General features: G+C 36.0%; 2 pseudogenes; both read right to left on the bottom strand.

Annotated features, from left to right (window-relative positions):
- Positions 1–29,101: 29,101 nt before the first annotated feature.
- LOC141421448 (calmodulin-like) lies at positions 29,102–31,370 on the bottom strand (annotated as a pseudogene).
- Positions 31,371–33,620: 2,250 nt separating this feature from the next.
- LOC141421447 (centrin-2 pseudogene) lies at positions 33,621–37,755 on the bottom strand (annotated as a pseudogene).
- Positions 37,756–72,089: the final 34,334 nt, after the last annotated feature.

The following is a 72,089-nucleotide window of genomic DNA, read 5'->3' as shown; positions in this document are numbered from 1 at the left end:
GGTTCAGCTAATTAAAATTACATGACAATTTTTGACAGTTTAATTGTATTTCTTTCAATAGTAACTAAAAATCAAGAAAGTCTGTGTATTTTATAATATTGAGCCTTCCTAAGTATGAATATATACCAGGTTTCAGTCACTGCTATAAGAAGTTCCTTTGTTTTAATACACTCAATGTTTAAAATGATAATCCAGCAAATGCTATTTTCTTCCCATTTGTAGTTGAAAATATGGACTTGTCATATATATGAGTGATAAGTAGTTGAAGACTATATCTTAATTTTCTTGGAGATTATAGGTTCATGAAAACAAAACTGTGAGCCAACAATATTAGTAAAATATAAGTGTAGTTATAATGAGGAATATGCACATGGTAAAATGGAAGCAGGATAAAGCATAAGAGAAGAATAAGTGTATAACAAAAGGTCAAAGGAAAGAAATCCAAAATCTAGTGAAGACCATGATTCTAGTTATAAAAGCAGGAGAAAGTTGCATGTGGGTCAGACACTGCAAATACAAGTTTGTTACTAGAATATAGGTGATAAGCAGGAAGGGAGTTAAGGCTGCAGATGGTGAAGAACCATTGAAGAAGTTTGATCAATGGAATAACATTTGTATGTTAGTATAACCTCCTCTGGCAGGATAAGTTAGAAAAGAACAGACTAGAGGCAGGAAGAGCAGCAAAGAAGTTCTGTCATAAGTTAGGTGAGAGGTATGGATCAAGAAGCCACTATCATAGCTCATGTGAGAAGTTTGGATGCTTGAACTAATGTCTGTACTATTGATGGAAAGGAACAAAGATTTTAGCAATTTTAAGGAATTAGAATTGGCAAATTTTTTTTCTGATTAGATGGTGTAAGGAGCAGTGTAAAAGACTAAAGTCATTGTTGAAGTTTGGGTTTGATTATTGGTAGGTGAAAGTGTAATTCAGGAAGCTATTCCAAGTGGTACTCAGCAGCCATTAGTAGATATAGTTGCTTTCCACCCATTACATTTTATGTATCTATATATACATTTATGCTTATGAAATAATCTTGTAAGCTCCTGTTGGTCACTGAAAGCATCAAGACATTGCATAGAAACTCATTATAATGTATGTAAGTTACTTGTTTTAGAGAAAAAGACAGTAAAAGGTAGGTACTATATCTACCTTACAATGTCACTTGTTGTGTAGTATTCTTTAAGTATCTGTTTGGGACACTTGAATCAACTACATCAAAATCTTAATATAAACTTACTGAAGATTTATTATATTAGCAGCTAGGTCTTGAGGAAATGATTATGAGTAAGGCAAACTTCTCTTTATTGAATAATTTCCAGGATCTTATATTATAATGTGTTATTATATTACATAGGTATAATCTACACTTTTAGGATCACAACAAACTCAAGTTCAAAAGAGCCACAACCAGAACTAATATTTCTGCATTTGTACTTTTCCCTGTGAAAAAAGGATCTCAGTCTCATTCACTTTTCTCCCACATGGTTTTGGAGGTCTCAAAGTGATGTTTCACATTATTTTGCCTACACGTTCCATTAGATAGTCTCCTTTCATCTGGTTTCAGATTTCCAGTCAATCTGCCTGATTACTCACCACTGATACTAGGACCTGCAATACTTACGATGTTACTGTGGGCTGAAGATGCCAGTGCTATTGGTGCTTGTCATTGTTGACACTGTAGTACCTTATACATGCTATTGAGTGTCTTGATGACTGCCCATGGAGCACTCATGTCTGATGCTGCTTATTCTTGTTTTGCCTGTATTAACAAAGTCAAAGTCTAAAGTTGCTCACCCAAATGTACCTGATAAATGCATGTGCCATAGAGTATAAGCCACAAACAGCTATATTTGAAAACCCTTTTGATCTTTCTTATCTAGTAAACATAAATAATAACATGACTCAAAGTACTCTAGTGATTTCCCTTTTCATTTAGCATAGAGTCAGAACCCATTCTATGACTTATGAGAGCCATGATGATTGGGCCCCTACCTGCCTTTTCAATCTCTTGCCTGACTCTTGCTGTAACTTCACTCTGGTCAGACCTTTGCTTGTGTTTTACCTTTGGATGGAAATGTTCTTTCTTCACTTGTTTATGAGATTTTTTTTGGTCTTAGTTTACATGTTTTCTTCTCAAAAAGGTCTTCCTTGGACTTGTTTTAGTCACTCCACACCTGACATAGTATCTTGCATTTTGTTCTTTATGAGATTATTATCTGTCTTCCAAACTAGGTTCAGGTTTCATGAGACAGGCTTGATCTAACTCTTTCATCACTATATCCCCAGCTATATAAAAAAAGTCACAGTAGATAGTCAATAAATATTAACTGAGTGAAAACTTGAATCAATACTTTTTACATACCTGAAATTTTTAAACATGTATATTGACTTATTTACAATGTTTCTATAAATGCTAGCACCTATTTCTGAACATTTTATTATGTTTCACTGATTATTTTTTCTAATACCATTTAACCACTGTTTTGTTCATGTGTCCTTGTTTGACTACACATATCTCAATTGTAGGAAGATTTGTTACAATTACAAGTTTTCACAGCCTAGAATATGGTTGGTATTTTTCTTTGTTTAGATCTTTTTTTGTGGCTTAAAGATGTTTTATTTTTATTTTTGTGGGCCTGTGCCTTTATTTACTTATTGACAATATTTTAAGCAACATACAATTACTTTTTTTTATATCTTCTTTGTGGAGTTTCTCAAAATGTCTGTAGTTTATAAATGAAGAAATTAGTGCTAAGGCAAGGTAAATCTTGACCATGTCTGTGCATTGCCTATGAAATAGAATCCTTTAGTTCTTTGAACAGAGCCACCTCTGTTATTATGAAATGACTAATCACCATGTACTGACCTACCTGTAAAACCTCCCCCAGGAAGCTCTTCCTAGTTTTGTTTACATTCACACTTGTTTTCTTCTGACTTTGTAAGTTGTTCTGTCTGCCTAGAAGCTCTTTTTTCCTCACTTGGTTGGTAAATATCCTTAAATCCCTGTCTCACTGTCACTTCCTCTGGGAAATGTCCCTGTATTTTTTAATAAAGTCAGCTCCTATTTTTATACATGCTCTTAGATTTGTGTACTTCTCTTTCATAACTTCTCAGAGTTTCAGTCTTATATTTTCAGATTATTTTATAGATGTTATTTACATTCACTAAAGGTCAGGTCTGCTTGGGTTTTTTTTTCAATATTTTATCTGCAACATGGATCATAGTGACTGGCTTATCATGTGTTCAATAAATATTCATTGATCAAAAGACAATAAATATTAGAGAAAACTCTTTAAAATATGTGATGGAATCCATGCTGTGAAATTTTCTTTTTGCAGATTGATATGTTCTTTTAGTTTCATGTAATCAAAGCTATTCTGCTCTCTTTATAGCATCTACGAATAAAGATTCAGGTGAATTACAATTAACAAAACTATTGAACATAATGTAAATTGTTATCTGATGCTACTTAATAGGAAACCAGTGCTGCTCGCAAGCAGAACCCTGCCTCACTTTTGAGAGTGGCAAATTCAGAATTACTTTTTAATGCATCAGAAAACTATTTGCAATAAGCAGTCAATGGCCTGGCTTGACCCACAGTGCATTATATTCATTTTTATTGTTCCCACTTGGAAAGCTGTAATAACTTAATGAATAATCTGATCATAAAGTTCAGCTATTTAAAATTCTGCTTAATGACTTGTTATTATTTAGAAAGCATTGGCAATAATAGTATGCTAAAGAAAGTACAATGTCTTTTAGATCCTTATTCTATTGATTTTAAAAACATTTGTTTACCAATACAATCATTTATTCAATTAATCTTTGGTTAGCAAAATCTCTGAGTGGGAGCAAGATCTTGCAGTTTTTCAAAATCCATTTGTGTTGTTCATCATTTCCTTACAAAGAACAGAGCTCTTAGTGATCTTATATAATGTGTTTCTGGAATAGCTGTCTAATGGAAATTGACTTTGGACAAATGCTTAGATTTATTTCCCTAAAATTTCTATATTTTAATAGAATACTGCAATAGAGCTTTACATTATGGAGCACTTTAGGAAGTATCTTCAAAATAGTTGATGTTGGTGCCTGTGGAATGAATGGTTTTTGTCATTACCATAGGAAACATCCATCTTACATAATGTAGCAGCTTTGAAGTTATTGGATTCTTCTGTGTATTTTTATCTCAAAAATTTTAACAATTTTGTTTCCAAGTAAATCAAATGTCTGGTAATTAGTGACAATGTGAATTGTGCATTGTCTATAAATTTATTTTTCTCAAAAGAGAACAAATTAAAACCTTATGTATTTTGTTGAATTTAAGTAGCTATAAAAGTTCATGTAAGGGATAATAAACTAAAAAAGAATGACTCACTTCCACCACAATTCAATTTAAAATTGAAATGATGTTTTTTGTTTTTTAATTTTTGTAGCTGAAAGAAAACAAAAATATTTAAAATACATTGTGGGCTGGCTATGTGCTAGAGATTCTGCTAGATAGTTTATTAAAATTTTTAATGTATTCTGATAATATGAACACAAACTGATTAAAATGTAGTAAGAGGAAAAATAATTTTCAGTTTTAAAAGTTTTTCTTTTGGAAAGCACCTGACAAAGTACTATGTTTTTTTATATATTATAATACTGTAAAAGTTATACTATACCTTTACCTCCATTCACAAACTTAGAATTTAATCACCTACTAGAAAATATAAAACCTCATGTATTTTCAACACTTAATTTAATTAGATTATGATTCCTATTAAGTACCAGTCAGAAATAATAACACATTAATTTTGACTTTAAAGCCAGAATATATTAATTAATATTATGCTATTCCAATCCCAAGTACATGATCTTTTCTATCAAAGTATTTGTTACCCTCTTAGATTCCTGTATGACTCCATTGCCCACCAAACTGCCTTAACCCATCCCCCAAGCCTTTTAGCCAATCAGGAAAGATTGTGAACCTTTGACCTGGACAAGTCCCAGGTGAGGGGTAGGTACTACTGCATCAGGGATACAAGGAGGAGCCACTGCCAGTCATTTTGTGCCTGTGTGCTTGCTTAGCCGGAGTGAGCACATGCCTGACCCTCCTGATCAAGAGAAAATTGCCTTATCAAGATTTTCTGTCTCTTGTGTGTCTGTTTTTGGCACCAGAGGGTTATTAATTCCAACAGGGAGACATAATTTAATCATGAAGCACTGTACTTCTAAAACTCATGAAAAATATCTATAATTCAGTTATCTTACATCTTGGGTGACTTGCATGTTTAAAGGGTCCATGTTTCTTCAAAGAGGAGATAAAAATAAAGTAGTATACACATAAACAACTAGCTAAACTAAAAGAATTCAAACAGATAGATGAAATAAGACAATGCAGGATATGAAATAAGACAATAAAGATATAGAAATCCTGAAAAAAATCAAATTGATATCTTGGAAATCAAAAGGTCAATATCCCCAAAAAAATCATAGGAAGTCTGCCTAGCAGATTGAATGGAGCTGACTGAAAATAGAGACTCTGCAATGGAAGATAAAGTAGAGGAATTACATCAATGAGTCAAAGACCATGAAAAATTACTAAGAAAATTTGAATGAATATGGAAGACTTTTCATACAACATCAAAAGACAAAACCTACAAATCATGTGCATAGAAGAAGAAGAAGAGATACAAACTAAAAGCACAGATAACTTAACAGCAGAAAACTTCTCTAATCTTAAGAAAGGAAAATCCAGATACAGGAGGCTTTCAGAATGCCAAACAGGCAGGATCAGAAAAGAAACACACCCATATATATTATAATTAAAATACTAAATATAAAGGACAAAGAAAAAATTTTGAAAGCTTCAAAAGAGAGAAGATAGATCAAATATAAAGGCAAATCCACAAGAATAACAGATTTTCCAACACAAACTAAATGCAAGGAGGGCATAGAATGATATATTTCAAGCCCTTAAAGCAAACAGCTGTCACATTAGACTAGTGTACCCAGCAAAACTATCCTTCATAATTGAAGAAAAAATAAAAACTCTCCACAATAAGTAAAAACAAAGGGAATTTATGACTACCAAACCAGCACTACAGAAAGTACTTAAAGGAATCCTACACATAGAAGAAGACATTAGATGCATCAGGAAAATGCAAGAAAGAATAAGCCTCATTCACCAAGCAGGTCAGCAAAAAGGGAATAAGGGAGAAGTAAGTATCAGAAAAAACACAAAATGACTGGAAATACTTCAAATCTTTCAATATTAGCACTGAAAATGTATGACCATAATTCTCCTTCAAAAGACATAAAATTGTGATTTGGATTAAAAAGCAAGACCCAACCGTTTGTTACTTACAAAGATACTGAACAAAGACAAAAGCACACTGACAAAGACACATTGACTTAGAGTAAAAGAGTGGAAAAAGACCTAACAAGCAAATGAACCCTGCTAGAAGGCAGTAGTAGCTATATAACCATATCTGATAAAGCAAATTTCAGACAAAGATTACCATATATGTGCCAAATAGCACTATACTCAATTACATTAAAAAAAAAAACTTCTGGATTTAAAGCTGAGATAGATTCCAATACAATAATTGTAGGAGACTTCAATACTCCGCTCCCTCCAATACATAGGTCATTTAGACAAAAAAACCAACAAAGAAACTTCAGAATTGATACTATAGACCAAGTGGACTTAACAAACATCTACAGAGAATTTCATACAACTTCTGCACAATATGCATTCTTCTCAGCAAGCTATGGAACTTTCTCCAAAACAGATCATATTTTAGGACACAAAGCAAGTCTTAGCAAACAGAAGACAGTTGAAATAACCCCCTGTATTCTATCAGACCACTATGGAAAAAAAACCTTGAACTTAATAGCAAAAGAAACCACAGAAAATTTTCAAATGCATGGATACTGAACAATTCATTGTTAAATGACCAGTGGGTCATCAAAGAAATAAAGGAGGAAATAAAAAAGTTCTTAGGATTTAATGAAAATGAAAAGCCTACCAGAACATCTGGTATACAGCAAAGGCAGTGCCAAGAGGAAAGTTTATAGTTTTGAATGCCTATGTTAAATAAAAATATAAAAAATAATAACCTTATAATGTACCTTAAGCTTTTAGAAAAAAAGAACAAGCTAAAGCTTTTACAAAAAAAAAATAAAAAGAACAAGCTAAACCAAGATTAGCAGATGGGAGGAAAAAATAAAAATCAGGGCCAAAAGTCAATGAAATTGAAACAAAAAAACTATATAAAGAATCAATGGAACAAAAAGTTGGTTCTTCCACAATCCTTTGGACCTTAGTCTCCCAAGTAGCTAGGATTAAAGGTGTGAGTGCCTGCCTCCATGTAGCTAGGATTATGTTACCTTTCAGTAAGAAAATAAAACTGTTATTTAAAACATTTAAAGAGTTAATTTTTCAAATGTTTTTGTTCATTTGTTTGCACGTGTAACCTCTGTTCAAGATGCCCTCCAGTGGGCACAAAGTCCCTTGTATTTACCCCCTACAGAGGAGTGGTAATCCAGATTACTTGCAAAACACATCCTGTTCTAGGGGCTGTGTCTGTCCTGTTTGGGAAAGTTAGACAGAAACATAGGCTGAGAAGAGGAAATGGCAGAGTTAAAAATGAGACTATACAGTAACACTAGTATTCTTTTCACAGGTCCACCAAGAGACAGGAACCACACACCAGAATGAGAAGCATCACAAGATAAAGAGCAAACTTTGTTAGTGGGTGAAGTGTACCAGTATGTGTAGATACTTCACCTGAAATCATGAAGACATTGTTGCACCTACAAATTCAAGCATTTTGCATTGATACTTTTATTACCCAGTGTCAACAGACTTTCAGGTCTTGAACTAGCCAGAGACTTCTGAGGTAGAAAATCAGTGCCTTTACTGTGAATTTCACAAAGAAGATTATTTTTAAAAATGGGAAAATTATATAATAAAAAGTTTGGCATTCTTAAATGTACAAAATAAAAATAAAATTGAGCAAAAAATGTTGGTTCTTTGAAAAGATAGAATAAGATTGAAATATCGGTGGATCATTGAATAAATAAAGGAGGAACTAAAGTTCTTAGAATCTAGTGAAAATGAAAACACAGCCTGTCAGAACCTTTGGGATGCAACAGATGTGCAGTTGTACTGTTGTGCAACCAACCAACCAACCAACCAACCACATTTCAATTGGTTCCATGTGTGGGGAGGGGACTCATGTAAGCCAGGACAGAAACCTGTGACTGAGATGAGATAGTCACTGGCTCCAGAAGGAAAGGTGCTGCCATTGTTTCATTAAATGTGTCTGATATACAAGTGAAACTGCTGAGCCTATAATCATGTCTGCTGCTTTAATACTAGGTGGTAATCCAGTTTTGTAGCCATTCTGCAAGTAGGCTTGGCAACATATAAAATAAGAGTTTGTTGGTGGCTCTCTCCTGCAATTCCAGCTACTCGGGAGGTGGAGGCAGAAGGATGAAGAAGGATGAAAGTTTGAAGGCAGTCTGTGAAAAGTTGGAAAGACCCTGTCTCAAAAAAAGGAAGGAAGAAAAGAAGGAAGAGAGGGATGGAGGAAGAAAGAAATGGTCTGAGTTGAAGGAAATAGATACAAATGTAGTTTTAGGTAAGATTTCTTATGACATAAAGTAGAGTCAAATGTAGGCATCCAGCAAAATAGCCATACAGGTGGGTACCTACCAAAGATTATAGTAGCAGATGCTATTAAATTTAAATTATACTAAAAAAAAATACTGCACTTAACTCAAATTTCATAGTTCTGTTAGAGACAAATATAGTAATTTATAAAATATGATATTAATTACAAGTAATTGCATAAATACAAATGATAATATATTTAAACCTTAATAGTTAATTCTTGCAAGGTGATAACATTAAAATATTGGCAAGGTACATCTTTAGTTACAAAGACATACAAATACATTCTTATGAAAAAATATTTGTGAAAAACTCAGATTTATTAAACAATGATTTGCCGATCAAGACAAGAATGGATGGCACTTTCATCCATCAAAATGGCAAAGATTTTTTAAATATTACATTAAATACTCCACCAGAGTTGGTAGAAATATAAATTGGCACAAACTTCCTGGGCAACATATATTTGTGCCTGTCTGGCAAGCCAATCTCTCAAGATATAATATGATATTCTATTGAGTTCTGTATCTATTGGATAGGGTATAAATCTTTAAGTGTCTCATGTTAATCTTAGAACCCAAACAGTAGGAATCACCTGGCTTTGGTAGAGTTAGACAAGAACAGTAACTTACACATTGAAAGAGCAAAGAAAGTTCAAAGTAAGGACAAGTTAGAGCAAGTACACTGAGCTTCTTAAACTCTGCAAGGTGAACTAGAGCTATTGAACTCCAGTCTGAAAATTCAAATGTTGATGAGTGAGAAAGATCCGAGTTCATACAACCACAGAAAATTGTAAAGGATTAGCAGAGATTTTTAAATTCAAAATTAGAGTTATCTAATCATGATTCTAAAGACTTATGAAGGAAATGTGTGACATAGCCTCATTTACAAAATTAGAGAACATAGATAAATCTAGAGATGACAGACCTATCAGAAGTGAGGATTTGTCAGTGGTGGATCAGGTCTTCCCCTAGGGCTTTTTTTAGTAGTGGCTTCATGAAGGGTATTTCCACTCACACCTTTTCTTTTTCCTCTCCTCAATAAAATGATGCAACATGATATATAAGGTTTGTTCAGTTCCATTGTAACTTCTTTTGTACCATATGTTAAATTTAGTCATCATTTTCTTTATTAGTCATACATAATCACAAATAGTTGTGATTTTTGATAGCTTATGATAATTTAGAAAACTTAATTCTAAAAGAACAGTGATTTTACAGATTTTGAATATACTTAAGTGGTTTTCTTAGAGCAGGATAAAAAACTATCATGCTCGATGTGTAATTTTCTCCAATTTTAACACTTAAACTAGATGTACCTGAAAATAGCTTCTATATTCAATAGATTATTAAATAAATTGCCTTTTCTGGGTAGTAATAGAGCATAATGTAAAGGTTATTGTGATGTTTTAGGCCTTCAGCAACTTTCATTGTGCTATAAGTAACTGTAGCCAGCATTTTTATTGCATGAAACCTAAATTATATAATTTGAAATTTAAAATGTAAAGTGTGTGGTAGGTGAATTAGATTGAAAATGTGTACACAGTGAATTGCTTCAGGCCCCTTTATTTAAAGTCCTTTTTGGGATTTCTAATAAAGATAAAGCTAGTAGCTCTTAGCATATCTAGTTACTGATTTCTGGATTTGTGTCTAGTATTTATGGGATAAGAAAAGCATGTTGAAACAGAAAATAAAACAATCTTTTCTCTTAACATGTTCCCAAATATAGCATAAACTCCTCTTATGAATAATAATTGCTTCATATTATTTTCCATATAGTTCTCTCCACATAATACCCTAACATTTTTATGGCATGTAAAGTTAGTGTCACTGTTGACTAGGTATCACAGCAACACCAACATCTTGCTAAGTGGTCCAGTTGGGCTTTGACAGTTTCACTGAGAAAGGATACAGTACAATAGAAGTAACAATGCTAAGAGTGAATAAAGAAAAATCAGAGGTGAGAAAAAGTTCAGTTAAGACATGCAGTAAAAGATTCCAGAACCTTATCCAGGTTAAGGACTAACCATAAAGAAGTCATGTGAATTCAGCTTCATGTCACATGTGTTTGGAAGCTTTCTCGGACCTCTGCAGCTTGTGCATACTAGTGAGCATCTTGCATCCTACTTTTTATATTATAGGCTAATCATGCATTTATGCATTAGTGAGTGCCTTGAGTGTGCATACCATGTTCATCATTGTCACCTCCCACTCCTAGACCCAGAGTGATGTGTTGAAGGAATGAATTTACACTGAACTTGGTAAAATTATTTGGTTTTCTCAGAACACTACAGAGAAAGGGACCAATAGAAAAAACAGATTCAAGACTATTGCAGGAAGATGGCCACGGAGACAGAGCCGCAGACCTTGTGAGCTGACCCAGAGATCCTGTGGAGAAGCTGGAGACACCTGACTGAGGTAAAGCCCAAAACATGGCACTCTAAAGACTTAGATCTTGGAAGGCTTCACCACACCACGATCTAATAAAAGAACAGCTGGCTAGCCAAATCCCTGCCCTGTAGGTCTGCAGAGCCACTGCTCTCTTCTGCCAGGCTCTCTGCCCCTCGGGCTGTGCCAGGCCACAGCTCTGTGCCAGATCCACACACAGCGGGATACCTGTCCCTCAGCTGCACCGGCCTCCAGCCCCACACCACACCACACTGGAATACCCACCCCTTGGTCATGCCGCTTGACCCATGACCACCAGGATCCCCGCCACCAGTCTGCACTGGACCCCAGCCTGGGGCCGGTCCCACAGGCTTGCTGGGATACCCACCCTTCCCTCCAAGCCCACTGCCCTTCAGCCCTGCTGAGCCCCAGCCACGTGTGGGATGACCAGAACCCACCTCACCCATCAGGCCCTGCCTGGCTCCAGCTCCGTGTGGAATTACTGGAGCCTTGCTCTCCTGGGACAGACACCATCCTGGTGAGAGACAGCCATATCCACCAGCCTGCCAGGAACCCCGCCCCCTGTGCAGAGCTGACGGCAGCTCTAGAGGCTTCCCAGACAACTGCTCCACCAGGCTCCCACTCAGCCGCCACTAGAGGGCTTGAAGTGTGCCTAAGAGACGCTCACAGACTGGATTGGACAATAAAGAACTAAAAACAAATAAGCCCACAATCCTACTGTTCCAGAATGGGTGATTTTTTTTTTCTGCCTTCTTTAAGGGCTTGCCAGCCTGGTTTGCTGTTTGATCACCCACCACCTCTCCCATTTCTTTTTCCTTTATTTCTTTCCATTTTTCTCTCTCCTCTCTTCCTTTGATCTTCCCTTCTCTTTCTCTTTTTTAACCTTCTCTAATGATTTTGTTATTATTAACATTGTAACCCAGCTAATACTAAATTGTACATAGTCCAGGGACAGAAATGGTACCTAGTGGAAATATGGGAAGAAGAAAAAGGGATGGAAAACATTCTCCCCCCAAAAATAAAGTAGGACAGGATTTAGAGCAAAATAAAGAAAATGGATACCCAGACCCAGACTCCAACAAAACAAAGATAAACTGTACCAAGGAACCCAATGAAGACCACAAGAACACCCAGAAAGTAGAAATTCTATAAGTAATTAATGAGAATTTCATAGAGATGCTACTAGACATGGTCAACCAAAACATACAGGAGGCACTCAAGAAATTCCAAGACGACAAAACTCAAGAATATCAGAAAACACAGAAACAAATAAATGAAATAGTAGAAGCCCTAAACAAATACCAAACTGAAACAAAGATCACCATAAGCAGAGAGATAAATGAATTAAGGGCAAAAATTGACAATATTAAAGAGGAAGTAACCCATTATATGGAAAACCTAAAAAAAAAAAGAATGAAACAGAAATACAAAACAAAATGGAAGGCCATTCCAGCAGAATAGAACAAACAGAAGACAGAATCTCAGAACTTGAAGATGAAATGGCAATTAAAGGAAAAACTGAAGAACTATTAATTAAACAACTCAGTACCTGTGAAAAGAAAATGCAAGAACTTACTGACTCCATCAAAAGACCAAACCTGAGAATCATGGGCATCGAAGAAAGAGAAGAGGTTCAAGCAAAAGGAATGCATAATATATTCAACAAAATAATAACAGAAAAATTTCCAAATAGAGAGAAAACTATGCCCATTTAGGTACAAGAAGCCTGCAGAACACTGAACAGACCTGACCAAAATAGAGCTACCCCATGACATATCATCATTAAAACAACAAATACAGAGACTAGAGAGAGAATATTGAAGGCTGTAAGAGAGAAAAAACAAATAACATACAAAGGTAAACCCATCAAAATCACAGCAGACTTCTCGACAGAAACATTAAAAGCAAGAAGAGCATGGGGTGAGATCTCCCAAGCATTGAATGAAAATAACTTCAATCCTAGGATACTTTACCCAGCAAAACTACCATTCAAAATAGATGGAACAATAAAAGTCTTCTACAATAAGCAGATATTAAAACAATATATGACCACCAAGCCACCACTACAAAAGATTCTCCAAGGAATTCTGCACACAGATAATGAAAGTAAACAAAACTATGAAAAGGCAGGCAATACCAAACCACAGGAGAAGAAAAGGCAAGAAAGTAAAGAGTAACACTGATTCAGCTACACATAAACCCTTAATCAAAAAAGACAACTACATGACAGGGATCACCAAGTACTTATCAATACTAATACTGAATGTTAATAGACTAAATTCCCCCATCAAAAGACTGACTGGCAAACTGCATTAAAAAGGAAGATCCAACAATCTGCTGCCTATAGGAGACAAACCTCATTGAGAGAAATAAGCACTGGCTGAAAGGGAAAGGCTAGAAGAAGATTTACCAAGCCAATGGTCCCTGAAAACAGGCAGGAGTAGCCATACTTATCTCGGACAAAGTAGACTTCAAATCTGCATTGATCAAATGAGGTAAAGAAGGAGACTCCATACAAATAAAAGGAGAAATACACCAAAAGGAAATAACAATTATCAACCTACATGCACCCAACATCAATGCACCCAATTTCATCAAACATACTCTGAAGGACCTAAAAACATATATAAACTCCAACAGAGTGATAGTGGGAGACCTTAATACTCCCCTATCACCAAAAGATAGGTCATCCAAACAAAAAAATCAATAAATTCTAGAACTAAATCACACCATAGATCAAATGGACCTAGCTGATGTCTACAGAATATTTCATCCAACTTCTGCACAATACACATTCTTCTCAGTGGCCCGTGGAATCTTCTCAAAAATTGATCATATCTTAGGGCACAAAACAAGCCTCAGCAAATATGAGAAAATAGAAATAATCCCATGCATTCTATCTGACCACAATGCATTAAAAGTAGAAATCAAGAACAAAAACAGTAGTAAAGAACATGTAAAGAATTGAAAGCTGAATCACACATTGCTCAATGATGAATGCGACATTGATGAAATAAAAGAGGAAATTAAAAGGTTCCTGGAAGTTAATGAAAATGAAAACACAACCTACCAGAACCTATGGGACACAGTAAAGGCAGTCCTAAGAGGAAAGTTTATAGCCATGAGTGCATATATTAAAAGGACAGAAAGATCCCAAATCAGTGACCTAATACTACAGCTCAAACTCCTAGAAAAACAAGAACAAGCAAATCCCAAAACAAGCAGAAGGAAAGAAATAATTAAAATAAGGGCTGAAATCAATGAAATAGGAACCAAAAACACCATACAAAGAATCAATGAAACAAAAGATGGTTCTTTGAAAAAATAAGTAAGATTGACAGACCCCTGCAAACCTGACTAAAAGGAGGAGAGAAAAAACCCAAATCAGTAAAATCAGAAATGCAAAATTGAAGATAACAACAAACACCATGGCAATCCAGGAAATCATCAGAGACTACTTTGAGAACCTATACTCTAATAAATTTGAAAATCTTGGAGAAATGGACAGATTTCTAGAAGCTTACAACCACCCAAAACTGAACCAAGAAGATATTAATCCCTGAATATATCTATAACACAAAAAGAAATTAAAGCAGCAATCAAGAGCCTCCCCAAAAATAAAAGTCCAGGAGCCAATGGATTCACTGCTGAATTCTATCAGATGTTAAGGAAGAACTAGTATCAACTCTCCTTAAACTGTTCCATGAAATAGAAAGGAAAGCAACACTGCCTAACTCATTCTATGAAGCCAATATTACTCTCATCCCAACACCAGACAAAGACACCTCCAGAAAGGAGAATTATACCCCAATTTCCTTAATGAATATCAATGCAAAAATTCTTAATAAAATAATGGCAAACCAAATCCAACAACACATCAGAAGGATCATATACCATGACCAAGTTGGCTTCATCCCAGGGATGCAGGGATGGTTCAACATTTGCAAATCTATAAATGTAATACAGCACATCAATAGAAGCAAAGACAAAAACCACTTGATCATTTCAATAGATGCAGAAAAAGCCTTTGACAAGATCCAACACCACTTCATGATCAAAGCTCTGAGAAAACTAGGAATAGAAGGAATGCACCTCAACATTGTAAAGTCTATTTATAACAAACATACAGCCAACTACCCCCACTCCTATTCAACATAGTACTGGAATTCCTAGCCAGAGCAATTAGGCAAGAAAAAGAAATAAAAGGAATACAAATAGGTAAAGAAACTGTCAAAATATGCCTATTTGCAGATGATATGATCCTATACCTTAAAATCTCAAAAAACTCCAGCCCAAAACTCTTAGATACCATAAACAGCTACAGTAAGGTGGCAGGATACAAAATCAACCTACAAAAATCATTAGCTTTCCTATACACCAACAACGAACAAACCAAGAAGGAATGTATGGAAACAATTCCATTCACAATAGCCCCCCCAAAAATCAAGTACCTTGGAGTAAATTTAACAAAAGATGTGAATGAACTCTACAAAGAGAATTACAAACTCCTGAAGAAAGAGATCGAGGAAGATTACAGAATATGGAAAAATCTCCCATGCTCATGGATCGGTAGAATCAACATAGTAAAAGTGGCTATACTACTGAAAGCAATCTACACATTTAATGCAATTCCAATCAAAATCCCAATGACTTTCATCACAGAGATAGAAAAATCTACTCTAAAGTTCATTTGGAAACACAAGAGACACCACAAATAGCCAAGGCAATAATCAGCACAAAAAGCAATGCTGGAGGTATCACAATACCTGACTTCAAACTATATTACAAAGCAATAGCAATAAAAACAGCATGGTCTGGCATTAAAACAGACATGAAGACCAGTGGAACAGAATAGAAGATCCAGATATGAATGCACACAACTATACCCACCTCAGTTTTGACAAAGGTGCCAAAAATATACCATGGAGAAAAGACAGCCTCTTCAACAAATGTTTCTGGGAAAAGTGGTTATCCATCTGCAAGAAACTGAAACTAGATTCATGTCTATCACCCTGTACTAGTGCCAACTCAAAGTGGATCAAGGACCTAAATATCAGACCTGAAACTTTGAAGTTACTACAGGAAGGAGCAGGAAACACTTTGGAACTAATAGGTATAGGAAAGGACTTCCTCAGTAGAACCCCAGCAGCCCAGCAACTAAGAGAAAGGATGGACAAATGGGACTTCATAAAAATAAAAACCTTCTGCAGAACAAAAGAAATGGCCTCTAAACTGAAGACACCACCCACAGAGTGGGAAAAAATATTTGCCAGCTATACAACAGACAAGGGACCATAACCAGAATATGCAGGGAATTTTAGAAACTAAACTCTCCTAAAATCAATGAACCAGTTAAAAAATGGGCAACTGAACTTAATAGAACTTTCTCAAAAGAAGAAATTCAAATGGCCAAAAAACACATGAAAAAATGCTCACCATCTCTAGCCATAAAGGAAATGTAAATCAAAACCACACTAAGATTCCACCTCACCCCTGTTAGAATAGCCATCATCAAAAACATCACCGACAACATGTTGGTGAGGCTGTGGGAAAAAAGGAACCCTAATCCACTGATGGTGGGAATGCAAACTGGTACAACCACTCTGGAAAAAAATTTGGAGACTCCTTAAAAATCTAAACATAGACCTTCCTTATGATATAGCAATCCCATTCCTGGGGATATACCCAAAGAAATACCACACAGATTACTCCAGAGGCATGTGCACACCCATGTTTATTGCAGCGTTATTCACAATAGCCAAGTTATGGAAAGAACCAAGATGCCCCACTGTTGATGAATGGATCAAGAAAATGTGGTATTTATACACAATGGAATTTTACTCAGCCATGAAGAGACCAAAAATTGTAGGTTCTCCCTCATACGTGGACTTTAGATCTAAGGCAAATGCAGCAATGTGGCTGGACTTGGATCACATGATAAGGGGAGACCACATTTGGGTGATTAAGAAATAGGTAGAAAACCCAAAACATGAAAGCCTTTGATGTCCCCACTCCAGAGGAGCTAATACAGAAACCTTAATGCTCCAGAGGTTATCATGAGAAGGGGATCAGTAACCAGAGTAAAGATCAGTTAGAGATGAATCAACATGGGTTGTAACACGTGTACACGAAAGCAATGCTAGGAATATTTCTGTATAGCTATCCTCAACTCAACTAGCAATGACGCTTTGTCTTCCTTATTAGGCTTGTCTCTTTTCTTCAACAAAACTAGTGATAAAGGCAGAACAGGACCTGCCTGGAACTGAGGGGGGAAGGGGGTAGAGAGTGGGGGAGGGGGTCAGGGGGGAGAAATGACTGAAACAATGTATGCACATGTGAATAAAATAATAAAAAAAGAAAGTAAAAACAGATTCAAGCAAGATTCATTGCCTTTTTAGTTGAAAAGGCAATGTTCAAGAAAAATCTAGTAAATCTAACTATATATTAACTTGTAAATAGTTTAAAGTTACTTGGGTTTACAATTTTTCCATTATTTGACAATCAGAGGAAAAAAACTACTTAGTTTTTGATATATTTCAGAGTATTTGAATGAAATGATAATTTCATAAAATATACTTGTTTTCTAATCTACAAACATAGTATGATTTGATAGGTCATGTAAAGTTTGGGTTTTGTCCAAACCAGTTTTCAGTTCCATAGGTAATTTGGAATGGGATGATATTACACTAGATGAAGACTTGGTTTATATTCATCCTTCATTGTTAAGCAGTTGATCAGTTTATCTCTATGGGCCTACCTTATCATTTTCTGACATCTGACCAGTCTAATATCTGATCAGTGTGGTACAGAACTCTCCTAGACCCTATAGGCATATGTTTAGGGAAAATGGTGGAAGAACTTGCATTCATGTACTTTTCGATCCACCTGGGCATATGCTTCAAGCACTCAAGTTAAATTTGAATTGCTTAAGTATATCGCTTGAAGTGAAAAGGAATGAAAGCCTTCTAAAAAGAGCTCGTTTGAGCCAGAAGGAGTAATATATTAGTACTGAAGTGAATCTGAGAAAGACTTAGGAGAAAATACTTAAATTCAGTATTTAAGTATTTATGAAAATATAGAGGAGAACATGATTCTAAAAAAAAAACACTACAAAAAGTAGCATAGGTATTATACAAGTAATGCCTACTTGACCTCACTATCCACTTAAATAAAATTTGTCTGTCTTCAGCCTCTACTTCCAGGGAGCTGTTTTACACCATGTAGTCCTTCCTCTCTGCCTTTAATGTCCCCATAGAGAGAAGTTGAGATGTTCTGAAGAGCAATCCTATGTGGTTAGTTCCCAGAGCTGCTTTAGATTTAGTTCATTGGTGTTATCTAGTTCCATATCTGCTGTACACATATTCCTAAAATAAATATCCATCTTCTTGAAGTAGATTGAATTAGTCTCCATTCCTAGCCACAAAAATAGCAAAATTAAAAAGTGTTGATCAGTTATATATGAGAAAATGAAAACCTATTTTTTAAAAAAAAGTATTAGAGAAAAAAGTCAATTTTTTGTGCAAGGATGGCTCTAACTCATTTTTTTATTTAGGAGTGCATATCTCTAGTAATGTAAACTTTCTTAGAGCTTTGGCTGCAGCTTCCAAATGTGTAAGTTCCAGGTCCTGCTGTAGATCTCTGAAGCTGATGAAGCGTAAGGAATGTTCTGGGAAGGCTGCTGCAAATATTGATTCCTGGTCCTCCACCTCAGAGGTTCCACAGGGATTCTGGAGTATGCATGGGCACCTGGAATTTTAACAAGCTCCATAGGTGATTCTGACACACAGCCAGCATTCAAAATCATGTCCTGTGTTCTTAAGCAATTTGGATTCAGAGATGCATTCATATATCTTGAAAGGTACACATCTCTGCTGTGTCCCTTTGTTCTTGGTTCTTGAATTAAAAATAATTGTTTTTATTCCTCTATGTATTCTGCTAGAAATAATGTGGTAGCATTTTAGTCTTAGCTATTTTTTTCTATGCAAAGACAAAATGGTTTATCATCTTGGAAAATTTACCTTCATACTTTAGTGAATGCAGAGCATCAGAGAGTTGTTTGCATTGTTGTTTTCTTGTGGTGCTGGAGATCAAACCCAGAGTCTTGTACATGCTAGAAGTGCTCTACCCCTCAGCTACATCCCAAGCCCCTCTTCAGGAAAGATCAAACCACAGAATTTCTTCAAAAATTATCAATATTTTTGATGGACAGATATACTTGTATACATTTATTGGGGTACAATGTGATGTTTTGCCATGTCTATACAATGTGAAATTATTAACTCAGTGTGGAATTACTAATCCATCACCTCACTTACCTATCATATTTTATGGTGAGACAATTGAAATTTGCTCTGTTATTTATTTTGAAATAAATAATACATTATTATTGACATAAGTCACCTTGCTATATAATAAATCTCAAAACCCATTTGTCTGATATTTTATATTCTTTTGTCAGCAACTCCCCAAACTCTCTCTCTCTAACCCTCCAGTCTGTGTGATCACTATTCTATTCTCTACTTCTATGAGTTCAGCTTTTTGAGATTCCATATATAAGTAAGAACACATAGGATTTGTCTTTCTGTTTTGGCTTTTTTAAGTTAGCATGGTAAGTTTTCACAAATGAGAGTTCTCTGTATGTAGCTTTGATCATTGTTTACAACTTGGTAAATTAGTTTAAATTTCTTTCTGCCTAAAACTTTTTTGGCTATATTCATAATTCTATGAAAGTTCCTTCTCTGTCTTTTCTTGGTAACCCTTTTTCCAATACCTAAAGTACATTCCAATATTAATGTTTTCATATTTGTATCCTTATCTCATTGTCCCATTCATTCTATAGATTCTCCCTGGCTGAGTAATTTTTTTTCTAACACTTTGGCTATATCTACAAGCCATATTTCAGTGCCTTCTAAATCTCTCTCTAGATACCAAGTTTCATATTACTGTTTTACAAGTACCACAATCTCCACAGTACTTCAAATGGATTTTTTCATCTCTTAGTTCCCCAATCCCAAACATCCTTTGTTGATGACACATTTAACCTCCCCGTTACTTGGATTTACCTTTGATTTCTCCTTTTCATCTCCCATATCAGTCAGTTGGTAATTTGATCACTCTCAAATTTCTTAGATCCATTTCCTTTTCACTACCTGGATATATGTTCTCAACCTTTTAAATAACATTTTATGACATTTACATTGGGCTTACAGTGTATGTTAAATTCACTCCCTCCATCATTCTCCCTTATCTCCCCTCTTCTTAGAACAATTTCAACAGGTTTCATTTTTCTATTTTCATACAAGTATACAAAGTACATTGACCACATTTGCCTTTTCTGTTTACACTGCCTCTCCACTGCTACCTTCCCAGACAAAACCTGTTTTACCTTTCTGTTCTTCCTTTTTTAAAGTATATATTGATTTTTCATGGGGGGCTTTGCCTTGGTATTTCTCTCTCTCTCTTTCTCCCCCCCACATATATCATAGCATAATAAGATTAACTCCTTTTATTACTTATTCTTTCTCTGTATCCCTCATTATTCAACAGCTTTCAGTGCATTTTGTTATACCATCTCCATACACAGATACAATATATTTAGGTATTAATATCATTTGCTTTTCCCCTCCTACCTTCTTTTAGTCCCTTTCAGAGGACCCATTATTACAACCATGCTCTTTATCTATCTATCTATCTATCTATCTATCTATCTATCTATCTATCTATCATCTGTGTATATGTATATAAGATAATATATATATATATATATATATTTGTATATCTGTTAGATTTAGCTTCTACATATGAGGGAAAACATGTGACTTTTGTCCTTCTGGACCTGGCTTATGACACTTAACATGATGATCTCCCTTTTTACAATATATTTGTGCTATAGTCTTCTAAATGAAGTCTTTACATCTAGGCTTGGACTTCTTCAATCAATTCTCCATACTGTTGCCAAAGTGATTTTTCAAATACATAAATCTGAACATCTGGTTAAAATTTTGGGCTCTTGAATGAGTCAGACCTAGATTATAACCAGTTCTAGCACCTTGTAGCTATAATATTGAGCAAGTTGTGTAACCTCTCGAAGCCTCAATTTACACATTGGTAAATTAGGATTATATGTACTCTCTCATAGCTTTGTTTTGAAGTTTAAGTGAGTAATCTATATGGCAGAGTGCCTTGCATATAAATAGTGCTCTGCAATTGGTTATTGCTATTATTATGGTTATTTTTCTTGATATTCATTAGAGCTCTTCTAAATTGAATTCATTCAATACTTCTGTATCAGAGTTTTAAAAAAATGTTTTTATTGATATATGGTAGTTATACAGGGTGTTTCATTGTAACATTTTCATATATGCATATGCTGTATCCTGGTTTGTTTCATTCCCTCCATTAGTCTCCCTCTTCCCCCACAAACCTTCTTAAAATGACTTTGACAGGTTTTAATGTTCCATATTTATACATCTATAGAAAGTACGTGAACCATAATCACCCTTCTTTAATCTCTTAATTTACTCTTCATCTCCCACTAGTGCCCTCCCCTTAATGTGACCTGTTTTTATATTTCTGTCTCTATCAGGTTGTAGATAGAGTCAGTCCTTAGGATCATGTATGATGCCTTTTATGCCTTATTTGGCTTCTCCAGTTTCATTTCCAACTACCTTTCCTTTTCAATTCAGTGAACTATTTCCAGGCATAGTGAATTATTTACAGAATTTCCAGTAGCAGTCTTTTATTTTTTCTCTTATTTTTGCTCATTATTAAATATTTCTTAGCTTCAACAATTTGCTAAGTTCAGTGCATTTTTCAAAGTTCATTTCCAGTTTTATCTTTTCCTACAAAACTTCCCCTCCTGCTGCCCTTGTCATAATCTGCATCAAATGTCCTATTTTTTTCCTCTTAATTTCCTGTGCACACATGATTCCACCATATGATATTATTTGCCATATCATCTTCCTCAATAAACTGTGAATGTCTTGAGGCACCAACAGTATTTTATTAATTTTTGCATTATCGATTTCCAAGCCAGTATCTGACACATAGTATTGGCACTCAGATGATGATTGGTATGCAGGTTTTGGATGTTTATAGTGATAGTGTCACATCATGGAGATGATAGAATGCACAGAATAATTAAATATTATTTTAAATAAATATATGATTAAATGCCTAGAATTGTGCTTTACATACTAAGTTGTATAACAGTTTAAATATTTGTGTTGCTTGGAAAATTTAAAGGAAAGGATAACATTTGAACTGTATATTTAAGGTATAAGAATTGATTAGGTAAAAGTAAAGAAGGAAATTTTTAGGAAGAGTGAACTACAGAATCAAAGCCAGAGGAGCTAGCACATATAGAATGTTTCTTATGTGGTATATAATGATGTTTGTTAACTTTTAAAATTTAAGTTCTTTCACTGATTTTATGAGGAGTATAGCTAAGGACACTGGTGGTCAAAAAAATTAAGTCTATTCATATAATTCACACAGTTATTATATGGTAAAAACAGTATTCAAATCCAGTTCTGTCGGACTCTGAATAACTCCTTTCTTCATAATAAGCTGGTGCATTACCAGTTGAGATGTGAGAGTAATGATGAAAGTAAGCCTGGATAAATATTATGGTAGACCTTCAAAGTCAAGCAGAAAAGCACTTGAGTAGTCTCTGTTAAGTAACCATATATTCTTTCACTATCTATATGGTCAAATTGAAGATCTTGCATCAAAACCAAGGATTGGCAAAAGTGTACTGCAAGCCTGCTCATCCTCCTTTTCTGCCCCCAAAGTCAAGCAGCACTAGTAGGCTTGTGGCTTGCAGTTATTTTGAATGTGCTGGATATAACCTTAAAATCCTTATTGATGGATAGATATTAATTACAAGTTTTTGATTAGTTCAAAATCATCCCTTCTTCCTAACATCACTCTAATGTCCTTATGGCGAATTATCTATCCAGCATTTTTAGAAGTATAAGACAAGGGAAATTACCTTGCTACTATAGAAGATGAGGAAATTTTTTTCAGGCTGTGACACTCTACTTTTGTCATATCTCAAACCAGTGAGCTTAGCTAGACAAAGTTTTCTTTTCATAGACAGAATCTTTAGGAAAGTTAGGATTGAAAAAAATGCTTCATTCATCTCAGGGCAGTGGGAAAGGCCAAGGGAAAAACATCTGGCACATCCCCTACCTACAAAGACAGTAAACCAAAGGCAACACTTCATTTTCTGAAAGTGTTTCAAATTAGTACCATCATCAAAAATGTAAGAATAGGGGACTTGGTGTTGTGACCCAAGTGGTAGAGTGCCTGCTTAACAAGTGTCAGACCCTGAGTTCAAACCCCGTACTACTCAAAAACAAAAACAAAACTCCTAAACCCTAAGAATATAGAAATTATGACTTCTTATTTTCATTCAACTCTTCTATTTGGTCTGTGCAGAAGAAGAAAGATATTGGGGAATGACTTAATCAGGTGGTAGATTCAATTGCAACATCTATTTCAGACATAAATTCTTCACTGGAGAAGATAAAAATATTTTCTTTTATACACTTATTAAATTTAATGAATGTTTATTTTCTTCTTGTCTATTATTAGAGAACATCAAAACCAATTAACTTTTATTTGGTATGAACAGCAATACATTTTCCCATCCTATCTCAGAGCTGTCTCTATAATCTAGTCTGCAGAGTCCTTGATTATCTGTAATTCACAGAATATCCAGATATATGATATGTGATGACTATTCCCAGTGAGAAGAAAGTAGACAATATGGGAGCTCACACATATACCAGAGGGTAATAAATAATTTCTACAAAAATTAAAAAAGAACTGTAGCTCAGGAGCTTTGTATGTCCAGGGTAAAGGATAAGTTTTCTACATTTATGGAGAGAGTAAACTCAGTATCTCACAGGCCTCTTTAGATTATCAATATAACATTCATCCCATTATTGACTAGATTTAAAGGTTGCCATTTTGAGTGGAGTTTAGATACTTTATATTTGAACCATGTTATGGCTTGAATATCAAGAATTCCCACCCCCACTTACAAAGGCCCATGTGCTGAAGGCTTGGTTGCCTGTTGATGAGCTTTGGAAAGTGATTGAATCGTGAGGGGTCTGATATGATCAATGGATTAATCCATAATGGATTCATAATTTACTATAATTATTGGGAGGTGATGGAGTCTTAGGAGGTAGGGCTTTGTTGGAGGAAGTAGGGTACTGGGAGTGTGCCTTTGAAAGGTATCTAGTCTTTGTCCCCTTTTTATCTGTTTCTCTCTGTTTTTTGGCTACCATGGAGTAGGTATATCTGCTCTGCTCCCAACCATGATGTTCTTCCTGATCATGGTCCAGGGACACTAGAGCCAAATGACCAGGGGCAAAATCCTTTGAACCTGAACCACAATATATGCTTCCTCCTTTAAATTATTTACATCAGGGATTTTGTCACAGCAATGGCAAAGTCTGACTAACACAATCTAGTTGACCTAACAGATATAACTTAAATCTGTGGTGGACAGAGATGTTTATAGTATTTTTTATCAGGAAACTATAGGTAGAAAACAGTTCAAACATTTAGGATTTGAGAGTATTTCATGCCATTTTCTCATTTATCAAATCTCTTTTAAAGATTTCTGAGTCTCTACTAGATTCCTGAAGAGCCTGAATTATTATCATGGCTTACCAAATTATTGTGAAGCTTTTGCTTCACTATTGTAACTGAGTTCTCTTGGTCTAGAGTTTTTTTCTATTTCCTATTCAGCTCTTCTTCCATAATACCAGCTGAATTTGAGTTTTTATTTGAGAGATTACATAAGTTTTATTTGTGTCTAACTGGACCATGTTTGGGGGTACAAAAACCCCAGAAATAATGCTCTTGTGCCTTAAAGACTCCTCTGTTCACTTCCTGCACCCTTTTCTGCTCAGTGATCAAGAAACTTGGATTTAAAATTTTATGATATCCATAATAGGTGTAACTATTTCATTGTTACAATTCTCATAATTTTCTGCTGTTTAAACCAAGAGTCTTTCTTTCTCCCACAGAGCCACAAATAGTTCAATACTTTGAGTTTGAGATGGTAAGTTACTCCATTTAATTTGAACTTGTATCTTCCCTTTACACATTAAGAAATAGAAAAAAATACCTCTTTCCCTGCTCTTTCTTAATTTTTTAAGACAGCTGGAATATTGCCCAGTCATATTGGCAAATCACACTCCTAATCTATGCAGGAAATGTTAAAGCCCCATCCATGCTGATTTTTAGTGCATAGAAGCATATGGAATCAAAACTGCCAGATGGGCTGGGGGCTTGGCCCAAGTGGTAGAGCACCTGCTTAGCAAGTGCTGAAGCCCTGAGTTCAAACCCCAGTACCACAAAAAAAAGTGCCAGACCCATGTTTGCATTCCAAGAAAAAGGTGACATGAGTAAAACTAATAAAATAGTCTAAATTTTCTTTTATTACCCTCACTTATGGGTATTTTTTGATATATTTCTAAATGAGATATATTACGAAAAATATAATGTATTGCTTAAAACATACCAGACATCTTTATATTTAAATTGGAGATTTTTTAATTTTGGAAATATTTTTGTAATCTCCCTTTAAGAATAAAATGTATGTCATCAATTCATTGGATAAATTGTAATTTTTTTCTTGTATTATTTATATGTGCATACAAGGCTTGGGTCATTTCTCCCCCCGCCCCCACTCCCTCCCTTACCACCCACTCCGCCCACTCCCTCTACCCCCCATGCCCTCAATACCCAGCAGAAACTATTTTGCCCTTATTTCTAATTTTGTTGTAGAGAGCGTATAAGCAATAATAGGAAGGAACAAGGGTTTTTGCTGGTTGAGATAAGGATAGCTATACAGGGAGTTGACTCACATTAATTTCCTGTGCGTGTGTGTTACCTTCTAGGTTAATTCTTTTTGATCTACCCTTTTCTCTAGTTCCTGGTCCCCTTTTCCTATTGGCCTCAGTAGCTTTTAAGGTATCTGCTTCAGTTTCTCTGTGTTAAGGGCAACAAATGCTAGCTAATTTTTTAGGTGTCTTACCTATCCTTACCCCTCCCTTGTGTGCTAAAGCTTTTATCATGTGCTCAAAGTCCAATCCCATTGTTGTGTTTGCCCTTGATCTAATGTCCACATATGAGGGAGAACATAACGATTTTTGTTCTCTGGTCTTTTGGACCAGGCTAACCTCACTCAGAATGATGTTCTCCAATTCCATCCATTTACCAGCGAATGATAACATTTCATTCTTCTTCATGGCTGCATAAAATTCCATTGTGTATAGATACCACATTTTCTTAATCCATTTGTCAGTGGTGGGGCATCTTGGCTGTTTCCATAACTTGGCTATTGTGAATAGTGCTGCAATAAACATGGGTGTGCAGGTGCCTCTGGAGTAACCTGTGTCACAGTCTTTTGGGTATATCCCCAAGAGTGGTATTGCTGGATCAAATGGTAGATCAATGTCTGGCTTTTTAAGTAGCCTCCAAATTTTTTTCCAGAGTGGTTGTACTAGTTGACATTCCCACCAACAGTGTAAGAGGGTTCCTTTTTCTCCGCATCCTCACCAACACCTGTTGTTGGTGGTGTTGCTGATGATGGCTATTCTAACAGGGGTGAGGTGGAATCTTAGTGTGGTTTTAATTTGCATTTCCTTTATTGCTAGAGATGGTGAGCATTTTTTCATGTGTTTTTTGACCATTTGAATTTCTTCTTTTGAGAAAGTTCTGTTTAGTTCACTTGCCCATTTCTTTATTGGTTCATCAGTTTTGGGAGAATTTAGTTTTTTAAGTTCCCTATATATTCTGGTTATCAGTCCTTTGTCAATGTATAGTTGGCAAATATTTTCTCCCACTCTGTGGGTGTTCTCTTCAGTTTAGAGACCATTTCTTTTGATGAACAGAAGCTTTTTAGTTTTATGAGGTCCCATTTATCTATGCTATGTCTTAGTTGCTGTGCTGCTGGGGTTTCGTTGAGAAAGTTCTTACCTATACCTACTAACTCCAGAGTATTTCCTTCTCTTTCCTGGATCACCTTTAGAGTTTGTGGTCTGATATTAAGATCCTTGATCCATTTTGAGTTAATCTTGGTATAGGGTGATATGTATGGATCTATTTTCAGTTTTTTGCAGACTGCTAACCAGTTTTCCCAGCAGTTTTTGTTGAAGAGGCTGCTATTTCTCCATCGTATATATTTAGCTCCTTTGTCAAAGACAAGTTTTGTGGCTTCATACCTGGGTCCTCTATTCTGTTCCACTGGTCTTCATGTCTGTTTTTGTGCCAGTACCATGCTGTTTTTATTGTTATTGCTTTGTAATATAGTTTGAAGTCAGGTATTGTGATACCTCCTGCATTGTTCTTTTGACTGAGTATTGCCTTGGCTATTTGTGACCTCTTGTGTTTCCATATAAATTTAACAGTAGATTTTTCAATCTCTTTAACGAATGTCATTGGAATTTTGTTGGGAATTGCATTAAACATGTAGATTACTTTTGGGAGTATCGACATTTTTACTATGTTGATTCTACCAATCCATGAGCATGGGAGATCTCTCCACTTTCTATAGTCTTCCTCAATCTATTTCTTCAGAAGTGTATAGTTTTCCTTGTAGAGGTCTTTCACATCTTTTGTTAGGTTTACACCTAGGTATTTGATTTTTTTTGAGGCTATTGTAAATGGAATTGTTTTCATCCATTCTTTTTCAGTTTGCTCATTGTTAGTGTATAGAAATGCTAATGATTTTTCTATGTTGATTTTATATCCTGCTACCTTGCTATAGCTATTGATGATGTGTAGAAGCTTCTGAGTAGAGTTTTTTGGGTCTTTAAGGTATAGGATCATGTCATCTGCAAATAGGGATATTTTGACAGTTTCTTTACCTATTTGTATTCCTTTTATTCCTTCTTCTTGCCTAATTGCTCTGGCTAGGAATTCCAGTACTATGTTGAATAGGAGTGGAGATAGTGGGCATCCTTGTCTGGTTCCCGATTTTAGAGGGAATGGTTTCAGTTTTTCTCCATTAAGTATAATGCTGGCTGTAGGTTTGTCATACATAGCTTTTATAATGTTGAGGTACTTTCCTTCTATTCCTAGTTTTCTTAGATCTTTTATCATGAAATGATGTTGGATCTTATCGAAGACTTTTTCTGCATCTATTGAGATGATCAAGTGGTTTTTGTCTTTGCTTCTGTTAATGTGGTTTATTACATTTATTGATTTTCGTATGTTGAACCACCCCTGCATCCCTGGGATGAAGCCTACTTGGTCGTGGTGAATAACCTTTTTGATCTGTTGCTGAATTCGGTTTGCCATTATTTTCTTGAGGATTTTTGCGTCAATGTTCATTAAGGAGATTGGCCTATAGTTCTCCTTTTTGGAGGTGTCTTTGCCTGGTTTTGGGATAAGTGTAATACTGGCTTCATAAAATGTGTTTGGCAGTTTTCCTTCCCTTTCTATTTCATGGAACAGTGTTAAATTGTAATTTTTTTATTGGAAAACAAGTATACAACTTGGATTGAATTTGAGACAATTGTGACATAAGTAGACTTTCTTTAAATGGCTAAAGCAAAGCTTAAAAGTAAGTAACAATAAAAGAAAACATTTCTAGTATAAGACCACCAGTACAAAAAGTAATGTATGAGTATGTAGATAATATACCTGTTTTGCAACAGTGAAACATTTAAGTATGTACTGTTGACTATCCGAAGTCTGTGAAGTTACAACTCTACACTTGAACAACATGCTCACAGTTCCTAAAAGAAAACTACTTTAGATGTGCAGAAAGGCTTAGATATATACAGAGTAGCATGCAACATGTTACTTGATCAGTTTTCCAAAATAAAGCTTGAGGACAATGACAGTAAGGGAAAGGAAGAAAACATGGAGGAATGAAGTCCTAATTACTATACTTGCATATTTTTTAACAGTAGAGGAAACATTCTACAGGTAAGTTACAAACAAAGAAAAAGCAAATAAATAATTTTGTACAAGAAAATTAACTCATTTTGTACAAAGTCTTTACTGTGCTGTCATAATTTGTACAAACTCTTCATAGACTACTTGACCATCACCTTGATATCTGCTTCTTTAACTAGTTCATCAACCTCTTCATTGGTTAACTTCATTGGTTATCACATGGTGAAGCTTTGCTACCATAATAGATAGAGTGATTTCCATCCTTATTAAACACACAGAATGCTTCCCTAATTTCTTCTTCACTGTTTGTGTTTTTCATTTTCCTTGAGATCATGGTCAGAAATTCAGAGATGTCAATTGTGCCATTACCATCAGCATCTACTTCATTAATCATGTCCTGTAACTGGTTCTGTTGGATTCTGTCCATGGGAATGATACAGTTCCCAATCCATTGTTGTTTTAGTTTCATCACCATCCTTGTCAAATAGTGATAAAGTTTCTTTGAATTTTGCAAACTGCTCTTTAGTCATTTGGTCAGCCCTGCTGCAAACAGTACTGGTTTCCAAGATCTGATCACACAACCACACTCAGATTACTTGCTACACTCAGACTAATTATCATCCTCAACTTTTTAACTGCCATTTTCCCTTTATACCCATAAGAATTTCATGAAATTAGAGTGTAGTTGAGTTCTACATTCCCTTTGAATTTGAAAAATTAAAGAAGGTCAATGCAAATGAAATGAGATATTATTTTCTAATTTAAATAAATTGCTAATCTCTTTAATTATAGCCTGCTGAAAACACATACAGAGGAAGTCTTGGCTATTCCTGGACACATTTGTTCACCTGATTTTTTTTCTTTATGTTTTTTATAAACATTAAATTATGCCCAGTTCTTTGAAGACCTATTAACACTCATTCTCAGAACATCAACTTTTTCCGCATTTGAAGTCAATGAGAGTTCCAGTTAATGGGCTAAATCTATTCTGTGGATGCTACACTTTGTCTTAACCTAGAAATAAATTTATATGTGTTGTCATAGTTCCAAGTATTAGGCAGGGTTTTTATTAAAACAAATGTCCCTATCCAGTCAAGCAGACAAAAGCACTGAGCCTGGGCAAGGAAATAAAAACCCTCAATAAACCAAGATAGAAGTTTGTAGATCAAAATGATCCTTTTTGTCCACTGGCTCATACATATTTTTATGAAATTTGGCTTAAATATAAATATAAACATGATATTTATTTGTAAAAAAAATCACAGCAAAGTCCTATGGTAGATTACCATAAAGTTGATTACCATGGTAGATCTTGAAGTAGATTACCATTCATCATCATTTATCCATTGTAGTAAAGCATCTGTTATTTATTTGCTATCTTGCATATAATTTGTTCTTCTCTGTTAGGAACTGATTTTCCTCCAGCAAACACCCCTCCTCCTTTTTAGCTCTTTGCTTTACAGGGGCTCATCTTCCAAGTAAAGAATGAAGCAAATGATCCAGACCTCAGTCATTGCTTTACCATGGCAACTGTGATTGATTTAGGGATGTTCATGTGATTCCTGTGACAGTTAATGAAATGCAAGGATTGTTTTGATTGTGCTTAGATAAAGGCTCTTTGTTTTCCTGTTGGATATGAATCTTACAGAATTAGTGACTATTGCTGAAGCAAATCTAGAGAAGTAAAGATTAAAAGGGGATTTTTTGATACCATGACTTTAGTTTTGAATGAAGATAAGCCTGAAGAGCTATATCCTGACTTACTAATGGTCTGATACAATGAATTCTCTCCTCCTCTCCCCATTTTTCTGGCTTATAAAACAAAATAATTTTTAGTGGTACATTCATCAAAAGTAATGATACTGTTATTTGTATGCAGGATATTAAGAGATACGAAACACTGCTTCTAACTTTAAGAGATTCATATTCCTTCTGAAAACATGTCTCATGGTAATTATTCTAATACATAGGATTTATGCATGGGATTTAAGACCAGGTTGGGGTGAGAGTGGGCCAGAGAGGACTTCCCAGAGAAGTGACATGTAAATTAAACCTTCAAAGAAATATGCATTTAAATAAAATTGACCTGAATCCTACCTGAATTTGGATTCCTTTGAATGCAGACCTGACTACAGGACTTGGGATCAAGCAATTTCTTTCAGAGTTCATTCCAGGAAACATAAGTGAGGGTACTGTGAAAATGATGCAAGTGTGTTACTCAGATTTTCATTGCTGTGATAAGTATATGAGAGAATTATTTGAGGAAGGACTTATTTTGACTCACAGTTTCAAAGATTGAAATCTGACCAGGGCCAGCTGACTCCATTGTTTTCAGACATGTCTTGAGAGAAACATCATGGCTGAAGGGCATGATGGAGGAAAGAGCCATTCACCTGATGGCATCCAGAAAACAAAGAAAGGAAAGGGCTGGAACATGATATATACTTCAAAGGCATGCTCACCCTACCCCATGATTTATTTTCTTGAACTAAGCAACACCTCCTAACATTTTTATCACCTCCCAATCAAGCCATAAACTATGAATACATCCATTCTTTAGTCCACTTATGAGGCCACAGCCCTCATAACCCAATCACTTTCTTAAAGTCCCACTTCTGAACACTGCTGCCTTAGAAACCAGATCTTCAATGTGTGAGAGTTTGGGGAGGGCAATTCAAATCCAAACCATGACAATAGGAAAGCAATTAAAGGGCATATGCATGAGTAAATTACCATGGTCCACTGAGAGTCTCAGTCTCCAATGGACCAGACTTTGAGAATCCATCTGGCAAGGAAAACACTGAATTTGCTTTTGGGGTCTTCCCTTTGCTACTTGGAGTCCCTTGGAATGAATTACATATCTCATTGTAGCTCTTTGTTTCATTTTACTTTGTATTACAATGGATGTGGACCTCAACTATTTATTTTTAATTTCCCCTAAAATCTTACAGAAGACATTTTTTATGGTGTGTTTTGATGGATATGTGTGTGTAACACAACCTTGAGAAGATAAGTCAAGTAAAAAGTTTTCATCTCCATAATAAAAATACTTTAAAATTTAATGTGTTGCATATGTTTGATCTTAAAAATCATACATTCCTATTTTGGGCTGGGTTCCTTAGAAGTAGAGCCTGAGAGAAGGACTATTAAGTATTGATTTATTAAGACAGTGGGTCTGTGAAATTTGTAAGTCAATGAGGAAAGCAGGCTAGAAAAGGGGAAACACTAAGCAAAAAATATGAGTTCAACTGATCTCACATAAGATTTGAAGAAAAAATGATACCATAGGCTTGTCCTTGATAGAAACAAAGGAGTAGGCTCTTTGTACCCCTGTGTTAGTCATTGGTTGCAGGCTACCTGTTGGAAAAGGGTAGAAGTTCTGACATTTCTGGATTTGGTAGCTTCTAGTATTAATAGGCAGCCTGTACAAGAGTGTATCACTAGGAGATGGTAGCAGCCAGTGTACACAGAAGCTGGGACATGCACTTGTTTGTCAAAGGGAATCAGGGCAGAGAACCAATAGCTTGTGCTGTGACCACTGTCATGGCAATTTCTCACTGTGGAAGCCAAGCTCCTCCACAGGCTTTCCCTCTGCAATGGTGGTCATCTCCATTTATCTTGCAAGACTCCACTTTATGTGCAGTCTTACTACTTCTGTGTACAAATCTACTTTTTATATTATGCAAAAGTTTAGTTGTTAGTCCTCTTCTAAAATGAGATATTCTTTTGCTAACCAAAAGACTCACAATGCTCTGTTAACCTAGTGCTGCTTACTCAATTCACTCTTGTTCTTATTTAGAAAAATCTGACAACAATCTTAAAAACTTCAGTTTTCCACTGCCCCTTAGCCATTTCTAAATGTGGAACTATAGTTTATCACTGAAACAGATGCCTGCATTAATAGAAAAGTTGTTATTTGGTTTTGACTTTAAACAACCATGATTTTATCTCTGTAAAGAATGAAGAGCAACCAGATGAACAGGCAAGTTTACTTTCAGTTGGTAAATCAGCGTGTGCAACAATGCAGAGAAGTGAACACAGTAAGCTTAGGAAATGTGCAAATTGTTCAGTATGGCTTGAAGTCAAATTGTTGAGGGAGACAGGGCCATGAAAAATAAGCTGCAGAGAAAGGTAGGTAGAGATCATAGCTGTTATTTATTTATTTATTTATTTTGCCAGAGCTAGAGTTTATTATGTTTTATAAAAGACAAAAGTATACTCAGGTATCAAATAAAAACTTGAAGCATTGGTGAGCAACTGCTGCTTGTGGTGATAGGGGCGCATGTGCTCGTCTGAGAAGTTGTTCTATGTTTGAATATGTGGAAAGGTATGATAAGAGTGAAGCAATACAAGGTGCAACTTTTAAGACCCTTTTCTCTGTTCCAATTGCTTTTTTTCTGCTTTTGGAGCTAAAGTAATCAATAGGTCATTTTACAAAGGATTTTAATGTCAAAGAAAATTTGCAAAAGTTTAAAATAGATTCAAGATAATGGCTAAAGTTATACAGGGATGTCTGGGAGGGTTGTGTTCTCAAAAGCAGATTTCACACAATAGCAGGCACTAAATGTCACATGTACTTGCAGTAGCAAAGAAGACAGTGATCTTAATAGAGGCTGGTCTTTTACATGGTGTGTTGGGGTTCTGGCTCATTGACCTCTCCATCTCCATCTCAATCAGCTTCATCGATCATTTCCTGAAGTCCTCATCAGTCAGGTTCTTGCTCAACTCCTTGGCCACACACTTCAGAATTTTGAATGATAGCTTCCCAGTTTCATCATCACCAAAGGGCTCGAAAGCTCTCAAGATTTCTTCTTCGGTAATTTTTCTCAGACATTTTCTGAGTCATCACAGTCAAAAAGTCACTGAAGTTCATTTTCCTGTTCTTTCTTGTCAATTTCACATATCATTTTCTTGATTTCTTCTTTCTCAGGTTCAAAACCCAGGGCCCTCATTGCCACCTTTAGCTCCATAGTATCTATGGTTCCAGTTAGTTCAGCATTAAAGAAATCAAAAGCTTCCCGGATTTCCTGTTTCTGATCTTCAGTAAGCTCTGGATTAGGACTCATCCTTTTTTTCTGGGCACTTGATGCCATGTTTGTCTTCTTAAAATTGAAAGCCAAAGATGATGGAATCCACTCTCAGATCATAGCTTGTTAATTTTATTCTTATTAGCTTATACTAGTTGTACAGGGGAATACATCATGACATTTACATATGTGCTTATAATGTATCCTAATTAGATTCAGTCCCTCATTGTTCTACTTCATCCTTCCCTTTCTTAGAACTATTTCAACAGGTTTCATTATTCTACATGAATAAATTATTTGACATTTTCATACATGAACACAAATACCTCTACCATATTCCCTCTGATTCACACTCTCATTGCTACCTATCTCTAGAAAGGGCTTATTTTACCTTCCTGTCCTTCATTTTTTAAAAGTGGACATTGATAGTCCAAGAGGGTTTGCTTTGGCATTTCAAACAGGTATATATTGTGCTTTAATCAGATTACCTCCCATTACTTACTCTTTCCCTCTCACTTTGTTCACCTATTATTCAACAGCTTATAGTGCATTGTGTATTATTTTCATACATAGATGCAATGTTTCAATATTTTTTAGTCTCTAATATTCTATTTCTCTCTTCTAACTCTCAGTCCTTCTCAGACAGACAGATCCACTAATATAATAATCTTGTTCTCTCTCTCTTCCCTATCTATCTATCTATCTATCTATCTATCTATCTATCATCTATCTATCAGCTGTTTCCAAAGCTTGGCTATTGTGAACAGTGTTACAATAAACATGGGTGCACATGTAGCTATATGGTATCATGGGGTACATTCCTTCCAGTATATGCCCAAGAGTTGTATCACTGGATCATATTGTGGTTCTGTTTTTAGTTTTTGAAGAACCTCCATACTGCTTCCCATAGCAGTTACACTAATTTACATTCCCACTAAAACAGTGTAGAAGTGGTCCTTTCCCCCCACATCCTTGCCAGCATTTGTTGTTGTTTGTTATTGATGGTAACATTTGATGTGGTGATTGATTGGAATGAGATGGAATCTCAGTGCATTTTGATTTGTGTTTCCTTTATGGTCAAGGATATCAAAACATTTTTTATTTATTGGCCACTTGTAGTTCTTTTGAGAATTGTCTTTTTCAGTTCACTTGCCCATTTATTCAGTGAGTTGTTCTTTGTGAGCTCCCTGTATATTCTGGTTATTAATCCCTTGTCAGATGTGTAGCTGGCAAAGATTTTCTCCCAATCTGTAAGCTGATTTTTCAGTCCAGTTACTGTTTCCTTTACCATGTAGAAGCTTTTTAGTTTCTTGCATCCCCATTTTTCAAATCCTTTCTCTTATTATTGAAGTTCTGAAGGGAGCACTGTTTCTGGCTCTCTCTGTTTTGCTAGAGCGAGGTTTTCTCTTTCACTCCTTGGTTATTACTGGACCTAATTGGGCTTAACTGGGGGCCACTGGAGATTTTAGGGAAGATATAGTATAGACAGACAGACAGAAATTTGGGTTCAGGTGTGTTGTATTCTTGGCTGGAGAAGCACAACCCTCATTGCTTCTTTTTCTCTATCTTGATTCTTTAAGGCCTTGCTCCTTGCAGTTCTTTAAAACCTTCCTTCAATCCAATATATATTGGTATATCACCCTATACCAATATTAACTCAAAATGGATCAAGGATCTTAATTTCAGACCCCAAACTCTAAAGTTGATACGGGAAAGAGTAGGAAATACTCTGGAATTAGTAGGTATAGGTAAGAACTTTCTCAATGGAACCCCAGCAGCACAGCAACTAAGAGATACCATAGATAAATGGGACTTCATAAAACTAAAAAGCTTCTGTTCATCAAAAGAAATGGTCTCTAAACTGAAGAGAACACCCACAGAGTGGGAGAAAATATTTGCCAGGTACACATCAGACAAAGGACTTATAACCAGAATATATAGGGAACTTAAAAAACTAAATTCTCCCAAAATTAATGAACCAATAAAGAAATGGGCAAGTGAACTAAACAGAACTTTTTCAAAAGAAGAAATTCAAATGGTCAAAAGACACATGAAAAAATGCTCACCATCTCTAGCAATAAAAGAAATGCAAATTAAAACCACACTAAGATTCCACTTCACCCCTGTTAGAATAGCCATCATTAGCAACACCACCAACAACAGGTGTTGGCAAGGATGTGGAGAAAAAGGAACCCTCTTACACTGCTGGTGGGAATGTAAACTAGTACAACCACTCTGGAAAAAAATTTGGAGGCTACTTAAAAAGCTAAACATTGATCTACCATTTGATCCAGCAATACCACTCTTGGGAGTATACCCAAAAGACTGTGACACAGGTTACTCCAGAGGCACCTGCACACCCATGTTTACTGCAGCACTATTCACAATAGCCAAGTTATGGAAATAGCCAAGATGCCCCACCACTGATGAATGGATTAAGAAAATGTAGTATTTATACACAGTGGAATTTTATGCAACCATGAAGAAGAACGAAATGTTATCATTCGCTGGTAAATGGATGAAATTGGAGAACATCATTCTGAGTGAGGTTAGCCTGGCCCAAAAGACCAAAAATCGTATGTTCTCCCTCATATGTGGACATTAGATCAAGGGCAAACACAACAAGGGGATTGGACTTTGATCACATGATAAAAGCAAGAGCACACAAGGAAGATATGAGGATAGGTAAGACACCTAAAAATCTAGATAGCATTTGTTGCCCTCAATGCAGAGCGACTAAAGCAGATACTTTAAAGTAACTGAGGCCAATAGGAAAAGGGGGCCAGGAACTAGAGAAAAGGTGAGATCAAGAAGAATTAACCTGGAAGATAACACACATGCACAGGAAATCAATGTGAGTCAACTCCTTGTATAGCTATCCTTATCTCAACTAACAAAAACACTTGGTCCTTCCTATTATTGCTTATACTCTCTCTTCAACAAAATTAGAGATAAGGGCAAAATAGTTCTGCCGGGTAATGAGGGGGTGGGGGGAGAGGGAGGAGGTGGGGGGGATAAGGGAGGAGGTGGGGGAAGGGGGGAGAAATGACAAACATTGTATGCATATATGAATAATAAAAAAAAGAAACCTTGCTTCAAACCTCTTTCCTTAGACTCTCACTGTCTTGTGTTTGCTCAGCTTATGTTTAGTTTAATTGCTTTTAAAGTCTTTTGCTCCCAGGCTTGCACTGTCTCATCTGTTTTGCTCTCTTAAAGCCTCAGTGCTACAAACAGCTGCAGCTGCACCTACAACCTGCATATGCATAACTCTTAAGGTCTCAGTCCTTAGACTTGCACTATGCACTGTCCCATGTTCTCTTTGGCTTTTCTTTAGCTTTAGCTTTCCTAAGGCCTATGTATGAAGTTCTTTCTGAAGCCTATGCTAAAGTTCTCAGTGCAGACTTTCTATCAATCCCTCTTTAGCATTTTCCCATTATCAATTGTTCCCTTTTCCCTTTGGCATTTTTCCCTTCAATAATTCTTTTCCCTTCCTAAAGCTTCCCACACCAAAAAGCCCAAAGTAAAGCCCCAAAGGCAAAAGGCAAAAGTAGAAAGCAAAAGCCCCTCTTCCTCCTTCAGTGGTCTTTTATAGCAGCATGCAGGGTGGAGCCATGGGAAGGGGCCTAACCTTGTAACAGGAGAAAACCTGGTTTCCTGCTTCTCTGAACACAAGCTTAGGGGACGCAGCTATTCTACCTTTTTCTGTTTTGTGGCCGAGGGCTGGCCCATCTCGGCCTATAGGTAAAAGCAATTAACTGCATCTCACCTTGCTTGTGTCCAGTTCTCATGGGGTTTAATCCACTCCCCACAGAGTTCTATTCATAAAGTTATTACTTACCTATACCTATGTGATCCAGTGTATTCCATACTTTTTTCTGGAGTAATTTCACGTATTACCTTAAGATCTTTGATCTACTTTGAATTGTTAATAGTACAAGGTGAGAGACTAGGATCTAGTTTCAGTTTTCTGAAGGTGAATATACAGTTTTCCCAGCACCATTTGTTGAAGAGGCTATCTTTTCTCCCAATACATATTTTGGACTCTTTTGTCAAAAATTAAGTGGCTGCAGCTGCATGGGTTTGTGTCAGGGTCTTCTATTCTAGTCCATTGGTCTTCATATCTATTTTTGTGCCAGTAACTTGCTGCTTTTAGTACTTTGGCTCTGTAGTATAGTTTGAATTCAGGTATTATGATACCTCCAGCATTGCTCTTTTGGCTTAGGATTGCTTTTGCTGTTTTTGGGCTTTTTCTGTGCTTCCATATGAACTTTATGTTTGACTTTTCTATCTCAGTAAAGAATATCACTGGAATTTTGAAAGGGATTTCATTGAACATATAGATTGCTTATGATACTATAGCCGTTTTCACAATATTGATTCTGTCAATCCATAAGCGTGGAATGTCCTTCCATCTTCTAATGTTTTCATTGAGTTCTTTCTTTAGTCATTTATAATTTTCATTGCATAGGTCTTTCACCTCCTCATTGAATATATTCCTAGATGTTTTAAATTTTTTGAAGTTATTGTGAATAGTATTGTTTTCCTGATTTCTTTTTCAGACTGTTCATTTTGTGTGTAGAAATGCTACTGATTTGGGGACATTGGTTTTGTATCTTGCTACTTTGGTGAATGTGTTTATGAGATCTAAGAGGTTTTTTGCTAGAATTTTAGGGTCTTTTGGATATAAGATCATATCATCTGTAAATAGGGACAGTTTGACTTATTTTCCTATTTGAATCCCTTTTGTTTCTCTCTCCTAGCTCTGGCTAGGAATTTCAGTACTATGTTGAATAAGAGGGAGAGAGTGGATGCCCTTGCCTTGTACCTGATTCTAAAGGAAATGATTTCAGTTTTTCCCCATTCATATGATGTTGACTACATGTTTGTCACATACAGTTTTTGTAGTGTTGTGGAATGTGCCTTCTATTCCTAGTTCTCAGGGCTTTAATCATGAAAGGATGTTTAATTTTGTTAAATGCTTTTTCTGCATCTCTTGAAATGATGACATCATTTTTTGCCCTTGATTTTGTTTATGTGTTGTATTATGTTTTTTGACTTGTGTATGTTGTACCATCACTACATTCCTACTGGATCATGGTTTATGATCTTTTTTGTTGTTGGATTCTGTTAGCAAGTATCTTATTGAAGATTTTTGTGTCTATGTTCTTTAGGGATATTGGCCTATAACTCTTTATTTGATGTGCCCTTTACCTGGCTTTGGTATTAGGGTAATATTGTCATTTTTAAGTGAGTTTGGTAGTACTCCTTCCTTTTGTACTTTACATAATATTTTGAGGAGCACTGGTGTTAGTCCTTTTTTAAAGATCTGGTAGAATTAAGCAGTGAATCTACCAGGCGCTCGTCTTTTCTTTATTGGGAGGTTGTTTATAACTGTCTCAATCTCACTGTTTGTTATAGCTCTGTTTAAATTATTAATGTCCTCTTGGAGATCATAGCTTTAATGGTTCAAATGTTTTGGGTGAGTTACAGAATCACTTACGCATAGTTCTCAGCTTAAAATGTAAGTCTGCTGCTATAGTTTGGATCTGGAATATACCCCAAAGGCCTCTTTGTTGAAGACTTGATCACTAACCTGTGATGCTACTGGAAGGGTGGAACCTTTAGGAAGTGGGGTTAACTGAGAAGAAGTTGGGTCATTGGGAATGTGCTCTTGAAGGGGCTATTGAGACCCCATTCCATCTCTTTCTCTTTGCTTCCCTTGTATGATAAGGTGAACAGGCTTCCTCCACCACCCACTCCTGTCATGATGTGCTGTGCCACCACAGTACCAAAGCAACAAGCACAAGTGACCATGAACTGAAATCTCTGTATCTGTACACCAAAATAAGCCTTCCTACCTCATAAGTTGTTATTCTCATGTGACAGAAACCTGATGAACATGCACTAACAGATTTCTTTTGTAAAATCTTTACCATTGTATATGATGCGGCAGACCCTGGGCAAGTACCAAATAGTTCATTTGCTTCTGGGGCTGATGATTAGGGTTCATTTGTGAACTTCATTTGGCAAAAGGCAAAAGAAGGTAAAACATGGATCTTAAGTGGAGCCATGCAAGAATGCATCCTAATCACAGTCAGCAATGCCTATGGCAAGGTGGCAGGAACCACGATCACCAAGGAAGAAACAGTGTGTGTCTCTGTTCTGGCAGGGAGACAGCTCCTCCCTGACCAGACAACTAGGCCTGCTACAGGGAAGGAGGGATGGCTCTAGAAGGATGTTGTGGATCTCCATTTCTATTCTCTGCTCCTAATCGGTGGTTTCGGAGATGGTGATGTCTTTTTTGATTCATAGTTGGTCACCTCTAAAATGTACTAACTTTGCCTGACTCCCATGAAAGTTATTATCAAATGACTTAAAATTAGCAGAGGACTTGATAAAGTGAAAATGCCTTATAAATATCAGGCACTCTAGTATTTTTGTCTCTATTACAGAAAATAAACCATGTTATTAAGGTGGGAGGAAAACTGATTTAGGATTTTATTACTATCTCTGTCTCATTTGGTGGCATGACTATCATTCTGTGAACAGTGCAATGAAAAAATATATATTATCCCTTCATTTAGTATCCCATCTGGACTCATCAGGTCTAATCAATTACCTATTCTGTTGACTTTATCATTGAAATGTTTCTCAATTCTGCCTACTTTCTCAATTACTTTTTTCACTACCATAATTTAGGTCTCAGCAACTCTTTTAGGCCCATTGCAGCATGAAGCCCTGAATTCAAACCTCAGTACTGCCAAAAACCAAAACCAAAACAAATGTTTTCCAAATAATTATGAAAGTTTCTAATGGTCTTTCTGCTTCCTGTCTGCTTCCCCTTAAATTCTTTCTAGGACCTAAAGGTGTAGCTCAGAGGCACATACTTGCTTAGCATGTGGGAGGCCCTGGGTTCAATCCTTAGCATGTAAGTATACATAGAAAAAGAAAGACCTTAAATTCATCCAGGTACTAAGGCAGTCTTAATGATAGCCTTTTCACAATTCATTGCCTTGACAACCGTGGCCCTAGTATTAAAATGCCTTCTAGTTTCAAGAACTTACTGATATTTTCCCAGCCATTTCCACTTCCACCAAAATGCTTGGTCTCTTTTTGTTCTCTAAGAAAGTTCCTTCACTTCCTGAAAGTTCCTGTCATACATATATGTATCTCCCCTCCCCAGAAACTCCATGTTCCTCCCTGGACTCTCTCTGTGCCTATGTGCTGTCTTTGGACAATCATTTCCCCTTCAGAGTCTTTCTGGAGTCTGGCACAGCATAAGAGCTCAGTGAATGCTTTTGGAATAAAACAATGGATAGATGGTAATACGCCATATTTCTAAGGATATACTTAACCTAAATATAAAATATTTTAAGAAATAAATTGACTACCTAATCCTTTGTTATTTTTAGCTAACTTTAAATATCTATTAGCAATTGCAGAGGACAAGATTTTTTTTCGTATTTGGATATCATGGTATGACATGGAAAAATTAGGATATTTAAATGCCTTTTTCAAACAGTAAGTGATCTTTCATCTTTAAAAAGCCTTTTGATTTTACTGAGTCTTGATTTCTCTAGAAGATCATTTATTTTCATCCAGTAGACTAGAAAAAAGGAAGAAAAGAAGGAAAAGACTGACTTGATTCCCAATCAGCCTGAAAGCCATTTCTTAGATTTTAATTGTCCTTTCCATGAACAAAGTCTAAGAAAGCAGCCCCCTCAGCTTTCCAGCAAGTTGTATGACAGAGAGGTGAGTGTGGGAGTGGTGGAAAGAGCTCACTGACAGATGTACCTAGTGGGGTTTTCCAAGACAGCCCAGGACATTAGATGGTATCCAGTTGCAGCGCTCAATCCTGACCTATCTCTTTTTTTTTGTTTTTGTGGTGCTGGCAGTTGAACTCAAAACCTTGAACATTGCCAGTTGCCAGGTTTAAATTTTCTCCATGCAATTCATTTATGCCTTATGAATGATTGCATGGAGTATCATAATAACTTACTGTTCCTTCCTCCAATTTATGGCTCTTACTCCTACTCGGAGTTGCCAGATGAATCTTTCTAATGTATTGTTCTCATAGCATCCATCTGATGAAACAGACCTTTGATGACTAATGGCACAAACCCAGCTTATTCTGCCTTCCTATGGCCAACTTTACTTGGCTCACATTCTTTCTTCAGTCACTTTGCTTCTAAATGCCCCCAAATCTGTAGGCATAAGACCCAGGAGAGTCAGTAATATAAGTTCCAGTCCAAGTGCAGAGAAGACTGTGGTTCAAGATGGAAAACAGGCAGGTGGAAAGAGCAAATTCTCACTTACCCTGATTTCTGTTCTATTCATCTGTCTCATAGATTGGATGAAGCCCACTCCCAGAGGGGAGAACAATATGCTTTATTCAGTCTACTGATTGATATGTTGATTTCATTCTGAAACACTCTCATAGACAGATCTAGAATAATGTGACTTACTCAAATTGACATATAAAATTAATCATCACACCTAGTTAGGTCAATTTCATGCTAATACTATTTGCTTTTCTTGTATTTGCTGTTGTGGTGGTGGTAGGTTAAAATCCTGTATGAGTCACATTTACAGGTGTGGCTAGTTATACATGGAATAATTCACATATCCAGGTTATATATCTGTAGCTGCTTTTGTAGAATATTGAACCTTGGGTCTATTTTAAATTTTAGACATCTGACTCTCTTCATTATGGCTGAGTTTTACATATTCTAGGATTTGTTCTCATTTTATTAGCTCAGTTGTTGGATGAACTACAATTTTAATACCAATGGAGTACATTTCAAAATTCAATTCTATTGTTTTGTATCTAACAGCAATAGATATTATTTGTATTGCAACTGCTGATTCAACATTATAAAGAGATAGCTATATTTCTTGATTCATAATAACACACTATCTTTTTCTTAAATACATGATCTGCATAAAATCACAAATCAAATTATGGCTGAAAATTTGTCTAGTTATTTAAAGCTGTACCCCAACAATTTATGTAGGACTGGGCCTGATGTACTTATATATCTGTCTTCACATAAATGCACATAACTAAGCATGACAGGAGCAAAGCAAAAGTCATGAACGAAGAACGTTAATGTTATATCCAGGTTCATTTGTTTGTATCTGTGCAGTTAGGAATTCCTGGTTGTATATCTGCAGATTAATTACTTTGGTATATCTACAGTGAGAACATTTTGTTCTTTTTGAGTGGTTGAATCAGGGTTGAAGTATATCTAAGTCATGAATATTTAATATTAGTAATGACAGATAAAGGAAAACAATGCTTAAACTAACAATAGCTGGATCTCAGTCATGTTCATGTATATGTGGCATTTTATAGAGAACCAGAAGGCATTGGACTAGTTTAAGTCATAACATTTTGTAGTTTTAAATTCAACTTTTATTTCAGCTCTTGTTATTGTGTTCCTATGTAGACAGACACAGATACACACACACACAATCTCACATAGCTGTTCCTTTATGGAAAACTATTTTTACTGCTGTTCTGTCTTTCAAATTTGAAAATACATTTTTTCTTCTTTTTCTTTTTTTCCCTTTTGGCAATACTTGGGATTGAACTCAGGACCTTGTGCTTGCTAGATAGGTGCTCTATTACTTGAGTCATATCCCTATTCTTTTTGCATTAGTTTATTTTTCAGATAGGGTCTGACTTTTCCTGGGGCTGGATTCAGACTGCAATCCTTTCACCAATGCCTGTCATATAGCTGAGATTACAAGGTGTGAGCCATCACACATGGCTTGTTTGTTGACATGGGTCCTTACCTGGGATAGCCTTTTATCACCATCTTCCCAATCTCTACCTCTCAAGTAGCTAATATTAAAGATGTTAACCATTGCATCTTATTATTTTTTTCTTTTGAAAATGGCATTAATTTAAAATGCCAAATATATAAAATTGTACATAGCGTGAATTAAAAGCAATGAAATGAAACAATTTAGCTTAAACAAGCAGTTTCTGAGACTGACCTATGCTATTGAACATCAACGCTAATATTCTGAATTTTGTAGCTTTCAAATTGTAAGATACTCATCAAATATTTGGAATGACAAAGAAAATACAAATTTCAATTTCCTTCCAAAACAGACATTTTGAGCCATCAGAAGACACAGCAGAATTGTGATTATATTAAAGGCTCTGTGGTAGTGGTAAATTATTTTGAAGTACTGATTGTGTTGCTGTGCTCATTTCATTTTCCAAATCTGTTTGATGAATATGGAGGAAAATCATCAGATTTCTGCTCTGTAGCCCATGGAAATTCTGCAGTGCATCCTGACTATGCAGTCTGGTCCATGTATAGTCATCCCTACCTCACCCCACTCCATTAATGCCTTACTGGTACATTTAGCCAAGACTGTGGTGCACAGTGGAGCAGGAAGCTGTTAATCAAAGGTACCTTTCATGCTTAGAGAAACCCAGATATATCTAAAACTCTACTCTATTGCTGTTTCTTCAATACAGTAGATTTTTCTCTCAAATATTGTTAAAAGGAAAAGTTCAACACATTTACATTACTCAAGTAATACTTGCAGTTTATATAAAAATATAAACTTGTTAAATGATCACCTAATTGTGTAGGCATCCTTTTATTTATTTATTTATTTTATTCATATGTGCATACAATGTTTGGGTCATTTCTCCCCTCTTCCCCCCCTCCCCCATCCCCTCTCTTTCCCCCAGCCCCTCCCTCTCCCCCCCACCCCCTTGCTACCAGGCAGAAACTGTTTTGCCCTTATCTCTAATTTTGTTGAAGAGAGAGTATAAGCAATAATAGGAAGGACCAAGGGCTTTTGCTAGTTGAGATAAGGATATCTATACAGGCAGTTGACTCGCATTGATTTCCTGTACATGTGTGTTACCTTCTAAATTAATTTTTCTCAAACTAACTTTTTCTCTAGTTCCTGGTCCCCTTCTCCTATTGGCCTCTGTTGCCTTAAAGTATCTGCATTAGTTTCTCTGCATTGAGGACAACAAATGCTATCTAGTTTTTTGGGTGTCTTACTGATCCTCATACCTCCCTTGTGTGCTCTTGCTTTATCATGTTATCAAAGTTGAATCCCCTTGTGTTTACCCTTGATCTAATGTCTGCCTGTGAGGGAGAATATACAATTTTTGGTCTTTTGGGCCAGCCTAACCTTGCTCAGAATGATGTTCTCCAGTTCCATCCATTTACTTGCGAATGATAAGATTTCATTCTTCTTCGTGGCTGCATAAAATTCCATTGTGTATAAATACCACATTTTCTTAATCCATTCAAACACTGATGTATTTTTAATAGCATGGGCCAGTACCAGAAAACTGCTTATATCAAGGTTGTTTATTCTAAATTGCTCCATTTTCAAGTTTTTAATTTACTCTATGTATAGATTTGGCATTTTAAATTCATGCCATTAAAAAAAGATACCCAGTTGCGCCCCATACTTTCACGTTTTAGAAATCCCTTCAAAAATATTCTCCAGAAAGTCCTCCAGACAGTTCCCTTTACACTATCTTCCCCTTCCTTGAATGACTCTGATCTTGGTAGCATATCTGACTGCCTCCCAGCTGGATCCAGTCCTGGTCTCCTACTTTCCAGCCGCTACTCCTCCAGCACCCCCATGGTATGCCTTTCTTCTCAGTGTGGCTCGTTGTCCAATCAGCCATTTTCCTGGGATTCGTCTTCCAGAACTGAACTAGTACTGAACCAAAGTTGCAGTGGGACTTTCACATCCCCTGTGAATATGTCTGTGCCCTGCCTGCTCTCCTCTCCATCACAAGAGCAGACCACCAATCTCAGTTTTCTTTAAGGTCTTTCCCTAGCAGACCAGTTCTGAGAAATTCTAGGTCATTTCTTAATCCCTTTCCTCCCCTTCCTTTCCTCCTGGCCTCCATTCTTTAAGGAATTGTTATGTCCTGGAGATGCTGTCTTCTCAGAAGTCTTTACCCCTCTCCTCCAACATCTCCTGCTCACTGTTTTCCCCCTTTCATATCTAGTTTTATTAATTTGGGTCCTTTTCCTCATGGTTAAGGGTTTGTTGGTCTTGTTTATCTTTTCAAAGAACCAACTTTTTTGTTTCATTGATTCTTTATATTGCTTTTCAGTGATCATTTCATTAGTTTTAAAATCTAAGTTTCTTAGTTTTATTAATTTTTTTAAGTCTAGATAAGGCCATAAAATCAGTTTTATCCCTTGACATGAATAGTTTTATATATTTCTAGGGTATCACTCGATGCTTTGATATATTTGTCTCATGTGTAATGCTCAAATTTGAGTAAGCATATGTATCTCCTCAAACATTTATCATTTCTGTATAATGAAAACATTTAAAATTCTTCCTTTTAGCTTTTATAAAGTACACAGTACATTATTGTTATCTATAGTCACTCCACTACACAGTAGAACATCAGAACTTCTTTCTCATATCTAACTATATCATGGTATCCCTTATTTGATTTCCAGTTTCCTTACCTATCTATTATCTTGTGACCACTATTCTACTTTCTATTTCTATGAAATGAATTTTTTAGCTTCCACATATGAATGAGAACATGTGATATTTGTTTTTCTGTGCCTAACTTATTTGCCACAAATGACAGGATTTCATTGTTATGGCTGAATAATATTCCATTGTGTATATGTATATATTTTCTTCACTCATTTATCTGCTTATTGATGTCTGCATTAATCCTATGTCTTGTCTATTGTGGATAGTGCTATAGTAAACATGGTGGGGGAGTGCAGATATCTTTTTGATTGCCTATATCAATGTCTTAAAGTGTTTCCCTTTGTTTTCTCTGACTACTTTCATAGTTTCAGGTTGTACATTTAATTCTCTGACAGAAAGGAGGAGATGGAAGGGAAAAGTAGAGAGAGGAATAGAGAGAAAAAGAGAAAGAGTAGGCTTTATCATTGTTTATCTCTAGATATTTTTTGCACATTTTATTTCATGATCAAAATGTATAATAATCAGTGTTTTTAAAAGCCTCAGGACAATCTAGTATTTTTATTTTTCATGTAATGTCTACAGTTATTTGGGTCAAAATTAAAAGAAAAATTTCCACATTGTTGAAGTATAATTGCTAACAGGGAATTAAATATGTTTAAGGTATATAACTTGACATTGTAGCATATCATTCTTTGTGAAATGATACCTCAGTCAAGCTAATTAACACATCTACCACCTTACATAGTTACCATTTCCTCCCTTTCTTCCTTTCCTTCTTAATTTTTTCTTGAATTTAAGCCTATTCTAGCAAATTTCAAGAATGAAATACATTACTAACTGTAGAGACAATGGCATACATTTGTTCTCTAGAACTTATTTATCTTGCATAACTGAAATTTGTAGACTTTTCCTATCCATCCCTGGCAATTCCATTCTGCCTTCAGCTTTTATGAGTTTGACTACCTATAAGTGACTCATATACTATTTGGATGTCTATGTTTGACTTATTTCATTTAACATACTATCTTAGGTTCATCCATGTATTATCAGTGGCAGTTTCCTTCCTTTCAAAGGCTAAGTTTTAAGTGTTTCATTCTATATATTTCTCATATTTTCTTAATTTATTCTTTTCAAAAATTTATTATCATATTATTGTTGTACTGGGGGCACAATGTGATATTTACAAATATAGCTTAGTCAAATTCACACCCTCCATCATTCCCCTTTATCCCTCCTCTCCCCTTCCTATAATAATTGCAAAGGTCTCATTTTTCCATTTTCATATGTAGGTACAAAATATTTCCAACATATTCACCTCCTTCCCCTCTTTCTTATATCCTCCTTCCTTCCACTGGTACGAACCTGTTAGGTTGGTTCTATATCATGACTAATATGAATAATGCTACAATGAACCGGGAAGTGCAGATACGTTTTCAACATACTGATGTCATTTTCTTTGGATATACATCCAGTATTGGGATTTCTGGATCACCTAGTAGCCCTATTTTCAGTTTTATGAGAAAGCATCATACTGCTTTCCATAATGACAATACCAGTTTACATTCTCACCAATAGGGTTCACTTGAATTTACATTCTCACACCACTTGTCTTTTGCCATTTTGAAAATAGCTCTCCTAACAAGTGTAGGTGGTATTTTACAGTGGATTTTGATTTACATATCCTTCATAATTAGTGATGTTGAACTTCCTTTCACTTATTTACTCTGTGACCATTTATATCTATCTAGCTCTTGTGCCCTTTTATTAAATCAAGCAATTTGGTTTTATTAAAATATTTTATTTTTAATGATCAAATAAGTTATACATGTTTATGGGGTACAGTGCAAGGTTTTGATATATGTGAATACATTATGTAATGATCAAATAGGGGCAATTAAAATATACATAATTTCTAACATTTATCATTTCTTTGTGGTAAGATCAAAATTCTCTCTTCTAGCTACTTTGAAATATACGTACATTGTTGTTCATTGTAGTCACCATACTGTTCAACCAAATAACAGAACTTATTCTTCCTAACTAACTATATCTTTGTACCTATTTACCAGCATCTTCCCATCATTCCCACTTCCCACCATCCCCTGGTAACCACTATCATAATCTCCATTTCTATGAGATCAAGTTTTTAAGTTTCACATAAGCTATGTCATATTTATCTTCTTGTGCCTTGTTTATTTCACTTAACATAATGTACTCTAGCCTCATCCATGTTGTTACAAATGACATTTGTGTCATTCATTCTTTTTTATGGCTGAAAAATATTTCATTTTCTTTATCCAATCATATATTAATAAACATTTAGGTTGCTTCTATATCTTGGCCCATGTGAGCAGTGCTGAAATAAAATGGGAGTGCAAATATCTCCTCAACATACTGATTTGATTTCATTTCTTTCAGCTAAAAACCTTGTAGTGGGATTGCTGAATCAAAAGGTAGTTATATTTTTTTTTAATTTTTGAATAAGCTCCATAATGTTGTCTATAATGGCTGTACTGGTTTAAATTCCCATCTACAGTTTATAAGTGTTCCTTTTTGTACATATCCTGTCTTTTTGATAACAGTCATTCTAACTGGAATGAGGTAATATCACATTTTAGCTTTCATCTGGATGACAAATGATGTTGAGAATTTTATCATGTGCCTGTAGTTCCATTTGTACGTCTTGCACTTAAAATATCTCTTTTGCTCACTTTAAATTGAAATTATTATTTTATTACTTTTTTCTGTTGAGTTGTTTTGAAATTTTTTCTTCCATTCTGTAGGTTATCTCTTCACTTTATTGAATATTTCCTATGCTATTCAGAAGGTTTTAAGTTTAATTTAGTTCCATTTGTCTAGTTTGCTTTCTTTGACTATGTTTTTAATGCCTTATCCAAAGAAACCTTGCCCAGATCAATGTCATAATGTATTTCTCTTATGTTTTCCTCTAGTGGCATCCTACATTTAAATCTTACATTTGAGTTCATTTTGTGTCTGGTGAGAGTAGTCTAGTTTCATTCTTCCGCATATGTACATATAGTTTTCCAAGCCTATTAATTGAAAAGACTGTATTAAACTCCAAATTACTTAGGCAATTCAGAGTCTTTTGTGATTCCATAAGAACTTCAGGATTGTTTTTTCTGTTTATGAGAAGAATGTCATTGATATTTTGATCCATATTGCATTTAGTCTGTAGATCAGTTTGGGTAGTAGATTATAAGGTAATTGTATGTTTAATTTTTAATGAACATACTGTTTTCCCTAATGGCATTCCCACCAAGCATATGTGTTATGCTTTCTCCACATTCTTGCAGAGCATGGTAATTTTTTGTCTTTGTTGGTTACATAAGAAGAGTTTAAAAAGGTTATTTATTCTTTGTATGTTTGGTAGAATTCACAGGTGAAGACATATGGTTCTGGAGGTTTTGATTATTGATCTAATCTTATTTATTGCTGTTCCAACCTGACATTCTATTTCTTCTTGATTAAATGTTGGTAAGGTTTTTTTTCCTATAAATTTATTCATTTTAGGGATAAATAAATTTTGGTGCATAATTATTCATAATCCTTAAGATCCTTTTTATTTCAGTCATCCATTTAATGTTTTCTTTTTATTTCTTCTTTTATTTGAGTCTTCTCTCTGTCTTAATTTAGCTGTCAATTTTGTTTATCTTTTCAAAAAAGACCAAACACAATTTTATTGAGTATTTTTTCTTTTTTTTATTGTATGTTTTATTTATATCTATTCTAGCTTTTGCTATTTTCATCTACCTGGTAACTTTGGATTTGGTTTGTTCTTATTTTTCTAGCTCCTTGAGGTGTAAAATTAGGATATTTGAAATCTTTCTGTTTAAATGTAGCCATTTATTGCTAGAAACTTCACTGCTTTTGCTGAACTTCAAAAATTTCAATATGCTATATTTTCATTTTTGTCTGTCTAGAATTGCTTTTCAAATCCTACTTTATTCTTTCACCCAAAAATGGTAAAATGAAAAGTCAACACAAATTATTCAAATTTAGGTTAGACCTTATATTTTTATGTTACTTTACATGATTTTATGTACATTTTGCACTGATCATGTTTCATGTAATTAGATAGTGTTTTTCAATGTGAAAATAAGAGATAAGAAGAGACTAATGTTAATTTTTTAATCTGAGTTTTATAACAGAGGAAAATGGGTGAAGAAGTTTATGTAATCTTTATAACTTTTCTAAAAATCTAATGTTTTCCCAAAACTTCATTAAAAATCAGAGTATGAACTTTTCTTCCTTAATTTCCTCATATTCAGAAAAAAGGAGATAAAAGAATATTTAAATTTTTATTTTTATTAGTAATACATTAACACTATTGCCTAAATTTTTTAATAAATCCAAATAATTATCACACTCTATTTAGAAATTATTATATATATTCTCAACTTACTAGCAAATGAACAGCAGAGGTTTAAACTTCAGAATGCAATGCTATATTAGAATTACATTTATTATAAAGTCCTAGCTAAGGACTAACATGTAAAAAGGCAACTTTTTCTGAAAATTATGTAGTTTAAAGTAATAACCAGGTCTCTCTACAGTATAGTGTTAAATGGAGGCTTTTGATCATGAAGACAAGGGTAGAGGGGCACTCACTCTATATTTTATGGTCCCTTCAAAGAGTTAGCATTACCCCTGGAGGAAGCTACAGAATTTCCAGTTGGCTCTAAATTTGGGTGCCAGAGTACCTATGGAGGTCTGAAAAGAAAACATAAGAATTTTCTACTTATATTTATTTCTCAAAAAATAATGTTCTTTATTAATATGTATACCTTGATTTCTATGATGGTTACAACAACCTTACGTACTGACACCAGTTACTTTACTCCATCTTTGTTTCAGATGGCCACAAGTCATGAATATAATGTGATGCATTCTGAAACAAAGAAGAGTGCCTTGGAAGTGGCACCCACTTTCCCATGACCACTTACAGAACATTGTGATGCATTATTTGGAGTGCTAGTAATTGGATTATATTATCAACAAACCCTCATAAAATAGTTCAAGTGTTTTAAAAAGGTTTCTGGAGAGAAAATGCAGATTGGAGATTAATAAAGTAAGCTCACATAACCAATAATAATGTGCAGAACACACGTATTTTGAGAATGAAAGAGCTCCAGATTTATTCACTGGTAGAATTCACGATCAAAGCCAGAGTAACTGGTACCTTGAGACAAAAGGTAAATGGCTCAAATTCTTGTCTATTATTAAAAGTTAATGTATCTGGGACTTGAAGATAATTTATTTGGCCTGTGAATTCAGAACTTTATGATCTGTTATTAATAACACTTAATTTGAATCCTAAAAGTCATTGCCATGAAATATAGCTTAACTGTGGATTGTACCATGTACAGAGCTTATCATTTATCTTTTACGTTCACACCTATGTGTATGCATGTATGGATACACATATATGGATACACATGGATGAATGTCAGAAATAGTAACCTTCACAAAATAATCGAGGTTATTATACAATAATAATTGTATACAAGGCCAAGGCCTGACTCCACACTATTTTTAACAACACAAACAAGTCACAGAAAGTGAAACTTTACCACCGCAACTGTCTTTCATTTTTTTACTTTGATTTACTTGTATACCACAAATAATCTGATAGAATGCAAAACCAAAGCATTCTATAGTTTGAACACAAATGGTGATGGTAGCTATTGAATATGTATGGTAATTACTCTATGGAGGAGTTCATTTAGTGATCCATTTGGCATGTATTCAGTAACAATTCCCAAAAACTCAGGCTTACTGCAAATTCTGAAAATTGGAAGAATGTAACTAAATCTAATTTTGTGTAAAATTTCAGCTTCTCTTAAAACATCATTTAGTTCACTAAGGAAAAAAAGCACAATAACTTCAGGTAATGAAAAATATAAAATTATCATGCCCATATGATTAATTAAGCCTGGATTTTTACATTAATTAGCTATGTGATCTCATGTAACTTTTATGACTTCTTTGATTCTTAGTTTCATCACATTTTAAGTAGAGATAATGCATATCCTACATATTCCACAGGTCTTTAGAGACCAAAATAACTTCTATAAACCTCTGACAGGAAAAGTGCTATAAACTGGTTATTATTATTGTACTTTTCCTAGGAAAGGGAAATAACAGTGTTAGAGGAACTTCATAAAGCCTATCAATGCTGGAATGATTGGTGCTTGAACTAAATAAGTTATTAAGTTTATTTTGTGTTAAAATGAACATACCTTATATGCTCTCATCTCATCATGTGATCAAAGTCCAATCCCCTTGTTGTGTGAGGATAGGCAAGAAATCCAAAAAAAAGAAACAAGATAACATTTGACGTCTTCAATGCAAAGGAACTAATGCAGAAACTTTAAAGCAACAGAAGCCAATAGGAGAAGGGAACTAGAGAAAAGGTTAGTTCGAGAAGAATTAACTCGGAAGGTAACACATATGTATAGGAAAACAATGCGAGTAAACTCCCTGTATAGCTATCCTTATCTCAACTAGCAAAAATCCTTGGTCTTTCCTGTTATTGCATATATTCTCTCTTCCACAAGATTAGAAATAAGGGCAAAATAGTTTCTGCCTGGTAGCGAGGGCATAGGAAGCAGAAGAGGGCGTAGGAGGGTAGAGGGAGGGGGTGGCACATATGAATAAAAGAAAAAAAAATGAACATACCTAATTAGAACATTAAATAGTTTATCGTTGCATGTCATGCAATTTTTTTGTAAATATCCTGGATTTTAAAACATTTAAATGCTGTAGATTTAAATAATCAAATGATAATGGCTGCATAGACCCCAGAACTTGGAAATAGAACCCTGAGAACAGGCTAAGTGCTTATAACACATTCCTGGTGTAACTCTAACTCCAAGGTTCATTTGCTTATTCATAAATAAAACAAATAATTGGTATGAATGCAGAATGGTGCTCAGAAAGATTATCTTTTTTTATTTTATGACTTTTATATTATTTATTTATTTTTATTATTATTCATATGTGCATACAAGGCTTGGGTCATTTCTCCCTCCTGCTACCACCTCCTCCCTTACCACCCACTCCGCCCCCTCTCTCTCCCCCCTACCCCCTCAATACCCAGTAGAAACTATTTTGCCCTTATTTCTAATTTTGTTGTAGAGAGAGTATAAGCCATAATAGGAAGGAACAAGGGTTTTTGCTGGTTGAGATAAGGATAGCTATACAGGGCGTTGACTCACATTAATTTCCTGTGCGTGTGTGTTACCTTCTAGGTTAATTCTTTTTGATCTCACCTTTTCTCTAGTTCCTGGTCCCCTTCTCCTATTGGCCTTAGTTGCTTTTAAGGTATCTGCTTCAGTTTCTCTGCGTTAAGGGCAACAAATGCTAGTTAATTTTTTAGGTGTCTTACCTATCCTCACCCCTCCCTTGTGTGCTCTTGCTTTTATCATGTGCTCAAAGTCCAATCCCATTGTTGTGTTTGCCCTTGATCTAATGTCCACATATGAGGAAGAACATAAAATTTTTGGTCTTTTGGAACAGGCTAACCTCACTCAGAATGATGTTCTCCAATTCCATCCATTTACTAGCAAATGATAACATTTCATTCTTCTTCATGGCTGTATAAAATTCCATTGTGTATAGATACCACATTTTCTTAATCCAATCGTCAGTGATGGGGCATCTTGGCTGTTTCCATAACTTGGCTATTGTGAATAGTGCCACAATAAACATGGATGTGCAGGTGCCTCTGGAGCAACCTGTGTCACAGTCTTTTGGGTATATCCCCAAGAGTGGTATTGCTGGATCAAATGGTAGATCAATGTGTACCTTCTTAAGTAGCCTCCAAATTTTTTTCCAGAGTGGTTGTACTAGTTTACATTCCCACCAACAGTGTAAGAGGGTTCCTTTTTCTCCACATCCTCACCAACACCTGTTGTTGGTGGTGTTGCTAATGATGGCTATTCTAACAGGGGTGAGGTGAAATTTTAGTGTGGTTTTAATTTGCATTTCCTTTATTGCTAGAGATGGTGAGCATTTTTTCATGTGTTTTTTGACCATTTGAATTTCTTCTTTTGAGAAAGTTCTGTTTAGTTCACTTGCCCATTTCTTTATTGGTTCATTAGTTTTGGGAGAATTTAGTTTTTTAAGTTCCCTATATATTCTGGTTATCAGTCCTTTGTCAATGTATAGTTGGCAAATATTTTCTCCCACTCTGTGGGTGTTCTCTTCAGTTTAGAGACCATTTCTTTTGATGAACAGAAGCTTTTTAGTTTTATGAGCTCCCAATTATCTATGCTATGTCTTAGTTGCTGTGCTGCTGGGGTTTCGTTGAGAAAGTTCTTACCTATACCTACTAATTCCAGAGTATTTCCTACTCTTTCCTGGATCAACTTTAGAGTTTGTGGTCTGATATTAAGATCCTCGATCCATTTTGAGTTAATATTGGTATAGGGTGATATACATGGATCTAGTTTCAGTTTTTTGCAGACTGCTAACCAGTTTTCCCAGCAGTTTTTGTTGAAGAGGCTGCTATTTCTCCATCGTATATTTTTAGCTCCTTTGTCAAAGACAAGTTGGTATAGTTTTGTGGCTTCATATCTGGGTCCTCTATTGTGTTCCACTGGTCATCATGTCTGTTTTTGTGCCAGTACCATGCTGTTTTTATTGTTATTGCTTTGTAATATAGTTTGAAGTCAGGTATCGTGATACCTCCTGCATTGTTCTTTTGACTGAGTATTGCCTTGGCTATTCATTGCTTCCTGTGCTTCCATATAAATTTCACGGTAGATTTTTTGATCTCTTTAACGAATGTCATTGGAATTTTGATGGGAATTGCATTAAACATGTAGATTACTTTTGGGAGTATCGACATTTTTACTATGTTGATTAGCCAATCCATGAGCATGGGAGATCTCTTCACTTTCTATAGTCTTCCTCAATCTCTTTCTTCAGAAGTATATAGTTTTCCTTGTAGAGGTCTTTCACATCTTTTGTTAGGTTTACACCTAGGTATTTGATTTTTTTTGAGGCTATTGTAAATGGAATTGTTTTCATCCATTCTTTTTCAGTTTGCTCATTGTTAGTGTATAGAAATGCTAATGATTTTTCTATGTTGATTTTATATCCTGCTACCTTGCTATAGCTATTGATGATGTCTAGAAGCTTCTGAGTAGAGTTTTTTGGGTCTTTAAGGTATAGGATCATGTCGTCTGCAAATAGGGATATTTTGACAGTTTCTTTACCTATTTGTATCCCTTTTATTCCTTCTTCTTGCATAATTGCTCTGGCTAGGAATTCCAGTACTATGTTGAATAGGAGTGGAGATAGTGGGCATCCTTGTCTGGTTCCCGATTTTAGAGGGAATGGTTTCAGTTTTTCTCCATTAAGTATAATGCTGGCTGTAGGTTTGTCATACATAGCTTTTATAATGTTGAGGTACTTTCCTTCTATTCCTAGTTTTCTTAGATCTTTTATCATGAAATGATGTTGGATCTTATCGAAGACTTTTTCTGCATCTATTGAGATGATCAAGTGGTTTTTGTCTTTGCTTCTGTTAATGTGGTTTATTACGTTTATTGATTTTCATATGTTGAACCACCCCTGCATCCCTGGGATGAAGCCTACTTGGTGGTGGTTAATAATCTTTTTGATGTGCTGTTGAATTTGGTTTGCCTTTATTTTGTTGAAGATTTTTGAGTCAATGTTCATTAAGGAGATTGGCCTGTAGTTCTCCTTTTAGGAGGTGTCTTTGCCTGGTTTTGGGATAAGTGTAATACTGGCTTCATAAAATGTGTTTGGCAGTTTTCCTTCCCTTTCTATTTCATGGAACAGTTTAAGGTGGGTTGGTATCAGTTCTTCTTTAAAGGTCTGATAGAATTCAGCAGAGAATCCATCAGGTCCTGGACTTTTCTTTTTGGGGAGACTCTTGATTGCTGCTTCAATTTCATTTTGTGTTATAGATCTATTCAGGTGATTAATTTCCTCTTAGTTCAGTTTTTGATGATCATATGTATCTAGAAATCTGTCCATTTCTTTAAGATTTTCAAATTTATTTGAATATAAGTTCTCAAAGTAGTCTCTGATGATTTCCTGGACTTCCATGGTGTTTGTTGTTATCTCTCCTTTTGCATTCCTGATTGTACTAATTTGTGTTTTTCCTCTCCTCATTTTAGTCAGTTTTGCCAGGGGTCTATCAATCTTGTTTATTTTTTCAAAGAACCAACTTTTTGTTTCATTAATTCTTTGTATGGTTTTTTTGGTTTCTATCTCGATGATTTCAGCTCTTATTTTTATTATTTCTTTCCTTCTATTTGTTTTGGGATTTGCTTGTTCTTGTTTTTCTAGGAGTTTGAGATGTATCATTAGGTCATTGATTTGGGATCTTTCAGTCTTTTTAATATATGCACTCTTGCCTATAAACTTTCCTCTCAGGACTTCCTTAGCTGTGTCCCATAGGTTCCGGTAGGTTGTGTTTTCATTTTCATTGACTTCCAGGAACTTTTTAATTTCCTCTTTTATTTCATTGATGATCCATTGTTCATTAAGTAATGAGTTATTTAGTTTCCAGGTGTTTGCATATTTTTAGTCTTTACTTTTGTTGTTGAGTTCTACTTTTACTGCATTGTGATCAGATAGTATGCACGGTATAATTTCTATTTTCTTATATTTGCTGATGCTTGCTTTGTGCCCTAGGATGTGATCTATTTTGGAGAAGGTTCCATGGGCTGCTGAGAAGAATGTATATTGTGTAGAGGTTGGATGAAATGTTCTGTAGACATCAACTAGGTCCATTTGATGTACTGTGTATTTTAGATCTTGGATTTCTTTATTGATTTTTTGTTTGGATGACCTATCTATTGATGATAATGGGGTGTTAAAGTCTCCCACAACCACTGTGTTGGCGTTCATATATTCTTTTAGGTCTTTCAGGGTATGTTTGATGAAATTCGGTGTGTTGACATTGGGTGCATACAGGTTGATGATTATTATTTCCTTTTGGTCTATTTCCCCTTTTATTAGTATGGAATGTCCTTCTTTATCTCATTTGATCAATGTAGGTTTGAAGTCTACTTTGTCAGAGATAAGTATTGCTACTCCTGCCTGTTTTCGGGGGCCATTGGCTTGGTAAATCTTCTTCCAGCCTTTCATCCTAAGCCTATGCTTATTTCTGTCAGTGAGATGGGTCTCCTGTAAGCAACAAATTTTTGGATCTAGCTTGTAATAATAACATTGGTAATATTTAGAATGGAAGGGTGAGCTGAGATGGGAAGCAAGAAGTTAAAGAAATGAGAAAAACAAATACACAGACTGAAGGGAGAAAACAGAACAAGGTATCAGACAAGAAGGTTTCAAAGGTATAAACAGGGAGCTTTAGTGTACTAATTTACAGTAAGCTAAACAGACATTAGAGAGACAGAGAGAGGATTGAAAATCAAAACTAAAAAAAAAATGGTAAGAATAAAAATAAAAAATAAGTAAATGAAAGAAAAATCTATTTATAAAAATGTATTAAAATAAAATTAAAAAATAGAAAATTTCAAAAAACAAAAAAACCTCCAAGTTCAAATGCAATGAAGTTTCAGTCTTAATAATTTGGGTGTCCGTCTCAGTCTCCAATCCTGGAGATGGTGCCTCAGATGTTTTTCTGTAGTTGTCTCATCAAAGGGGGTGCATAAAGTAGAACAAAACTACACACACACACACACACAGACACACACACACACACACACACACACAAAACCCCACCAAGTGTCCCAAGTTCAAATGCAATACAGTTTCAGTAAATTTTTCAGCTTGCAGGTGTAATTCAGTTGTTTTCTCATCAAAGGTAGGGAGACAAAGAAAAAAAAAAAAAGAGTCTGGAGACAGTTCTGAGAATGGTATCTGCGGCTGTGGCTTGCCTGCCCACTGCTGTCAGCCTGCTGTTGCTGGAGGCATTATTTATGCAGATCTCAGGGGTGAGCTTAGCACTCACCTGGCCCTGCAGGCTTTGTTTACTCAGAATTCTCCTGTGTGGGAGCCTCTGCTACAAGCTCTCCCCTTTCCAAGCACTGGGAAAGGTGACACTGCACCCGCGTTCTCAGGCCTGTGTGTTTATTTACAGTTCACATGGGAGGTTGGTCTTCCCCCCTCTCCTGTGCAGTTCTCCTCCCACCTCCACTTTCTCAAGCTTTCCTGCTCCTGATTACTGGGCGGTGCTGCTGCTCCTGCCAGCCGCCATGTTTGTTTACAGCTCACGTGGGAAGTGGGTCTTCCCTCCTCTCCTGTGGAGTTTTCCTCCCTCTGCCACTTCCACAAGCTTTCCTGCTCCTGGTTGCTGGGCTCGCACCCCTGCTCCTGCCAGAGGCTCTCCGGCATGCCCGGCTTGTTTATTTACAGTCCCGGGAAGGATTCCCTTCCCCCAATCTTCGGCGCTCAGTGCGCCCCACCCTCTTCCCTGCATGTCTTTATTGTTCCTGTTGCTTATTACTCAATTTCTCTTTTTTCCCGGGTGGAGGTCGGTCTGTCCAGGGGGCTATGCTGCTCTGTCCCAGGCTTGTCTGTGGGAGTACTGCGGTACCGCGAAGCTCACCTGGTCCGCGTCTTCCCAAGCTGTCTGGGCACTGGTGACTGGCGGCCCCGGGGCCCTCCTGGTTTCTCCATTTAATGTGAAGTGGAGATTCTCTGTGCAGGTTGGAGGTGTGGAGGGATCAAAGTTATGCGTCTTCTCAGTGATTTTCCCTGCAAAGTGTGTCTGTAGCATCTCTCCAAGATTTCACTATAGGAGGCTTGCTTTCTGCTTCCTCCCTCTAGCCACCATCTTGGAATCTTCCGCTCAGAAAGATTATAAAAATGAAAAGATGCATATGCCTTTGAGTCTTTGCCTTCAACTTGCCCAGAAATATTTTAAGAAAGATAAATAAGAATACAGGGCAAAATATAATAAGTGCTATCAAATAAAAATATACATAGCCATATAAATAAACAGATAAAGACAAGAAAAAAGAAGAACAAAATATAGGGAGTTATGAGAACAAAGAACACACTTGGGGGAGAGTTTCCATAGCTATCAGAGAAGTAGGATGTCAGCTACCCCTTAGGGATGGACAAGATTTCAACACTGAAGAGAAGGCATCTAAGGTGGATGAGGTCTCCACAGATGAAGAACCTTGCTTTTCTTTTTCATATGTGTATTCTGAGGATTTAGAATAATGCCCGTATATAGTAACATAGTAGATGTCTAAAAGCCTGCAAGTGAATTCAAGGAAGTGGAAGGGAGAGTGAAAGTGAAATGGTAAATTAGTTAAGATGGATCAAGATGTGTAACAATGTATGTAAAAGGAGTGATTAGCTCCAGATTTTAATACTAGTTAAGATGTGAAGCAAGGAGAGCCTACAACTGTGAAGAGAACAATGAAAATAGAGAGGCAAACACTAGATGAATAAAATGCCCAGATATGGTGACTGACTGATTATGGGGGGTTCAAAAAAGTGGAAGAGAATGAAAGACATCATCAGTTTTTGTCCCAGATTAGTAAGTGTTGGTAGCAATAAGAAAAATAGAAGTGTTTCTAGAAGACTATTAGGTACATGATGATGATTAATTGGCTCTTAAACCACCCAAGCTCTGGATAAATGGCTGTTAAAATAAGATAGCAACAGACATTCCTGACCAGGCCATAATGTCTGCTAAAAAGAAATAAAAAGGCAAAACAAAGTAGATATATTGTTGTCATTAATTTTTGAGTAGATATTATATTTTATATGTTTTAAAACTCATGAGTTATAAGACATAAAGTGCAAAGATTCTCTCCTTCCTATCCCTCAACCTCTTAACACCTAAAGTGTGAAGAAACTTATTACATTAGTTTGTGAAACCTGTTTAATCAAACTTATATTCTCTAAGTTCAGAGAGCTCTGTATTTGTCCCAAGACCCTTGGGTCAACTAAAGAACTACTGTGTAGTTTCCTTACAGGGAGATATAGGATGAACCTGAAGATTACTGGATACTGAGAAAGAACTACACAAAGGGAATACTCTAGAAGTCCCAGTGATATTTAATATACTGTTTCCACCTTCCATTCAAATATGAGGCACTCTTCCTTCTGTTATGTGCCAGCCATTTTCTATGCACTCTTGTCCTTGGGTCAACTCTTTAAAGTTGGCAGGGTTGGAGTCCGATTCAAATTGCAGTCACTGTACTCTAAACATGTAGCCTTTCTGCTCCATTGCTTGATCAGAGAATTAAGTAGGATAGTTTGTGGAGACAGATTTCAGCAAGATTGAGAGTGGAAAAATAAAACCAAAAGATTTTAAAAATTAAGAATACACAATATAGCTTCTATAAATATATCTCTAAAATTACACAGCTCAAAATTTCAGTAGAAAAAAGTTACATTTTCATCAGGGTATTTGCACAACTGATAGGAGTCAGGTACTCATATGGGGTGGGAAGATTGTTGTGGAAGGCCAGCTCATTGGATAGAAGTCCAGTTATGGAGAATGTCTTACCAATTATTAAAATAGCATGCAACATCACCTACCTTTATTTTTCTTTCTGGTGATATAACAGACAGTATAAATGTTATCCACACCAGAGCCCAGGAAGTAATTGTATGGTGTTTATTATTTATATTTTATAAGTGAGGAAATAGACATGACAGTCAACTGCAGACTACATAAACACTGCTAATTTTAAGTTTTTAGACAACAAGAGGGAGAAAAGAATGTGTGATGCAGTTGGGGCTACTGGAGTGGCCTAGGAGGTAGAGAACCTGCCTAGCAAGCATGAGGCCCTGAGTTCAAACCCAGTACTACCAAAAAAATTTTAAAAAGATGGAAGAATGTGATGCAGTAATACCAGAGTGTTTCTCTGGACTTACTGCTTCTTTGAAGACAGAATTAATTTCCTACCCAAGTTAATGAAGCATTTTATGCAATGAAAGTTGTTAATGAGTATAGAATGGAACTCCCTCTTTTTGCCAGTGGCAAAAAAACTTAGATAAATTAAAATCTCAAAAAGCAGTATCTAAAGTGAAAGGATGAACTGACTTTAGAATGGCTTATCAGTACTACATTTACATATAAAACTTTTACAGTTATTTCTAAAATGTATCCACCCTTTCTAACCAGTCATCATCCTTTAAAGTTGACCACATATACACACCACTTGCTCTATGGAATATAAGGATAAGGGTAAATAGATGCTACCTGTATATCTCTGAACTGGATTATGGTATATAAAAAGCAGAAACTACCTCCCAAAGTGTCCCTACATAGGTCACTAAGATCTAGCTTGTAGTGAAAGAAAAGCCAGAGGCAGATGAAAGTTTAATCATTTGGGCAGTACTGAAGCCAAGAGATTTATCTGATATTGTACAGATCAGCCTCTGGTCAGTCAGCTCTCTATCATGGTATTTTTTCATATTAGATATAGGAGAAGAGAATGTTGCAACCATGGAGGTCAATATACGAAGAACTAAATGCAAGACCTGGTTAGATCCCCATTGAAAGGAAAATACACCAGACTGGTGAATAGACCTACTGACAAACATATGCAGTCACAGTTTAATGGCTTTTTGCGGAAACAGTAATTAACGTTAGCTTTCTCTGAAACTGTGGACACTGGGCTAAAGTTGCTTCAGGGTGTGGGAGATATCCACCATTTTTGGTCATTTAATAGTTTTCTGAATTCAATTTATGGTTACAAAAAATAATACACATTTCCTCTGAGGATGGTCATCCCTATGAGAGTCAGAGAAATTGAACTGCTAATGTAGAGTTTGATATTTAAACTTTCATCACAATACATAATAAACCACAAAGAAAACAGTATGAGCAAGAAACCCTAGCCAAAACATCCCATACTCTAGAGCGGTCGTGTGCAACAAAAAGATGGCATGAACCACATATGAAAGTTTAGAAAAGTCCTATCATTTGGCATGTAATCAATATAAGGTATTGAGTCCTTTTTTTATTACAGAATGTTGAAAATCCAGTATGTACTCACTGCATACTTCATACAGCCACATTGTAGGTGTTCCATAGTTTTTATGGCTAAGAGCTACTTACTGGACAGTGCAGCCCTAGAGCACGGCTTCAAAAAAATAGAAAATAAAGCAAAGCTCACTGTGTATTATGCACACATTAATGTCAATATACAGGGCTATTTGAGTGCTAATTTCTGTAGTATGGTGAGAGGATACTGAAGAGAGCAAGAAGGATGGACAGAAAGGGCTATGGAGACTTCTCTCCACTTCACTTCAGATGTGTGGGCGAAAACAACAGATCATCTCCAGGGGTGCAGCTCCTCCCCACCCTGCCAGTCCCAAGGTTCAGTGACCAGGGCTAGAGGTGACCAGGGAGTGGGAACTACCAAGTGGTCACTAACCTTTGGCATCTAGAACCTGCTCTAGATGTGTGTAGGGGGGGTGGTGATAAGAGAGGGTCAAGCCAGAGCTGGGGCTCCCCTGGGGCCATGGTGGCGTCCTACTTGTCGAGCAGCGGGGTGTGGATGTCCAGGTGCTTCACGGCCACCTGGACGCGCCAGTCTGCATGGCGGGCTCAGGTAGCGCAGGTCTGCGAGCTTGTGGTAGGGGATGGTGGGCAGCGCGCTGCAGATGGCGCCCTGTTGATTCAGGGTGTGCTTCCGCACAGGGCCCAGAATTGCTTTGTATCTCCAGGGCTTGCGGCTTCTGGTCACTCGAGGTTCAGCTCTGCAGCGCAGTTGGAGGTCCTCGAGCTCCAGTCTGCTGGCCTCAGAATTCCTCCTCCTTCTCAGATGTTCGGGTGATGTCAGGTGGACACCATGGTGACACAGTGGCTGTCACCTACTCCAGGGTTGCTTCCACCCTCACCTGCTGGGAAAGGACTTGCCTTCTGTCCCTCACCCAGGTGCAGGGGCTGGGAAAGGAAACCAGAGAGCCTTTGTCACCTCATCCAACACCCAGGTTTGGGAAAGTTTTCCTTTTGGGAAAGTCCCTTTGAGAGGCCTGCTGGCCAGTGCCAGATGGCCAGCTGGCTCTCATAGGAGAAAGGGTATCCCTTTTGGCTCCATGTCCTCTGTTGAGTTGCCAAGCCCTGGAGGTGGCAAGGTGGGGTGGAAGGCCCTCTCTTTGGGTAGAAGTCAGGTATGGAGGATGATTCACTAATCACTAAAATAAAATGAAACATCACATACAGTTATTTTTCTTTCAGGTGACCTGACAGGACAGTGCAAACAATGCCCACACCACAGCCCATATGTACAGTATTTACTGGGGAAGGGGATATTGAGGCCAAGAAGTGGGTCCTATCTCCAGACTCTGCACTTTGTGAGAGCATGATGATGTCATGGTCTCTATACTTAGTCAAGATACAGAACTATTTAATCACCACAAAGATTGCCCTCACATTATCACTTTATAGTCACACACTCCAGTTTCCTCCCATTCCTAACCTCTGGTAACCCCTAATCTGTTTCCCATCTCTATAACTTTAGTTTTTTAAGTGTTTAGTCTTTATCATGTTAGAGAGCTTTCCATCACTGTGACAAAAAATCAAGTTAAAGAGGAAGGGGCTTATTTTGTTTCTTGATTTCAGTCCATGATCAGTCAGCTCCATTGCCTTTAGAGCAAAGCTGCCCACCTCATGGCAGCAGATGTGTGTGTGTGTGTGTGTGTGTGTGTGTATGAGACAGAGAGAGAGAGAGAGAGAGAGAGAGAGAGAGAGAGAGAGAGAGAGAGAGAAGAGAGAAAAGAGAGAGAGAGAGAAGAAAAGGTGTAATCCTTGAAAGCACACTCCCAGTGACTGACTTCCTCCACCTAGGCCCTGCTTCATATGCACTCATCAATGGATTAATCCACTAATGAAGTTAGCATTCTTCTGATTCCATCACCTCTCAGCAGCACCGCCAGCTATGGACCAAGCTTCCAATACATGAAACTTATTTTTGAGGTGGGGGGGACTTCATATCCTAACCATAACAATTATGTTAATGAAATCATAAAGTAGGTGTTATTCTGAGATTGCCTTTTTTCATTCAGAATAATGTCCTTAAGATGTAGATACAACTGGCTGAATTAACTCTCCTAAGTCACTTCTTTATAATAAATGGAAAATTGCATCCAAATGAAATTGCATTTTACTCCCCTAATTACATGTATGGTTTATTATAGTGGAGAAATGAAATCACCTGCTTTGACCCATGCGTGAGAAGAAGGAAGTCTGAGCAGCACTGAGTGCCTACTATCCCATTAGTGCATATTTGACTATAGATGAGCAAGAAACATTTTCTCCTTTTATGTAATATGATTTGAATGTGTACCAAGTGGGTGTGGTAAGATATTCAAACATTAAAAGAGAAATTGAGCCTTCCTGATACTCCAGATCTCCAACCTACCTCCTCTAAGGCAACAAATAAACTTAGCAAGCATTTCATGTGCCGTTATGCTAAGTGCTGGAAATACAAGGAGAATAAAACACACCTGGTCCCTGTGCTCAAAATGCTTTGAGTGTTCTGAGAGAGATAGATTAGAACATATGATTACATTGCGATAAACGTTCTGACTGGGAAGTCCAGGTACTCCTCACTACAGAGGACAGTTAAATGAAAGCGAGTTTTATGGAGGTTAGGAAATTGCCAGAAGTCAGTTTGTAAGTTACAGAGATGGGATTCCTGAACAAATTTGTTTGGATCAGAGTCCATTTTCTTTCTGGGAACTGTTTCAGTTTAATAATAAGCAGTTGTGTGTTATCTTTTTCAGTTTCACTTTATATACTATCTAAAGAGAGACAGTTAAGTGATAAGAAGGAGTTTCACAGCCATAAAAAATGGTGCTGGATAAAGATTTATTATTATACAAATTTCCTGGGAAACGCCATTTTTCTTTGGGATTTTATTTGGCAGGTTTCCCAGACTGTGGAAAAATCTGTAACTAGTATTTCGGTCTGCGTCTAAAAATTTAAGCTCCTGCTGGGAAAACTGGTTAGCAGTCTGCAAAAAACTGAAACTAGATCCATGTATATCACCCTATACCAAGATTAACTCAAAATGGATCAAGGATCTTAATATCAGACCCCAAACTCTTAAGTTGATACAAGAAAGAGTAGGAAATACTCTGGAGTTAGTAGGTATAGGTAAGAACTTTCTCAATGAAACCCCAGCAGCACAGCAACTAAGAGATAGCATAGATAAATGGGACCTCATAAAACTAAAAAGCTTCTGTTCATCAAAAGAAATGGTCTCTAAGCTGAAGAGAACACCCACAGAGTGGGAGAAATATTTGCCAAGTATACATCAGACAAAGGACTGATAACCAGAATATACAGGGAACTTAAAAAACTAAATTCTCCCAAAACTAATGAACCAATAAAGAAATGGGCATGTGAACTAAACAGAACTTTCTCAAAAGAAGAAATTCAAATGGCCAGAAAACACATGAAAAAATGCTCACCATCTCTAGCAATAAAGGAAATGCAAATTAAAACCACACTAAGATTCCACCTCACCCCTGTTAGAATAGCCATCATCAGCAACATCACCAACAACAGGTGTTGGCGAGGATGCGGGGAAAAAGGAACCCTCTTACACTGTTGGTGGGAATGTAGACTAGTACAACCACTCTGGAAAAAAATTTGGAGGCTACTTAAAAAGCTGGACATCGATCTACCATTTGATCCAGCAATACCACTCTTGGGGATATACCCAAAAGACTGTTACTCCAGAGGCACCTGCACATCCATGTTTATTGCGGCACTATTCACAATAGCCAAGTTATGGAAACAGCCAAGATGCCCCAGCACCGACGAATGGATTAAGAAAATGTGGTATCTATACACAATGGAATTTTATACAGCCATGAAGGAGAACGAAATGTTATCATTCGCTGGTAAATGGATGGAATTGGAGAACATCATTCTGAGTGAGGTTAGCCTGGCTCAAAAGACCAAAAATCGTATGTTCTCCCTCATATGTGGACATTAGATCAAGGGCAAACACAACAAGGGGATTGGACTATGAGCACATGATAAAAGCGAGAGCACACAAGGGAGGGGTGAGGATAGGTAAGACACCTAAAAAACTAGCTAGCATTTGTTGCCCTTAATGCAGAGAAACTAAAGCAGATACCTTAAAGCAACTGAGGCCAATAGGAAAAGGGGACCAGGAACTAGAGAAAAGGTGAGATCAAAAAGAATTAACCTAGAAGGTAACACCCATGCACAGGAAATTAATGTGAGTCAATGCCCTGTATAGCTATCCTTATCTCAACCAGCAAAAACCCTTGTTCCTTCCTATTATTGCTTATACTCTCCTACAACAAAATTAGAGATAAGGGCAAAATAGTTTCTGCTGGATATTGAGGGGGGGGAGCGGGAGGGGGTGGAGTGGGTGGTAAGGGAGGGGGTGGGGGCAGGGGGGAAAAATGAACCAAGCCTTGTATGCACATATGAATAATAAAAGAAAAATGAAAAAAAAAGTCATAATAATGCTACTGAAAAAGCACAAAAAAATAAATAAATAAAAATTTAAGCTCCTGAATTTAACAGAGTATTTTGTTTTTTCAGTATTTTTTTTCAGAACTCAAAATTCTGCTCTTCATTTGTCACTTACAATTGTAATAAAATGTAATAAGATGCACTAATTTTTTAGACAACACATGCACATTTTTGCTATATGAAGTTACTGTGTGAAAGAGGTTATAAGTGTTTTAGCATCTGGTCTGGGGCAGGAAGAGACATATCCATGGAAAAGGCAGAATGTTCTTTACTGCAGTAGCCTGTGTAGTTTATTTCATCGCAGGTCTGCTGGCGTAATTGCCTGGAATTAGAAACTGAGTAAATCAGGGATCCAGCATCAGCAGCCAAACAGGTTGCTAGAGAGAACTGGAAGGATTCTTGGAAAACAAGAAGACTCCTGAGGCTTCTGTGACCCAATTTTCAGTTGTCATAATAGAAATGTCTACTGTCCCGGGAAAGCCTTGTTGCACAACTCCAGGGAGCATTTTTCACCTTGAGGAGGTGTCATTCAGATGAAATGCATTATGAGTGAGGCCCCTCGAGTTATGCACTGTGGTAGCCCTCTGACCTACTTATTTCACAAGATTGTTCTGAGATGCTCAAGTTACACAGTGCCATAAAGGGACTTTTTAAACTGTAAACCTGATAATATATGTAAATAATAACAATAATAGTTGCTTTTTTCCTCTCCAGCTCTGCCCTTTGAGCCAACTTTTATCTAGTTTGAGAAAAAAGCAGCTCCTGTTAGCCAGAATCTGGCCAGATGCTCACAATGAAGCTACAGAGTTTTCTTTGGAATATAAACCTCTCACAGGACACCAACCCCAGACAAGACAACTCTGAAACTGTGTGGAGCAATGCAAAAATAAGATCTCTGTGATTAAGTCTGAGCAGATAAAAATAAGAACATTGTCCAAACCATGATAATGAGCAAACTCTCCCCTTGCCCGGCTAATAATGAGTAGCTACTGGTTCTTTTCCAGTTGCAGCATAATGTCTTCCAATATTTAATTAAGTTTTAAAGATACCTAATCAGAGAATTACCCTTGCTTCTGGACACAAGTTCAGGGGCAATCCTTATTTCCTTGAATGCTTCTCAAGCGCAAATCCTGTAAGTGCTTCCTAACACTGACTTACTGAGATGCCCCATGATTTCCCATGGTCTTTATTTTTCCTCCTTGCAGTGAATCAATAAACTCAGCTTTGCAGGACTGCAGATGTGTTCCTGGCATACTTTGTTTGGAAGACATTGATGACTTCATAGAGTTGTTAGTACCTAGCCAGGATCTCTCATTGTATCTCAGGCAAGAGACTGGGCTCCTTAGACTTTTCTGGGATACTATTGCTACTATTGAGACTATTTCAGAGCCCAGATCTTATGAGGAGAAGATTCTGTCCAGGGATAATTTCATCCTTTATATTGTTTTTTGATTATGGGGACATGAATTCAAAGTATTAAATTTCTTAAAAATCAATAAAAATAGCAATAGTAACTAACCCTTATGTGACAATAACTATGTGTCAAATTCTTAGCATGTTATTTATAATAACTCATGAAATACAACAACACTGTACAGCAAGTGCTGTTACCACTGGGAGAAACTGAGGTACAGAGCTGCTAATTATTTAAGATCACAAAACTATTAGGTGAGTGAGCCTGGATTTGAACTAAGGAAATCATATTGTTTAATTATGAAACTATTTAACTGTTTTTATGAAATATTATTAGGCTATTGAAAAGTATAGTGTGAATAATTTGATATGAATAAATATACTGTTATAAAGAAAAGTTACTTTATCTGTGAGCAAGAATATGTCTTGAGTACAGTCTAACAATCTTAAAGTGTTAGTTTGTGTCTTTAAGAACAGCTTACTATTAGGAGTGACTTAAACTTTATGGAACTAATTCTGTGCCTATAATTTGCATTTTATTTTACATATTAACAATTTAGTTCAACACTTATTGTATTCATATGATGGGAAATGTTCTTTGGTATATGGTATGGGACATGGTGCCTGCAACACTGATAACTGTAGTCTTTATGCACATCATTTTTATTCTTTATAAACCTTTCTCATTGCAATAACAACTTTGACTTGTGAAACAGTTGTCATCAACTTATTTTAGAAGAAAAAATAAGGGAATTGAGTGGAGGTGAGTTAGCCTCTTTCTTCATTAATGTGCATTGATTGTTGGTATGATGTAATCCCAATGAGTCTCAATAGCTTCATGTACTAATAGTTATAATAATAAATTTCTATTTGACTTGATTTTTAAGTCCTCTTACTATTATTGTATTACTATGTTTCTCCTTTCAGATATATTATTATTATTATTTGCTTTATTTATTTAGGTGCTCTGATGTTGCCTGCATACATAGTTGCCATTGCTATACCTTGCAGTTGAATTGACTCTTTCATCATTATATAATAACCTTCTTCATCTCTTGAGACAGTTTTTCACTTAATGTCTGTTTTGTCTAATATATTTAGTCACTCCTGCTTTTTTGGTTCCCATTCACATGAAATGGATTTTTCTATCCTTGTGTGTGTCCTGGAATATACAGTGAGTTTCCTGTATGCACATGAATTTGACCTTGTCTCTTTTTCTAATCCATCCAGTTGGTGATGTCAATCCGTTCATATTTTAGAAATTATTGTCACAGAAGGATTTACTGTCACAGCTTTGTTGATTTCTCTGTTTATCTTCTGGTTACTTTTTCATTTCTGTTTTATTTTGTTTTGTATTGCTTGTTTTTGATTCATCTGTCTTTTTCTTTCTTGTGGTTACCAAGGGACTTACAAAAACTGTCCTAAAGTAATAATAGCCTAAATTAAGCTGACAACTTCCCTTTCATGGAAGAATTATTCCCATTTCCTTCTCCTCCTCCCACTCTATATGTTTTTGATGGCACAGTAACTATATGTAATACACACCATTAATGAAATTTACTTATAGCTTGTTTTTATAACACCTTTGTGTTTTAATCTTTATAATAGGATTATAATCAAGCTGCTATCACCATTATAATAATTAAATTTTTCTCTTTGTATACACACACACAAAAATATAAATTTCTTAAGAGTATAATGAGAATTAAATAAGATTATGTACTTAAGTTTATACCCAATAAATATTAGTTTCCTTTTCCAAAAAAAAGTATTATGGCCTTGTCAATTTTAGTATGTGAGAATTATCAATTTTATAAGATGATTGTGAAAGCTGGTTTATGAAATTTCATGCTTTTGTTTCAAATGTGAACTTCACAAAGATAGGGACATATTTATTTTGTTTCTTAGTATGAAGGACAATTAATGAAAGTGTACTAACTCACCTGTTAGAGGAGATCGGTGTTATGGCTACTCGAAGACCAGAATCCAGAAGTCCCTGGATTAAAAGCTTGCAGGATTATGTGGCATGCTTATTTCAACTTTTGTTTTCTCAGAGTTAAGTTTATGTTTAAAAATCATTGTAATTCACAGAGGTAAAGTTAAGAAAAGTATCAGATTTAAAAAAATCTTTGCAGAAATATTTATATAGTTCTCTAAACTCTAGACACTAACCAAATACATCAGTGTCTCCCATTACTTATTTAGATATTAAAATTTTATTAAATATCAAAAAGAAACCATGTATAACTGAAAGCTTTAGATGAAAGATCTTTTGCTTCAAGAATAATTAAGTATAAAGTTTATCCCTTTGGTAGAGTTAGTCAAAACTCAGTCATCTGATTGAATAAACCTTTAAAATTTACTATGAGATAAGTAGGTACCTGAAATAAATGATAAAATTGAAATATAAATTCCTTACATATAAGAAGTGTTTCATATTCTAAAAAGCACAATGTTTTAAGTTAATTTCTTGTTTGTTTGTTAGGTGGGGTCTCTCTATGTAGCTCAGACTGGCCTGGAACTTGTACTCCTTGTACTCCTTTTGCTTCAGCCTCTTGAGTGCTGGGATTACAGGCAGGTACCAGCATGCCCAGCTTTTTAAGACAATCTATTACTCTCCCTAGTGTGATATAATGGAGCTAATAAATTATGTTTTTATCTCAAAAGTTCATAACTGATGGAGAAGTTAGCAAAAGAGCAGTGTGGATGGAGACAAATATGTCAACTTTATTACTGAAATTTGGAGAATATGATATGGATGTACTGGGAAAGTAGGCTTATTAATCTTATATTCACCTAATCATAGGAAGCATAAACTCAGATCTGCCACAGTCATGTGTATTGCAGGGAGGAGCAAGACAGAATGTATTCTCTGAAGGCAGAAGAAGGTTCTAAAGAGAAAATGGATGACTTGCCACGTTCCAAACTCACAAGCCAAGTAAGATGCTCCTCTTCTAGGAATGAGTGCTGGAGCTGGGGAAGAGAGGGGAATTGATGGCACAGAGAGAGGCCAGGAGTGTTATTCCAATAAAAGAAATATCCCTCTGAAAAAAAAATATCCAGAATGGAGAGAGGGATATTTCCAATGTAAAGAAGGTAAACCTGGGTCTAAGAGTGGAGTGATTAACCTCAAGTAATACAAGCATAAGTGATGGATCTGTAAATAAAGCAAATAGTTTAATTCAGATTCATTGCATCAGAGACTCCTTCATTTAGTTCATAATATAGCATCCTAAAGTTAGTGTAGAACCAGGACTGAGACATGTAAGCATCAGATCCAAATATAAATTTTCTGTTTTCTATTTGTTTTGTGGTGAGATGGTTAACTAATGGCATTATTATATTTCGATTTAGTAAGTAGTCAAATGACAAACCCCTCCGAATTAAATGTCTGGGACATCTCAGCCATTAAGTAGCTTGCAATGGAGACATAGCAGAATTTTCTAATGCACTTGTTTTCAAAGAATTCTATAGTCTTCCATTTGTCTTAGTGATGGTTCATAGAATTCATGAAACAGTTTGGCTGCCTTGGTCTTATGGCATTCTTTGACTATTGAGCTTTCTAATATTACAAATACAATAAAACAGCAATGACACATATTGTTCAGAAAGTGCAAACATTCAGTATCTTCCCTCAAAATAATGATTGGGTGAATTCATTAGTTAGCTCTTACAAGAACAAAAGTCAATAATAATAGGATACCTGTTGATCTATATGATAAAAATTCCTTTGAAT

The sequence above is a fragment of the Castor canadensis genome, chromosome 3, assembly GCF_047511655.1.
Source record: "Castor canadensis chromosome 3, mCasCan1.hap1v2, whole genome shotgun sequence".
NCBI lineage: Eukaryota > Metazoa > Chordata > Mammalia > Rodentia > Castoridae > Castor > Castor canadensis.
Note: the sequence above shows the minus strand (reverse complement) of the source record. Positions and strands in the feature narration are given on the sequence as shown.